At 35.8% G+C, this 72,089-nt stretch overlaps 1 protein-coding gene and 3 long non-coding RNA genes across 4 annotated transcripts; 1 reads left to right on the top strand and 3 right to left on the bottom strand.

Annotated features, from left to right (window-relative positions):
• The first annotated feature begins 27,219 nt into the window (after nucleotides 1-27,219).
• LOC131655895 (uncharacterized) lies at nucleotides 27,220-29,116 on the top strand. The gene is made up of 3 exons (XR_009299917.1): nucleotides 27,220-27,373; nucleotides 27,450-27,577; nucleotides 27,666-29,116. It is a non-coding gene; the product is annotated as an uncharacterized LOC131655895 (long non-coding RNA).
• A 16,640-nt stretch (nucleotides 29,117-45,756) lies between these two features.
• Nucleotides 45,757-48,161, bottom strand: LOC131655894 (uncharacterized). Its single transcript, XR_009299916.1, has 3 exons — nucleotides 47,010-48,161; nucleotides 46,118-46,265; nucleotides 45,757-46,024 (listed from the first exon to the last, which is right to left on the bottom strand). It is a non-coding gene; the product is annotated as an uncharacterized LOC131655894 (long non-coding RNA).
• Nucleotides 48,162-49,095: 934 nt separating this feature from the next.
• LOC131655893 (uncharacterized) lies at nucleotides 49,096-50,462 on the bottom strand. Its single transcript, XM_058925692.1, has 3 exons — nucleotides 49,908-50,462; nucleotides 49,632-49,836; nucleotides 49,096-49,407 (listed from the first exon to the last, which is right to left on the bottom strand). The coding sequence occupies exons 1-2, from the start codon at nucleotides 50,409-50,411 to the stop codon at nucleotides 49,645-49,647; spliced, it is 696 nt and encodes a 231-aa protein (XP_058781675.1). The 5' UTR covers nucleotides 50,412-50,462; the 3' UTR covers nucleotides 49,096-49,407; nucleotides 49,632-49,644.
• A 17,363-nt stretch (nucleotides 50,463-67,825) lies between these two features.
• On the bottom strand, nucleotides 67,826-69,132 carry LOC131655892 (uncharacterized). The gene is made up of 2 exons (XR_009299915.1): nucleotides 68,649-69,132; nucleotides 67,826-68,053 (listed from the first exon to the last, which is right to left on the bottom strand). It is a non-coding gene; the product is annotated as an uncharacterized LOC131655892 (long non-coding RNA).
• Between the last annotated feature and the right edge of the window lie 2,957 nt (nucleotides 69,133-72,089).

Raw genomic sequence — 72,089 nt, 5'->3', positions numbered from 1 at the left:
TTAAAAGGGATATTTTAATTTGTCAAATATATGTAGATGATATTATTTTTGGAACATCTAATGCTACACTTGGAAAGGAGTTTGCTGAGTCTATGCAGGCTGAGTTTGAAATGAGCATGATGGGAGAACTCAAGTATTTCCTTGGAATACAAATAAATCAAACATCAGAAGGAACGTATGTTCACCAAACCAAGTATGTGAAGGAACTTCTGAAGAAGTTTAATCTTCTAGACTGCAAAGAAGCCAAAACTCCTATGCATCCAACATGCATCCTAGGTAAGGATGAGGGACTATGTTCAGAAGGGTGTTATATCTTTAAACTTTGTGGATACAGACCATCAATGGGCTGATATCTTTACAAAACCCCTGGCTGAAGATAGGTTTAAGTTCATTCTGAAGAACATCAGTATGGATTTATGCCCAGAATGAGAAGATGAGAAGTTCTTACGTATGAGTATCTTCTGAAATGAAAGTGGATTTTTTTTTATCAGAAGTTCTGATTGAAATCTTTTAGAAATTATGATTCAGTTATTACTAACGTTTCATTGTCTAAGTTGATTCAGAACCTCTTTTAAAGCAAAACAGCTGTAACGTTTTATCTCGGGATGGTAAACCTGTCGTTACTGTTCATGAATAAGCGCGCGTGCAGTTGAAGGGACGCCGACCATAGGTAACTGTGCTAGTCACCTCATTTGTCTTTATTATCTCTCCTCATGTCACGTAACATTAAATGCTATCCATCATTTGTTTCATTTTATTTTCTTTTAAATATTCTTCAAACGCTTCTCCTTCCCTCTTATATTCTCTCTATTACACTCTGTCTTTGTTTTCCTTCTCTATCTTTTTGCATTCATATCAAACCTTAGCTGTTCATTATCTGCAAATCCATCATGAACTCTTCATCAAGCCCAGGAAACCATGAAAATGATCAAAACAAAAAGAGAAAAGCTGTTGAAACATTTTCTTCCAAACCCAAAAAGATAAAGATCACCTATGACCCTCTCAAGGTGAATCCATTCGAAGCAAAGTTATCTGGAAACTATTCTAGACGTGTGTTTCAACCCCCTGGTGAAAGCCCTCCATCATCTCCATCTTCTTCCTCATCTTTTTACCTTCAAGACTCAACTTCCTCCTCATCTAACCTTTCCTCTCCCTCAACCCATTCCAAAGAAATCTCTTCATTTTCACCTGCTGAGAATGTTGTCTCTGATAAAGATTGTGGAAGATCTGCATCAGAATCAAGTCTCCCTGACCCCTCGCCTGGAAGCCCAAGAAGCAGTCAATGATGCGTTTCACTCCTTCATGGCAAGGAAAACTGCAACTAATGACAGGGTTCAAGACATGCTGGCACAGATTTTGTCTTAGCTAGGGTCTTAGTCTTTGGTCTTAGTAGTTTTCTTTCCTTGTTGCATCTGCTTGACAAACATCTTCTCATGTAATATCTTTTGATTATCAATGAAAAGTTTCTTTGTTTTTACATTCCAGTGATTTTATTTGTCGTTTTATTCATCTGAATCTTTTGAAATATTCTTTTTGATGTTATGACAAAAAGGGGGAGAAGATAAATGATAAATGATTTGATTAATCTATCAGTTGTTGGGTAAAGCTCCCACACATTTACTAACAAGAACTGCAAGTTCTATATGGTTTAAGTGTTTTGCAGGTATAAAGGAGTGAAGAGAATCTTCAAAGAAAACACAAGAAGCAAAACCATAAGAAGTGTTATTCTGTAAGAAGAATAAGCTCATGGAAACTGAAGCAAGCTGAGTGCTGTCAAGCTTCAGAAATCAGAAGCAAGAAAGAAGAATGAATCAGAAGCACTGATAATAGAATTTGATCCATATTTGTCTATTTGCTCTGACAAAATTCTATTTGCTCTGATACATTATTTTAGCCTATATGGCTCTGATACATATCATGTGTTCTAATATACATTTTATGTTCTGACTCGTTCATGCTGACTTTTGTCGTTTAGTTTTTGTTCTGTAACATTTCAGGATGTAGAGATGCTCTGATGATGCTCTGGTACATTCAACAATGTTCTGATACAAATCTAGCATGAAGTGATGTTGGTAGAAATTCAAAGCTCTGAAGCTATCCGAGGGAAGCAGAAATCAGAAGCTGTGAATGTTCTAAAGATCCAGAAAACTCAAGTTCTGAAGCTGTCCTAAATGGAAGCAGAAATCAGAAGCTGTGAATGTTCTGAAGATCAAAGAAATTCAAGTTCTGAAGCTGTCCTAAATGGAAGCAGAAATCAGAAGCTGTGAATGTTCTGAAGATCAAAGAAATTCAAGTTCTGAAGCTGTCCAATGGAAGCAGAAGTCAGAAGCTATGAATTCTCTGAAGACAGAAGCTTATGTGATCGTCTCTACCGAAATAATCAGGGAAGTCTTTTATTAAAGTTCTTCGAGTATTTATTTCAGGGGGAGATTATTTATCTCAGGGGGAGATTGTTAATCTCAGGGGGAGACATATTCATATGCTTATGCTATAGCTGTGTAATTTGTCTTTTGCCGTCTGCTCTTTCTGATCGCAAATTCATATCATTTATATATGTTTTTGTCATCATCAAAAAGGGGGAGATTGTTAGAACAAGATTTGTTCTGATCAATTATCTTAGTTTTGATGATAACAATAATATGAATTTTGCTTAAGATAATATGGTACTCTAATCCAATGCAATTTCCTTTTCAGGAAATATATAAAGAGTATGCATAATTCAGCGCTCAGAAGCTTTGTCTCAAAGGGTTCAGCATGCAACATCAGAACATGGTCTGGCAAGACATCAGAAGATGGTCGAAGCAGAATCAGAACATGGGTCTATGGAAGCATCAGAAGAACATGAGATCAGAAGCACTGAAGTTCTGATGGTATCACGCACAGAAGCACTTCAAGGTCAGAAGATCAGAAGATGCTTTGCACCAAGCTGTTTGACTCTGATGATATTCAAACGTTGTATTCACAAACATCAGATCAGAAGGAAGTACAAGTGGCAAGCTACGCTGACTGACAAAAGGAACGTTAAAAGCTATTAAAGGCAACGTCAGTAGACACAGCGTGAACAAGGCTCGAGGTAGTTGACAAAAGCGTATAACATTAAATGCGATGCTGTACGGAACACGCAAAGCATTAAATGCACTCAACGGTCATCTTCTCCAACGCCTATAAATATGAAGTTCTGATGAGAAGCAAGGTTAACGATTCTGAAAAAAAAAACAACTCATATTAACTTGCTGAAACTCTGTTCTACTCAAAGCTCAGAATCTTCATCTTCATCAAAGCTCACTACATTGCTGTTGTAATATATTAGTGAGATTAAGCTTAAACGTTAAGAGAAATATCACAGTTTGTGATTATAGCTTTTAAGAAGCAATTGTAATACTCTTAGAATTGATTACATTAAGTTGTAAGGAACTAGAGTGATCGTGTGGATCAGAATACTCTAGGAAGTCTTAGAGGGTATCTAAGCAGGTTGTAACTAGAGTGATCGTGTGGATCAGAATACTCTAGAAAGTCTTAGAGGGTATCTAAGCAGTTGTTCCTGGAGTGATCAGTGTGTGATCAGAAGACTCTGGAAGACTTAGTTGCTGACTAAGTGGAGAACCATTGTAATCCGTGCGATTAGTGGATTAAATCCTCAGTTGAGGTAAATCATCTCTGCGGGGGTGGACTGGAGTAGTTTAGTTAACAACGAACCAGGATAAAAATAACTGTGCAATTTAATTTTATCTGTCAAGTTTTTAAAGCTACACTTATTCAAACCCCCCCTTTCTAAGTGTTTTTCTATCCTTCAGTATTAAAGCCTTAATATCACTATATTTAAAGGAGAGAACCTTATGCCAAATCGAGTAGTCCTTTGTTAAAATCTACCATGCCTATTTACTCAAAAGAGCTCAATTGAACGCTCTGTTGTCTTTATTCCCAAGCCATTCTTTAGCTTTAGATTTAAAAATTATGGTCCAAGCCATCCAATTAATCCTCTTATGTATTTCTTCTCCTTAAAAAAAAAAGCTCGTTGGGACTTTATAATATCCTGAGTAACTATTATAGAAGCTTTGTAGAAGGAGAAGGAAAAAGAGGAATTGAGTTTAGAATTGAAATAATTAGTGTCACACGACCTCCAAGTGAAACTACTTTCCCTTTCCAAGAAGAAAATTAGCTCAGAGAGAACTGGTTCCCATGATGAACTCCTTCTAGGGTTAGCCCCAATCAAAATACTAAGGAACGAAAAAGGAAAAGGGCTATTTAAGCTTGCAAAAATATTTGAAGTTTCCTTCATGAAGTTCGATTCTATATTAAAACCAATAACTTTGATTTTGTGGAAGTTAATAGAAAGGGCTGAAGATACCTTGAACCCACACAAAAAATTAACGCAAGATTAATATGAAGTTATAATAAAATAGAATGATAAGCATAACTAAAAAAATTACATATGTTTCGATTTTTTCCTTCGTTCCTCGGTGCTTGTTTCCCATTGTTAACAGAGATATACTTGGTATTTGCAGACTAAAAATACTTAAGATGAAAGATGAAACGAAATTTAGAGACTGGAAATTTGGAGACTGAAAATTTGTTTTGCTGATGAGAAAGATGAGGAGAGACTGCAAGTATATATAATGAGAAAGATGAAACGGTAACATGTTACATGCTGAACATGTCACAACATGTAGTGGTGTTAGGTGTTTCTTGTGTAGACTAGGGTGGCATGCATGCAATATATGTTTAGGTGACATGATAGGGTTCAGACGCATGCAAGAGTAGCAGTGCAGGTCACAAGATTCCATTCATACTCATGAAGGTTACAGGATTCCATTCAGACGCATGCATGATAGGTGGGGAACACAAGAATGCCATGTGTACATGTGAGCCAAACCAAATGGCGTATGCTCCAAAAATAACACATATGCGCCATTTCATTTGGCATGTTTCCTTCATATACGCCTTTTGAAATGGCGCCTTCCAGTAAAAGGGAATTCCAAAATTAGGGTTCCTGTTTTGTCCTATAGTGAAGCTGTCTTGATGTCCCATACCGTCAGTGTGTGTTTTAGACAGTCAGGTATGCATGCGGACGTCTAGTCCCGTCATTTTTGAATCTTCAGAGCAGGCATTGATCAGTGTACTTGCATTTATCAGAAAATTTTCAACTTAGGCGTGTTTGTAAATAGCACGCAGCAGTACTCCTTATTCACCCAAACATTCTATAAATTAGAGTTTCTTATGGATGAAATGCTACACACCAACACAACAATGTCTCGCATTAGGCCAGATGGATCGCACCGGAAATCAGAGCCCCGACCACCAATGAAGCGTCTCGATTATGTACCGGAGTATCGCAGAAGGAACAACCATGTCATCTTCTGTCCCTTCAAACCCCCTCATGTCGGTTATGTTTTGGAATATCATTTCCATGGACCAACTCAAGAGGACTATCCTGTCTTTTTCGGATGAGCAGTACAAACTCGACGAAGAGATCGGAAGTATCAAGAGGATTAGAACAAGGGGCGGTGTTGTGATTGGATAAAAGGAACGTTGGTGGGATAAGGTGGAATACGACATCGATTGCACTCGAATGATGCATGGAAAATATAACATTGTTTTAACCGTTGTAATTTCTTAGATGTTATAGTTTTCTTAATTTTTGTTTCAATGTATGTTTTAATCAATGAATGGATGTGTTAGCGTTACAATGTTGTTGTGCTAATTTTGATACTTATAATCTAAAAATTAAACCAAGATCAAAATGTATTTAGGTAAACAGACATTGATCAGTGTGCTTTCTCCTAGTCCCATCATGTTGAAATCTTTAAAACAGACATTGATTAGTGTGCTTGAGTGTAGTCCCATCATGTTGGAATCTTTACAACAGACATTGATCAATGTGCTTGAGTGTAGTCCCATCGTGTTGGTGTGTTAATAAACAGTACGCAACAGTAATATCTTAGGCTACTTAAGAATGCCAATATCTCTTTACAATCCACCACACACAGCCAAACACTTATCCAAAACAATGAGACCCCCACCCCAATACGTAGTCAATGCCCATCTAAACAGTGAGACATACATATGTGAAAGAGCTAGTTTTCTGATGAAAAATACTGAAGTTGTTACATTTTCATTAAGCAAAAAATCCAATTTTACATACTTCCATAAGAGATTAGAGGCGAATATTGCAATGGGTCATATTGCATAAATTTTCTACCAATAACCTATTTCCGTTACAACAACCCGGTTAAGTTTTACCAGGTTAAGGTTCAAAATGACGAAGACCTCCCGAATATGTTTGCTAATCACGAATATTCTGAGTACGAATCCATCAAGCTGTATGTTACCATACAGGTTGATACAAAACAATCACGTATTGTTCAGTCACAAGCTATTGACCCACCCGTCGACGAGCAAGCAGAGGTGGATGTTATCGAGGAAGAAGAAGATGACCACGAAACTGAAGTTGACGACATGGTCAATGAAGAATCTGAAGACGAGCAGGACATATCGGTGCCTCCAGGTCATGTGTACGAACCTCCTACACATATGTCTAACTTGAACTTACAAGGTGACAAACCTTCATCCGATATCTTCTTCAGCCCGTACATACAAAGTGATGAAGCGTTAAAGACCCGAGATAAGTTTCCTTCTAAGGAGGCATGTCTAAGAACTATTAATAAATGGCACATGGCACATAATGTTGATTTTTAAATGTCCCGCTCGAACCTAGAAAGGTATATAATCATTTGTAAAAACCTTGATTGTGCATTCAAATTGTGTGCTTTGTATAGGAATAGAAGTTATGCTTGGGTCATAGGGGCGATTTCACAACAACACACATGTGTCAACTCCAATATGTCCCAAGATCATACGAAGCTTACTTATGATCTTATTTGTCAAGAGATCTTTCCTCTTATCACCTGTGACCCGTTTCTGAAGGTGAAAACGATTATGGGTAGCGAAAACAAAGGTCATTGAAATTTTGTACGACAATTGGGAGGAGTCATACAAAACTATTCTATGTTACCTAACTGCGCTTCAAACATATGCTCCTAACACCATTTCTATTCTGGAGACATTGTCAGCACATGCCCCAGATGGAGCTCGTGTCCAAGGAAATCGAATATTCCATCGTCTTTTTTGGGCTTTCCAACCTTGCATACGAGGGTTTGCATATTGTAAATCGATACTGCAAATCGATGGAAATTGGTTATATTTTAAATACAAAGGAACCATGTTGATGGCTGTTGCATAAGATGGAAACAACAATATATTTCTAGTAGCATTCGCAATAGTGGAAGGTGAAACTTCCGCGAGTTAGAGTTTTTTTTAAGGAATCTCTGAGAATATGTTGCTCCTCAACCTGATCTTTGTTTAATCTCTTATATGCATGCTTCCATTGAAAATTCTTACAACAATCCAGCAAACGGATGGCACCGCCCACCATCAACACATGTATACTGTATTCGCCATATTGCCCAAAATTTCATGCGGGGGATTAAGGATAGGCACCTCCAAAAAACACTGGTCAATGCAGGATATGCATTAACTCAACCTACATTCCAACATATCAGAGTGAAATTGTATTGTCAAATCTGGATGCGGGAAGTTGGATTGATAATCTTTCCAGGGATAAATGGACCAGGGCTTACGACAACGGCGTACGATGGGGCCACATGACAACAAATCTAGTAAAATCCATGATTGGTGTTTTTAAGGGCATTTGAAACCTTCCTATCACTACACTGGTGGAGGCAACCTACTTTAGGATGGCTTCGCTATTCTCAACAAGAGGTAAGAGGTGGAGTGTTGTTAGAGAATCAGGTCAACTGATCAGCGAGAGTTGCGTGAAATTTATGAAAGAACAATCAGCGAAGGCCAACAGTCATCATGTAACTGCTTTCGATCGATTCAACCGCACCTTCAGTGTTCGAGAAACAATTGACCACAGTGAAGGATTGTCGAGACAACAATATCAGGTTCTACTAGATGATCATTGGTGCGACTGTGGAAAGTTTCATTGCATGTTTAATCAACTTTGTAACATATTTTTACGATAATGTATCGACTTTGTAACATATTTTTAATCAATGAACTCTACTTTATTAAGCGGCGGAATCGACAACACAAATATTTTTAATCAACGGACTATATTGAAAAATTCGGAGAGAAAATCGAAGACCGAAATCGAAAACTTTACGCGAAATGAAACAAAATGGGGTATTTTTTTTATAAAAAAAACCTAACACATATGAGCCATTTGAAATGGCTCCTATTTGTAAACAACCACTACAAAAAATATTGTCTCCAGCGACATGGAAAACACGTCACAAAAATCAATATCACGTCACCCCATAAAATTTGTGACGTGGAAGATTATGTCGCATGGGGATACGTGGTAAACTAGTGGTGACATGATTTTCACGTCACTATTTAGTGATATGCAAATCACGTCGTTACATACTACACAGAATCCAACTCAAATTTCTGCCACAGCAGGCGTGCAGCAGAGTTGATGGATGGCACAATCAACAGAGCATTTTTGTGGCGTGTTTATCATGTCACTAATTAGTGACGTGGGAATCATGCCACTGAAATACAAATATCTTTCTACTTTTTTGAGTATAGCGACGTGATTTGCATATCACAAATGTAGTGAAATGAAAAACATGTCACTAAGCATAAATCTTTTTAAAAATAAATTAATCTAGAGACGTGATTTTCATGTCACTACATTTGTGACATGTAAACTACTTCACTGAATAAAATTCTTTTTATTAAAAAATAAATCAAATATTATTATTAAAAAAGTTTTTTATTATTAATAAAGAAATGTAATTAATATAATAAAATATAAAATACAATTAATAAATAATTTAAATATTGATATTAATAAATAATATTTATTGAATAATATAATAAAAAATAGAAAATAAATAATAAACAAAATATAAATTAAAATGTGTCATACATCAATTAAAATTTAATATCTTACATACATTAAAATTAAAATTAAAACTAAAATATAATAAATATTACATAATAATTAAGTATCTCCTGGATCGGGAAAATCATCGAGGTTTAAATCTTCATCATCTTGTTGATTTGCCGGTGCACCACCAACTCCAACGTTTCCACCAAACATTTGATTACCGCTTCCCTAAAATTGCATAAATAGCCGCATTTGCTCCTCCATCTTCGCTTGCCTCTTGGCCATTCTCTCTATTAGTCTTTGTTGCCCCTCCATCTCCGCTTGCCTCTTCGTCATTGCCTCTATTTGCCGTTGTTGCTCCTCTAATTGGGCTTTTAACGCCATCTCACGTTGCTCTGACTCGCGTCTCGCCTCACTTACCGCCAATTGTCTTATTGTTTCCATCATTTACAGGGACAATTGTGCTGGGCGTGACGATCCTTCCCCATCTCTTACTCTTTCAAATAAATTTCTATCACCACTTCTTAAGCATCCCGCCATACTTCCACCACCAAAAAAACATCCATTAGGACCTTTTCCGTTAATGACTTCATTCCAAATATGAAAATCAACATCTGGATGAAGCGGTTGTCCTTCGCTAGGAGTATATTGCGGATTAGTAACCAAAAATTGTACAAGCCTTGCTTGATAATCCTCCTACACATACAATAAAAATATTAAATATAAAACTTAAATTAAATTAATTTAAATAAAATAAAAACCAGTTGCCACATGATTCTCATGTCACAACTTCTGTTGCCACATGTAAATCATGCGGCAACTTCTTAGTTGCCACGTGAAAATCACGTCACAAAATTGTCATTAAATATAAAAAAATATTCATAAAGTAAATTGAATAACTTACCAAAGCTTGTCGTGTACGCTCATCAACATACTCTCCCGACTTTTTCGTCCGAGTCTCCTTAACTAACTCGACCATGAGTGGTTTTCTCCCCAACCTCTTTTCCTAAATAATAAAATTAACTTTAATTAAATACATATAATAGTTAATCAAAACATAACTTCAATATATAAGTGGCAGTAATTACCATGCGTCGCATATGTTCGTAGGTACTTATACTTCCACCAGCATTAACGTGCCCACCTTTTTCAGATGCCCTCATTTTTTTAGCACTTTCAGACTTAGCTTTAAATTCAGGTGTATCCAAATAGACCAGAAGCTTATCAAGAGTGTCTTTGCCCATCCAAGGGGGAATACTACCATCACACTCCCAACGCTTTCTAACACGTCGTAAGGTGTCAGAAAGTCTTTTTGATGCTCTGATGAAAAAGACTTTTTTAACAACCTTCTCGCTCAAAATATCCCATGTGCACTTTTCCTGTTAACATTAAGATAAACAGTTAGAAAATTAGAATAATTTTTTAAATAAACAATAGTTAAAAAACAAATTAATTATACCTTAAATTTTTGAAACCAATCATCTCTATTTGGAACTTCTCCAAATCTTGTCCAAGCATCTTTATACATTTGTTGAATCACATAGCTCACACACTTTGCAGATGTCCGACTCGGAGTAAAACTAAACAACAATAATTTGAATTAGCATGCGTTACATATAAATTTATATTAAAAAAGTAAATGTAAACTTAATTAAAAAATTATAAATAAGATACTTACTTATTTCCGACGGGCGTAATATAATATCTGCCACCGACGATTTGAATCTCATCCGGATTATCGTCCCCCCGAAGATTATCGCCATCCAACACAACATCATCCTCAGCCTGCTCAATATCATCCTGATCTGCCTCCGCATGATCATCCCCGCTTGGAGGTATATGTGTGGTAGGTGAGGTGTGTGATCCCCCTGTCTGCTGGAAGGATGGGGGCACCTGTGTCGGATGTGAGGTGTGTGATCCCCCTGTCTGCTGGAAACCTGGGGGGACCTGTGGTGGAAAGCTAAGTCTAGCACTCTGCTGGTATGAATAACTAGGTCCAGCACTCTGCTGGAATGGATAGCTAGGTCCCCCACTCTGCTGGAATGGTAGCTAGGTCCCCCACTCTGCTGGAAGGGATAGCTAGGTGGGATAATAAAAGATGGAGAGGAGAGTAATGGCATAAGAGGCTGAGTACTGGCCAAAGACATGCGGTCTAGCTGAGTCTGTCGGGGGGGAGATACTGTCAACTGAGGTGAGTCGCATACCACTACCCTCGGACGTCTACCTTTAGTCTTCTCAGACCGGGGACGCATTTTACCTATTTATATAGAACACAATTAATCAAATATATAAATATTCAAACCACACATTTTCATTAATATATATCTTTATTAAAACATTCAATAGATGGTTCATTAGTATAATTACAAACACATGTTCTCATCAATATACATCATTATCATTATCATCATGCTCTTCATCTATATCATTCTCATTATCATTATCATTATCATCATTCTCTTCATCTATATCATCCTCATTATCATCTTGCTCTTCATCCATATCATTCTTATCATCTGATGTGATATTATCATCTTGCTCTTCAACCAACAATATAGACGCATCAACTTCATACCCCTCAACTGTTGTATCAGACAAACTTGTAGTTTGTTCAACTGCAACCACTTCATTAATTGGTCCAACTTCATCAACTTGGAAAGCAAGATCTTCCACTAGATCGCCACTTTCAATATGGGCCAATGGTTTTGTTTTAATTACAACACAAACCCCTCGTTTACGTGGCACAAATGAAGGATAAGGAACATAATAAACTTGCCTAACAACATGTGACATTATGAAAGGGTCATACTATTTGTACCTTCGGCCCATTTGAATCTCAATAGTACCATATGTCTTGTCTATTTTTGTGCCTCTAGTTGGATCATACCATTCACAATAAAATAAGACAACTTTATTTTCGGAGTCCAAGTAATTGTATTCCAACTCGTAGATATGTTTAACAAAGCCATAAAGGTCATCTTCACCCCCATCTGTAACTGTACATCCACCTATAATGAACAGGTCCTCCAAGATAAGCTTCATATGCAAGATGCACAGGTAGATGTTCCATGGAGTCAAAAAAACCAGGCGGAAATATTTGTTCCAACTTACAGAGAATGACTGGAATATTTTGGTCCAACTTAATAATGTCGTCCACTCTTAAAGTTGAAGCACAAATATCTCTAAAGAAATGACTAATTTCTGTTAGTGGGTTAATCACATGTTTGGGTAGAGAGCCGAACGCAATTGGTAGCAATTGTTCCTTAAAAATGTGGCAATCATGACTTTTCATACCATGCAACTTCCCAGTGTTAGCGTCGGCACACCTTGCTAAATTTGAAGAATACCCATCAGGCATCCTCAATTCCTTTAACCATTGACAAACCGCTTTAGCTTCTTATGAAGTCAGAGTGTAGCAAGCCTTGGGTTTTAAAAAATTTCCATTCGGTTGACGCTTCAACTCTAACTCTTTTCGATTACACCACTTTTCCATGTCTTGTCTTGCCTTCTCATTATCTTTTGTTTTGTCTTTAACATCCATCACTGTGTTAAATACATTATCAAAAAAATTCTTCTCAATATGCATAACATCAAGATTATGGCGCAACAAATTATCTTTCCAATATGGGAGGTCCCAAAATATACTTCTTTTTGTCCAATTATGATCGACCCCGTATCCTGGAATTCTAAATGCTTTACCAATATCTGTGAATTTTGGCATTACACAAACTTGTTCCCATACAGCACCTGGTGACAATCGAGGTGGAGGATGATCTCTTACCAGCTTTCAAACATGTATGTAGACATCAATTCCAGCTTTTGGACTCGACGGACCTGGAATGATACATGTCAGAAACATGTATGGTTTTGTCATGCACATCTCGGGAGGGAGGTTGTAAGGGGTTACAATAACTGGCCAACAAGAATATGCATTTGTAGGATCAAGCGCTTACCACTGCGCTAAAAGCAATTGCTGTTAGTGAGGGCGCAACTTTATTTCCTTATAGTATGAGCCCTCAGGGGCTGCACCTAAAGCGAGGTTTGTAAGCTCTCTCTAGACGCCATGGGTTGGGATGTTAAGCCCATTCGAATCCCTAAGGGTGACGCTGGATTTATTTATCCAACAATCTCCCCCCCAGTGTCAGCCGGGGGGATTCGAACCCATGACCATGCTCTGATACCACTTGTAGGATCAAGCGCTTACCACTGCGCTAAAAGCAATTGCTGTTAGTGAGGGCGCAACTTTATTTCCTTATAGTATGAGCCCTCAGGGGCTGCACCTAAAGCGAGGTTTGTAAGCTCTCTCTAGGCGCCATGGGTTAAGATGTTAAGCCCATTCGAATCCCTAAGGGTGACGCTGGATTTATTTATCCAACAGCATTTCCCGACCCTTGGACATATGGAGTAAATCCATCAGAGCATAATCCCAGCCTGACATTTCTCGGTTCTGCGGCAAAATCCGGATGCATCCTATCAAAGTGCTTCCATGCCTCGCCATCAGATGGATGTCGCATAGTGCCTAGAATTTTTTTGTTTGTATGATGCCACGTCATATGACTTGCACTATGCATTGAATCAAACATTCTTTTTAACCTTGGTATAATCGGAAGATAAAACATGGACCTCACTGCTACACGTGTTTGTTGACGCTTAACGGCTTTACTTTGAACTTCGTATCTTGGCCTATCACAGAACTTACATTCCTCCAACAATCCATCGTTAGTACCAAACTCATTGTCATAAAACAACATGCAACCATTAATGCAACAATCAATTTTTCTTGCACTTAAACCCAACCTCGACACTAACTTCTTTGCATCATAAAAAGTTTTAGGCAAGTTGTCTTTCGTTGCAGTTGAGTCCAACATCATTTTTATGAAGAATTCCAAACACATATCAGGGACATTCCAATTTGCCTTGGCAGCCAATAATCTCACACACATTGATAACTTTGAATCTGACGACCCCTCAAACAACGGTATATTCATCTCATTCAACAACTGATAAAATCTTTGTGCTTCCTCATTCGGTAACTCTTCTGCATCAAAATCTTCAGGATGATCATAGGTCACGTTCACACCGAAAGCATCCTCAACCATGTCACCCATCAGATTAAAATTTTCCTCGTATTCCCAAATCATCAAACCTTAATTCTTAGGGTAGATTAGCTTAGAAAACAACTTCGGAGGTTGCATTTGGATGATTGGGGGTGGATTGAGCGTCGAACGGAGCTGACAAACCGAGAGATTTTTCGTTCTTTTCTCTTCTTCTTTGTGTATTTCTCTTTAGTTGGGTTTTGTTTGTATATTTACTTGAATCTTATGTATATTTACCGATTATGATGTTATGTTTAACTTGCTTTACAAATCTGTGTTGATGTTGTTCTGGATTTTTGCTCTGTGCTGGGGATTTAGGTTGCTTTAGAGATAAACTGCTTGAATCTTTATCTAGGATGATAATGTAAGACGCTGGCCTATAGATCTAGAGGGGGGGTGAATAGATCTCACTAAGTTTTTACAGATTTTTCTACAGACTTGAGCGAAAGCGGTTCTGAATCGACTTGCGTCTATTCTGGACCGCTATTGCAAAGGTCGTATGTGTTTCAAAACCAAATAGTAAGTGGAATTGATGGTGAAGTAATATGATAGCTAACCAATACGTTTAACCACTGAAATCCAATTAACTTCTAGATTGACAACTTTGATTTGCAATGCAGTAGGATTGGATTAAGCAAACACACAAACACTTGGTGATACGTTCAAATTGATAGTGATTCAAGTTGTGGTGAATTGTGATGTTTGTGCAGAACTTTAATTCACAATTTTAACACTCGAATCGTTGATCAATTTTGCACTTATAACCAATTATGAACAGAAAGTAAAAGAGAAAGTAAAAGCGACAAGAACACGATATTTGTTTAGGCAGTTCGTCGATCGTCCTCGCTACGACTACGTCTGCCCCCAATTCCAAATTGAAATTGGGTAATCTTTCATTAATGTTGAAAGTAGTATATACAAAGAAGATAACAAAGCGATAAACGATAAACCAATTATGTCGATCCTTTGAATCTTCTTCCCCCTTAATCTTGAGTCAGATCAAGGTTATCCAAGAGCTTCACTTTGATTCCCTTCTGCAGTGTCTTGATTCCTTGAACTCCCCGTTCCACAATCGTTACACTCAGCCGAATCCTCAATGAACGCCTCTTGATAAAAACCCCCAAGAACCACCCGTCGTGGAGGACAAAACCCGCAGATTTTATTCACCAACAAACCCCACAAACCTTCACCCACTAGGAATCTTCAATTCCGTTCCATGGACGTTATCGAACTCATCACTAACCCGCAACGCAAGAATGATTATGTGTAATTGTGTTGGAGATGATGAAGAACGAAGATGAGAAGCGTTTGTGTATCTTTCAGTCGTTGGTGTTGCTTTGAATAATTAACCCTTGCACAATATATATGATGCATAGCAGTTGGAATCAAGAATAACTGAATTTTGGACTTTCTTGATCAGTTAGGTCGACCACTTGTAGTGCTTAGGTCGACCTAACAGAGCTTGCTGAATTTTGCTCCCAGTTAGGTCGACCTGTTGAAGGAGTAGGTCGACCAGAATCCTCTTCTGGTGCGTTCTGGGAACATTTTCTCAGATTAGGTCGACCTAGTTGCCATGTAGGTCGACCTAGCAGACTGATATGAAGATTTCTTCATTTTGAGTCGACCTAAATAGTCTGTGAGTCGACCTAGCAGAGGTATATGGATTTTCCTTCATTTTAGGTCGACCTAGGTTGACATTAGGTCGACCTAACTGCTGATTTTCTGCATTTTTCATGTCCAGCTTGTGTTGAGTCGACTTATATGCATAGTGGATCACCTTGTGCTTTCATGAGTGATCAAATTCCTCCTTGTTGTTTGAATGCTCATTTGAGTTTGCCATAAATCAAAAACATCTTTGAGTGTACTCTTGTATTCACAAACTCCCCCTTTTTGATGATGGCAAACCAATACTCAAGATCTTTGGTAGTAAGTGACAAGGACTTAACAGAGCTCCCCCGTACATCCAGCATCTATCTCTCAACCAAGAAGTCTCTTCACAAAGCTCCCCCGTACACTCAGCATCTATTGTGTTTATCTCCCCCTTTGACAACATCAAAAAGAGAAACAAGAAAACAGAGTAGGAGAGTAACAAGAGAAATAAAGAATACGGATAGTCATAGAGATAGATAACATGTAAATGGTGAAATCATAAAAACTAAACATGTTTTAAAGAAAACCAACAACATACATAGTAGTCCAAGAGATTAATAAAAGACAACAAAGAGTATTACATCATATAATGTTTTAAAAAAGAACTTAATGACATGAAATGCAATGAAATGATGATATGATAAACGATATGTCCTAACGCATGCCCCTTCTTCCTCTTCCTCTTTGAAATGTATGAGGTCGATCTTCCTCAACCTGTTCCAACAAATCCAGCACAGACATGTTAAGAGTATTGAAGCTTTGGCTTATGTTAGCATGGCGATGCAATGCCGTTTCTTCAAACTGATTCTGCCTCAATACAGAGTTGGATGCAAACGTCTCAAAATCGTTCTTTTGTTCCTGAACCAAGCCGTACAACGATTGATATTGACGTTGTTGTTCCTCATATCTCTCTTGTTGAAGCTGCTGCATTGTTTGAAATTGAAGCTGTTGAGTTTCAAAATTCTGCTGTTGTTGAAGTTGCATAGCTTCAAGCATAGATATTATGTTGGATTGATCAGGAGGAGGTGGAGCTGTGTATCCCCAAGGGATATCCTCTTGTTGTGGCGGAACATATCTCCAATTTGCATCCGTGTCATGAGCTGCATCTTCCATGGTATGATCCTCATCATTTGCTGTTTCTTGATCATTTCCTTCTTCTTCATTTTCTGCAGTGTGACCAAATTCTGTAGGATCATCATAGTTGTAGATGATTTTTCCGGTCCCCTTTTGAATGAGATAATAGGTTCCTCTATTTGGATCCCAATGATATCCCATGAGAGTTAAGGTTGTTTGGGAAAAGTCCTGGTTCTGTTTCATGCTAATGTATGATAATCCATCGAGCTTCATGCCGAAATGGTTCACAATTGTTTGTATGATCGAGCCATAACAAAGAGCGGTAGTCTTCTGCTTTACTTCCTCAAACTTAGCAGTTAGAAAGTGTGGCCAGTGCACACGTGTTCTGTTTTGAATCAAGTACATCAACATAATCTCATTCCTTTCAATTCTGGAGAATCCGCCTGCTCGTGGTCGAATGACTCTTGAGATGACCCAATTTAGAAGCCTAGGATCTCTCTTCAGGTGACCGGCTGTTATTGTTTCATTAGGTTTGTCAAAGACGGAAGGATCTTTGAGGATAGACTTCATGTAGGCCACATGATCATAGACTCCCGGTACGTCCCCGTCTTCTATGCGTAATTCATCGCCTACAATGTTGAGACCAAAGATACTGATCCAAGCACGTTTGTCAACGATATGAGATCTTGACCCCATCTTAAACCTAAAATTACAGCCTGCTTCTCTTGTGAACCCTGCATAGAATACCCTAACAGTATTCTCACAGTATGGTGTGGCACATTCCAAAAGGGGATGAACATTTTGATGCTCAATAAGACTCACAACTTCAGGAATATGCATATTTTTAGCAACATGTTGATTGAAAATGTACTTCTTCACTACTTTCCTTTTCATTTGCCATTTTTCAAAATTATCTCTACAATCAGGGTGAACAAGGGCTACAGCACTTACCGGTTGTGAGGATGATCCAGATGCAACTTCCTTTCCCTTTCTTGATTTTGGAGGCATAGTTGTTGATGATTTTGTGTAAGAAGGATGATTTTAAACAGTTTTTGAGTTTGAGGAGTTAGGGTTAGCCGTACCAAATGTGATGAGGATGAGAGGGAATGCAAAGATGGAATGTTTTGAATGAATAAGAATGGGTCGGGTCGACCTAACAGGCCCAAATATGGAAAAGTTTACGCAGTAGGTCGACCTAAAATGAAGCTGGGTCGACCTAACAGAAGTGACAATACACATGACCAAAATTAGGTCGACCTAATTTGTGAGTAGGTCGACGCAACTGGACCTTTTTGGTTTTTCTAAAGAAGTTTCTTATGTAGGTCGACTCAAATACAGGGTAGGTCGACCTAAGTTGCTTTCAATGATGAAAAAGCCTTAGAAATGTTTTTATATGATGTATTTTTGTTTTGTCATTTGCTTGAATGCACAACCATTGTATGTTATGAATGAAATGATGAACACATATACATAAGTATTTGAGAAGAGTAGATAAGAGCACATGAAGTCACTATAAGCATGTTAATTTATAGCATATTATAGTATCAATAAAATTTTTGGAAGTGAACAATAAACATGTTACCGCATTCTCAATATGTAGGTGTTTTGTCATCATTGTGTGGAGTCTTCTTGTCAGTTTGCCATACTCCTAGATTTGATGATGAATTGTTTTGATGGAATGTTTCACAGGTTGATTTTTGCGAAAAACTCATCTAATATCGATTACTTGATGTTCTCCCGGATGCGGGACATAGTCCCAAACAATATTCTGCTAAGAATAGGTTTAAAATCTCTTTGCAATGCAACTTGCCAATTTGCACATCAAGTACTGCGTCCTATGTGTTTCTCGGAATATCTGTATTTGTAATGTATCTCATACATTTGCTATGGCTAGGACACCTACATTTCCTTTGCCAAGTATGATTCTTCAAACTGTCTTCATAGATGACATACCAAAATTTGTATGTCTTCCTATATGTGTCTTGAGCACCATCTATCAAGGAACTGCCACCGTTCGGCGATGTCAAGACACTTTTCCTGCGAGATTAAATTAGAGTGGAAGGTCCCCAATCTTCATTGGGTCCTGGATGGTGAGTACACAATTTGTTGCACTTAGGCAACCATTGAAATACTCCTTTAGGAACTAAAGTTCTCCTAAATTTGCATTTTTCAATGGTATGTCCCTTTTTGCAACAATAATGACAGGTAATATGATGAGAATATGGAGTTTTGCTAGTTGATACTTTTGGTACAAAAGTGTATTTACTATATAAAGGAGTATACGATCTTTTGAACTTGTTTGGATCAACCGCAAAAGTCACTTTTGGTTGTAGAGCCTTGTCTAACTTGGCTTTTAGATCTCTCACTTCTTTTTGCCAAATGTGACATGTCTCACAACCAAACCATGATGTAGGATCTAATTCAACTTTGTCCTTTTGAATGTCTAGCATAGATTGTTTTAAAGCTTCCATATCCCTTTCGGTTTTCTCAACTTTTGATTCAAGATATGAAAATATTTTCTTATTTGAGGCCAAAAGTTTGAAAGCTTTAATTGCATCTCTATGTAATTCTTCAAAAGCAAGTTTTAGTTGAGAATGAGATACCTTATCTACAAGTTCAGGTTTAAGATGACTTACAGCTTTCTTTTTCTTGTTTTGATGAGCCATGAAACATAGGTTTGCTGATTCTTCTTCATCGCTTGACGAGCTTTCACTAGATGAATCACTTTCCCATGCTATGTAAGCTCTTTTAGATTTGTTATGACCTTTGCTTTGATTCTTCTCCCTTTCTTTCTTAAGGTATGGACAATCCGGTTTGTAGTGACCGGCTTTCCCACAATTGAAGCAAAGACCTTTGATCTTTCCTTTGTTGTCGTCATCTTGTTTGAACATGTTTGATTGCTTTCTATAGTTGATCAATCCTTTGTCGGAATGTTTTGCTCCATTTTTCTTTAGATATTTGTTGTATCTTCGCACAAACAGTCCCATTTCCTCATCATCGGAGTCTTCGTCATCACTTGTGTCACTATCCTTTGGCTCTCGTTTTGAGGTCTTGGAGCTCGAAGCTTTTAGAGCTATTGACTTCTTCTATACCTCTTTCTCCATGTTCTTTTCTTTCTTTGTCCTCTTCTCATGCATGTCAAGGCATTTAAGATGCTGTTCATGTTCCTCTAGTTTACCAAAAAGAGTGGTAATGTCTAAAGTGTTGAGATCATTTGCTTCCTTAATTGCTGTAACTTTGGGCTGCCATTCCCTGTTCAAACACCTTAAGATTTTGTTAGTAGCAACTGCATTGGAAACAGGTCTATCAAGAGAATTTAATCGATTTTTCAGGTGAACGAATCTTTTCTGCATGCTTTCGATGGTTTCACCATCTTCCATGTGGAAAAGTTCGAACTCTTGAGTTAACGTATTGATCCTAGCTAGTTTGACATCATCCGTTCCCTCGTGGGCAACTTGCAATGTGTCCCACATAGCTTTAGCTGATCTACAATGGGAAACGCGATAGTATTCATCAACTCCTAGAGCTGAGATTAGAATGTTTCTCGCTTTCCAATCGTATGCATATTTCCTTTCATCTTCAGCATTCCAAGTATCTTCTGGTTTTGGAACAACTGCACCAGCTGCATTTGTCATAGTGATCTGAAATGGACCATTGACAATAGCTGTCCAGATGTTCCTATCAATTGCATTGATATGGACACACATACAATCCTTCCAATAGCCGTAGTTTTCTCCGTTGAAAACTGGAGCTCTATTATGAGCCCCTTTAGGTCCAGAAGCCATCTTTCCAATAAGTGTTTCACGTAGCACGGAATAAACCAGAGCTCTTGATGCCACTTGTAAGACGCTGGCCTATAGATCTAGAGGGGGGGTGAATAGATCTCACTAAGTTTTTACAGATTTTTCTACAGACTTGAGCGAAAGCGGTTCTGAATCGACTTGCGTCTATTCTGGACCGCTATTGCAAAGGTCGTATGTGTTTCAAAACCAAATAGTAAGTGGAATTGATGGTGAAGTAATATGATAGCTAACCAATACGTTTAACCACTGAAATCCAATTAACTTCTAGATTGACAACTTTGATTTGCAATGCAGTAGGATTGGATTAAGCAAACACACAAACACTTGGTGATACGTTCAAATTGATAGTGATTCAAGTTGTGGTGAATTGTGATGTTTGTGCAGAACTTTAATTCACAATTTTAACACTCGAATCGTTGATCAATTTTGCACTTATAACCAATTATGAACAGAAAGTAAAAGAGAAAGTAAAAGCGACAAGAACACGATATTTGTTTAGGCAGTTCGTCGATCGTCCTCGCTACGACTACGTCTGCCCCCAATTCCAAATTGAAATTGGGTAATCTTTCATTAATGTTGAAAGTAGTATATACAAAGAAGATAACAAAGCGATAAACGATAAACCAATTATGTCGATCCTTTGAATCTTCTTCCCCCTTAATCTTGAGTCAGATCAAGGTTATCCAAGAGCTTCACTTTGATTCCCTTCTGCAGTGTCTTGATTCCTTGAACTCCCCGTTCCACAATCGTTACACTCAGCCGAATCCTCAATGAACGCCTCTTGATAAAAACCCCCAAGAACCACCCGTCGTGGAGGACAAAACCCGCAGATTTTATTCACCAACAAACCCCACAAACCTTCACCCACTAGGAATCTTCAATTCCGTTCCATGGACGTTATCGAACTCATCACTAACCCGCAACTCAAGAATGATTATGTGTAATTGTGTTGGAGATGATGAAGAACGAAGATGAGAAGCGTTTGTGTATCTTTCAGTCGTTGGTGTTGCTTTGAATAATTAACCCTTGCACAATATATATGATGCATAGCAGTTGGAATCAAGAATAACTGAATTTTGGACTTTCTTGATCAGTTAGGTCGACCACTTGTAGTGCTTAGGTCGACCTAACAGAGCTTGCTGAATTTTGCTCCCAGTTAGGTCGACCTGTTGAAGGAGTAGGTCGACCAGAATCCTCTTCTGGTGCGTTCTGGGAACATTTTCTCAGATTAGGTCGACCTAGTTGCCATGTAGGTCGACCTAGCAGACTGATATGAAGATTTCTTCATTTTGAGTCGACCTAAATAGTCTGTGAGTCGACCTAGCAGAGGTATATGGATTTTCCTTCATTTTAGGTCGACCTAGGTTGACATTAGGTCGACCTAACTGCTGATTTTCTGCATTTTTCATGTCCAGCTTGTGTTGAGTCGACTTATATGCATAGTGGATCACCTTGTGCTTTCATGAGTGATCAAATTCCTCCTTGTTGTTTGAATGCTCATTTGAGTTTGCCATAAATCAAAAACATCTTTGAGTGTACTCTTGTATTCACAGATAATCTGTTGGTTCTGAATTCTAGAGATAGATTTAGAGCTAGCATTCACTGTTTGTATCTGTTCTTAATGCTTTCGTGTTTAAGCGGCGCGCGAGAGATCGCCAACGCGAGAATACGGATGTTCTCGCGACTTCGCGTTAGAGATAACCTTAGTTGTGAGATGATCTCGTTTGTGCTCCAGAGATGGACGCTTATGTGAGAGATACGTGATGACATAGATGAGTATCGTAGGTTAGTGTAACAGGTTGGTAAGTGTATGTTTGTGAAGAGTGGATATATTTATATTCCTGATAAGTTATTTCTCTTCTAAGAATGTGTTTATTCTTTTCCTGTCTATATTTTTGTTTACTTTTTGCTCATTCAATCCAAAGTTCGAAACCGTAGAAACTGTTGAATGGCATCTCTCCATCTCTGTGGACGATAATTCCCGGATCAATATTTCCAAATCTTTTTTGTTGAATGCAGTATATGGCAAGCAACAAACAATATTTGGAAATATTGATCCGGGATTTATCGTCCTCAGAGATGGAGAGATGCCATTCAACAGTTTCTACGGTTTCGAGCTTGGGTTTGAATGAGCAAAAAGTAAACAAAGATATAGACAGGAAAATAATAAACACATTCTTAGAAGAGAAATAACTTATCAGGAATGTAAATATACCCACTCTTCACAAACATACACTTACCAACCCATTATACTCAACCTACGATACTCATCTATGTTATCACGTATCTCTCACATAAGCGTCCATCTCTGGAGCACAAACGAGATCATCTCACAACTAAGGTTATCTCTAACGCAAAGTCACGAGAACATCTGTATTCTCACGTCGGCGATCTCTCGCGCGCCGCTCAAACACGAAAGCATTAAGTACAGATACCCATAATGAATGCTAGCTCTAAATCTATCTCTAGAGTTCAGAAACTAACAGATAATCATCCTAGATAAGGATTCAAGAAGTTTATCTCTAAAGCACCCCAAATCCCCAGCATAGAGCAAAAATCCAGGATAACATCAACACAGATTCGTAAAGCAAGTTAAATATAACATTATAATCGGTAAATATACATAAGATTCAAGTAAATATACAAACAAACCCAACCAAAGAGAAATACACAAAGAAGAAGAGAAATGAATCGAAAATATCCCGGTTTGTCAGCTCCGTTCGACGCTCAATCCACCCCCGATCATCCTTATGCAACCTCGGAAGTTGTTTTCTAAGCCAATTCTACTCTAAGAATGAAGTTGATGGTGTTGGGACTCAAAAATACCCAACCCATAACCTAAAAATGTGATTTTTGCCCCTTTTAACGAGCTGCTATCTTAGCAGGTCCGCTTAGCGGACCCCCTCTGCTCAGCGGACTCAAAATTGCATCCAGACTCTGATTTGCTCTGCTGGAGCTCTGCTCAGCGGACCCCCTCCGCTCAGCAGACTTACAGCAAAAGTGAAATCTTGTTTTCGCCATAAGTTGAGAACCGTAACTCCGAATTGCGCCCGGTTCGAAGCGTTGGAAATCTTATTCAATGCTCTATCCAATAATGAATGAATGGAAACCAAAATGATGATTTTGGTCATCCTTATTTTCAGCCTATGGAAGTCCGCTTGACGGTGGCTAAGCGGACTTTCACCAAAGTTGCGAAATCGAAGCCGTGCCTTTGACACTTTATTCCTCAAGGCTCCAATAAGCATGAATACCTATAAAAACAAAGGAAAAACTATCAAATGGTATAAAAGTATACGAAAATACAACTATTCAAAAAGTATACGTATTTATACGCAAAACGGGGAATTATTCAAACGGTGTTAACAAAAGTATCGATAAGTGCCACTATTTACATACACAAAATATCGACATTTTGGCACTTATCATATTCCATAGTCGGACGACTGCTTGAAGCAAGCGTATTGCTAGTCTCTGGCACATTCATCGGCAGTTTTTTTACTCATGTTAAATAATTTATCTATTTATATAAATATATTTTTCAAAATATTTTAATTTCTAACTTTTTTAAATTTTTTAATAGATATTAATTATCATTTAAAATAGAATTAATTATTAAAACTTATATTAATTAATAAATTTTGATTACATCTCTAGTTTACATAGATATTAATTATTATAAAAAAACATTTCATTTTTAATAATTATTAAAATTTTAATAGATATTAATTATTTTAAAAAATATTTCATTTTTTAAATATAAATACTTTTTAGTAAAAAAAAAAGTAACAAATAAATAACCTTTTAAAAAGAAGGTTCCTTATTTATTTTTAAATATAATAACAGTTTAAAAACCTTTTACCTTATTCATTGATTATTATATATGATTCATTATATATATATATATATATATATATATATATATATATATATATATATATATATATATATATATATATATATATATATATATATATATATATATATATATATATATTAATCGATTTTTTTAATTTTACAATAATATTTATTTTATAATCTGTTTTTAATAATCTATTTTTAATAATATATAATCTGTTTTTATTAAAACCAATATTTTTTTTCAATAAAATATATATATTATTTTAAAAATTATATATACAAATTATTTCTATCTTCCTAAAAACAGATTAAATAACAAATAAAAGTAAAACAGATTAAATTAAAACTAATATTCTTTTATATCAATAAAATGTATATTTTATTTTAAAAGTTATATATAAATAAAATATATAACAGATTTAATAAAAAATAACAAAACAACAATTAATACCTACAAATACAAAACAAATAAAATGTATAACAAATTTAATGTATATTTCATTAAAGTGTATAATAAAACAAATAATACCTACAAATACAAAAACTATAGCTAATACCAATAAAATAAAAAGTAAATGCTAAAAATACCTCTATCTTCCTCTATTATTCCTTCAAAAGTTCCTCTAGAAGCTCCTCGAAACACAGAAAAAATACCTACAACAAACATATTTTTATTAACAACAAAATTATAGGAAAACAAATTTTATTAAATGAGGTAAGAAATTAAAAGGGTTTGGAGAAATACCTTATGAAATTATAGAAATGAAATGGGGAAGAAATGAAATGGGGAAGAAGAGTGTTAGAGAAATGAAATGGGGAAGGAGTTTGGGAGAAGTGATAAAAACCAGAGATGAAGACGAAGCTAAATGTGAAGGGATTTTGGGAAACATATAAGAGAACCAGCGACATGAAAGCCACGTCGCTACTTTCCCAAATGAAAATCACGTCGCTAATCTCCAACGGTCACCTGTCCCTGCAAAAGCTGCAAATGTCTGCCAATCAGCGGCGTTTATTTCACGTCGCTAGTTTAACACGTGGAGGACACGTCGCTAGTCAGCCAACGGTCAACAAAAAGCTGCACAATGTCTGTTTGAGTCAGGATACTTTATTAGCGACGTGAACATCATGTCTCTAGTTTGAATTTCAAAATTTTTAAATTCCCCCATTTGAAATCCACCGCCCATTTTTATTTTATTTTATTTTTTCAAGTAGCGACGTGATGATAATGACACTATTTTTTTAAAAAAATTAAATATGCTGACACACATAATTGTATTGTAATTTGTAATACTTTATTAATATAATATGTAGTGACGTGATTATCACGTCGGAACACCCATTATTTTAACACGTGATAATCACGTCACTATATTAAGCAGATAGGGAGCTTGTTTCTTGTAGTGAACAACACATAGGCGCCAAAGCAAATGGCATGCCTATTCTTCATAAACATTTCCGCCAAATGGTATTGTGCATTCACCATAATTTTATACCAATGTGCTATTTGGTATGACGCATACTCCAGGGTGTACTGTCAAACCTAGACACTTTGGTAAATTTTCTAAAAAAATGATTTTTTTTTTTTTGTATTTTTTTTTAACGTGATTATTTAAATTTTTTATTTGTTGATTGCAGTAGATTGAATTAATTTAAATTTAAATTTTAAATATTAAAAAGGTACTACTAACAAAAAATTGATGTGAAATCTGTTATAAGTGTTGACTTTAATTAAAAAGAATGAAAAAAGAAACAAATAACGAATCATTAAAGTTGGTGACAAATAATAAAAAATCTTTTTATTTTAAGCAAATTTGTGTGTTTCTTCGTAGTTTTTCAGATTCCATTCATATATTAATTCAAAAAAGAATCATTAACATATGACATTGTAAAGAAAAAATAATGTAAATGATAAAAAATAAAAAATAATTTAAATAATTTCTTTGTAAAGCTGCCATATAAGCTGTATGGGACGGCATAACTTGTTCTATTTCTAAATAACCTTCTTTAGTAGTATATTTATTAGAATAATGCTATACTTACACCCCAAACTTACACCAATACTTACACCAAACACTGTTCACCGTATTTATACGGTGAACAGTGTTTTTTAAAATAAAATAATAATATTTATAAAAAATATTTTTTATTTTTAAAATTATGGACGACACTATTCATGTAAGGACGTGCATTAACCAACTTCATTACTGCATTAATCAAGTTTTTACACTGCATTAACCAAGTTTGGTGACTGCTAAAAATCAATTTTAATACCTGGATGTTGCATTAACCAACTTCATTACTGCATTAACCAAGTCTTTACACTGGATTAACCAAATTTGAGTAATGCTATTCTTACACCCATGAACAGTACTTTCCAGTAGTCATTAAATTTGGTTAATGCAGTGTAAAAACTTGGTTAATGCAGTAATGAAGTTGGTTAATGCAACATCCAAGTATTAAAAATAATTTTTAGCAGTCACCAAACTTGGTTAATGCAGTATAAAAACTTGGTTAAAGCAGTAATGAAATTGGTTAATGCACGTCCTTATATGAACAGTGTCGTCCGTAATTTTAAAAATAAAAAAATATTTTTTATAAATATTATTATTTTATTTTAAAAAACACTGTTCACCGTATAAATACGGTGAACATTGTTTGGTGTAAGTATTGGTGTAAGATTGAGGTGTAAGTATAGCATTGCTCTATTTATTGATAAATGATACGTAACATATACGCTTGACACCATATAACAACCGGAAAATAAAGTCAAAATTAACATATACCAGTGACAGCACATAACTAACGGAAAATAAAGTCAAAATTATATTGCCGTTAAAAGGAAAGATTGGTATTTGCTTAATAAACAAATCACATTTTAGCCTTTAGTTGTATCTGAATTTTGATTTCTTCTGTCTTGTCCAGTATCGATGGAAAGCGGCGACGAGAACGCCATGGCTGAGTATCGTAACCAAGTAGTAAGTTTCTTTCTCTCTATTGTTCCTCACACTAAATTTGCTTCTAATATAATTTCCTAACTTTGATTCTGGACAGCCTTTCGATGTTATCAACCCTCCACCAGGTATATGCGGCGGGATCAGCCCCTTCCCATAACTAACGAAGTTCGCGGTTATCTCATTCCTCTATGCGACCTTGCCTTAGACAAGTACAACACTGAACAGGTTCCAAACTTACAAGTTACACCACTATACTATATGTTTATTTATTGGAAACTTACAACACTGATTGTTATTTCTTCTTATTATCTAGGGTACCAATTTTGTGTTTGTTGATATTATCAAGTCAACCCATCAAGGTGTTGCTGGTACTAATTATTTCATCACCTTTCAAGCAAAATATCCAAACGGCCCTCTTGTAACTTTCCAGGCCTATGTTTATGTCAATTTGCCCTGTTATGGAGGACAGCCTGTGGTCGAGTCATGTGCTATCAAGCCTACATAAGTAGCGCATACACCTTGGTAATAATGTTGCAACAGGGCTATGTATGCTTACATATTCAACTTTGGTTATACTTTTTTATTTTTATTTTGTATTTGATTATGGTATTTGGAATGTGCTTCAGCCTTTTTTCTCATTCATAGCAAATATTAGAAACCAGCATTGGGCCTGGCAATACTAAGTTTCAAAAGAGATTGGAGTTTGTTGATAAATCATCATCTCATTCATTTTTGTAGTCGTGTGTGTACTAACGCGATATTGGATATGATACCGACACTGATATGTCAACTTAACATATTAACATCAGTTTCATGTCCGGCGCTGAAACGACATACCTTTGTTCAGAGGTGTTGGTGTTATTGAGGTTTATATCCTTTTCTTTAACATCACTTATTACCTCCTTCATTTAGGATGTGCGATGTGTGTTTTGATGCTAACTACACAATAGTACCAAAACACTCTTATGATATTTGAGGGCTTCTCAGTCGAAATTCAGTTACTCCTTTCCTTGCTCACTGTAATGGTGTTACATCTATGGTTTTAAATTGCGGCCGGAGATATAGTTGCAGGTGTTGTGATTAATGCGGTTGTTGCGATGCACTTTACAGCCGTTGCAAGTTGCGGGTGTTGTAATTATTGCGGTTGCTGCGATGCACGTTACAGCCGTTGAAGCATGAATTTTGATTGAAAAGACTTTGAAATATACCATTAAAAATCTCTTAAAGATAAATTTTTCAGAAGTTGATTGAGCTTTGGGTTTTAAATTTAGTTTTGACAAAAATATTTGAGGAAACATGATCGGGAATTGTCTGATGTGATTACAATAAGAAAAGAAGTCTGATTTTAAATCATATCGTAATTATGGTTCGATGCGGTTGCAAAAACTACGACATCAGCAATACTACAGTTGCAGAGTATGGTGTTTTAAAACAATCAAAGTTGATGTATGGTATTGGTATGGGATATGGTGTTTTAAAAAATTTGAGGTACCGGTATGTCTATAAAAAATAAGAGTGTTTTTTTATATTTCATTGGTGTTTTTTGAATTCCTTCCTATATATTTTTACCTTCTAAGACATCTGAAACGAACTATTTACTTGGAGGAATATATTATTTGCTAAGATGTACATCTGAAATATCAATTGTAAGTAACTTAGGTATTTGTATCTGTTTGATGCTATTTTTAAAATTTACCATTTCAACGAAGAACCGTATGCAAATTTGCTTGTTATCTCCCGCTAAAGAGGAGCTGGAAGAATTTTTACATGATTTGATTTAATACCATCTCAATTTTTCAGTGCTTGAAACTAATTTAACTAATTCATTTTGCTTTTGCAGTGTCTGTCTTTGATACAAGAGATAAAGTGTTGATCACTCATAGAAGCAAATGGAGACATGCCGATAGGAGTAATAATAATACACATTTTTATTGAAGAAAATTGACTTTGGAGTTCTTGTTTGCAAGATATGTTTGTAATGTTTAATAAGACTATATTTGATGCAACAATACAATTGAGATATTTCTAGAGATATTTCTACACAAATTTATATGATATCCACGGAAAGATAGTAAAGATATTTTACATTCTAGGATAATCTAAAAATGTTAAAATAGACAAGTCTATATATGGGTCGTGTCAAACTCGGATAAATTATAGGGCTTGTGTTAAAATTAGAGTCTATATTTTTTAGAGTATTTTTAGCTCGGTCTTAGAAACTCGAGAATTTATCCCGTTATCTCCCACACTTTGACCTGACACCCCACATAATTCCATAATACTCATATTATTCTTGTCAAAACTTTATTTAAAAGTCTAGATGAAAAATTCAATAGAACAAGTAAAAAATCTCGTAGAGTATATAAAAAAAATTAGCATAGCGGATATTTTAAAAATTCGGCATGTAGAGTTACACGCGTCTTTTTACAAAGTACCTATCTTTATCGGAATTTTTTAATAAAGGTGAAAAAATCGATAGTTTAAAGGTATTAGTTTTTTCAAAATCAGCCTTCAGATACCGGATTTTAAGTGGGTCTAAAAAATCTGGTAGTGTAAATTGAAGGGTTGAGATTCTGTCGGCAGTTTTGTACGGCTGTGATTGCACTGTTGTTTTCTGTGGTCCAGAATGAATCCAAAGTTGTATAAATAGGTGTTATGTGTTGTTAAGAAAAACATCGCACAATGTCTCAGTTTTTGTTTAAGGGAGAAGTGTACATCAACGCGATGAAACCTTATGTAGAGTTTCAGCTCGTGGAGGACACCACATGTCCCGCCCTTTTGAAATCCAAGTTGAATAATATGTTGCCTGACACTGAGAACATAAAGGTAAGTAAGATCGACTTTCTTGCACCATGGATTTATATTGAGGGAAGAGTGAAATACAATCATATTGAGTTAAAGAGTGATGAAGATTTGAAGGTTATATGGAGAACATATGACAGTAGGCTAACTAAGGGACTGATCGAGTTTGATGCGACAATTACTAGATCCGTCAACGACTTAATAAAGATGTTGAAACGTCCATAATCATCTGGTAGTGTTTAAGTTTTCTTATTTATTATTGTTTTGTTAAATTATGTAATCGTTTCTCTAAGTTATGTAACTGTTTTGTCAAATGTTAAGTTATGTAATCGTTTCTCTAAGTTATGTAACTGTTTTATCAAATGTTAAGTTATATTCATCATGCACTAATAAAAGTGCCAAAATATTATGTAATAAAATATGTTGTGCTAATGTCTAAGTAATACTACACATAATATACAATTAATACAAAATAATAATAAGGTCAAAATAGATTCCCTACGGGTTAAGTGTGATGCATGCGATGCCAAAGTATATATACCTCACCATCTGGATTCGCCAAACCCACAAGGATTTCCATAATGATTGTTATCATCTGCAGGCACTAAGCATCATCCACACCATGTGAAGGTGGAGGCACGTCATCAGAATATCCCATAGAATTAGAAGGTCCAACACCATCTCCATGCTGCCTTTGTAGGATGATGTGAGGGTGTGATACAGTAAGGTACCACTCCAAGTAACCATCTTCACACTGCACAAGGAACTTAACCTCCACTATATAATTTCTAAAGACACAGGCTAAGCTGATAACGTGACTAACAAACCATCTATCAATGTCCTCAAATAGAATAGTCGGGATTGGTCGTGGGATGTCCTGGACATATCCAAATAGGCACATACACCTCTCAGGTAAGTTTCTGACCACTAAAGTATCTTATCACAGATAACCAGAAAAAAAGAGAATTTCATCAAAATCCTGATGCACTACATGGTCTGTGTAGGGTGTCCAAATGAAATTGTCTGAGGTCATCACATCAATCCTCTTCATGTACTCCACAACACCTCCTAGGTCTGCATGTTTTCCCCTCAATCTCTTGGCCGTGTGGAGCCAGTTGTGGTAGAAATCACATGCCTCTCACAAATAAAGGCGAAATGCTCGTATATCCAAACTGCATAATAGCATAGGCAAATAAAGAAATGTCATAAAAAGAACTAAAGTAATAGGAAATAATAATTTTTTATACCTGAAATTGACTCATATAACCGGCTACGTCATCTCAAAGATAGTCGTCTCTCTAAGTGAAACATATAGAACAATCAATGCAGCACACCCCCATGCTCAGCTGACATGCTCAAGGCAAGTAAACAACCACATGTACTTTGCATCAATATATAAAAGAGACTTATCTGCTAAGATACTATATTCTACAAGATGTAACATGTATATTTTTGTAGCCTAATCATACATACCAGGATGCACTAGATCTTTATACCTATCATGGAGCCAAGATAGGAGAAAGTGAGCACCCCTATTAAACCTAAACTCCTCTATCACTTGCTCCTTAGTAACCCATAAATATTATACAACAATCATACATGCAAGCTCATGGCTAATGAGAGGAGCGATCAAGAAACAACCTGTCAGGAGAAGATGGAACAAAGATAAGACATCATCCAAGGTAATCATCGTCTTACCAAATGGAAGATAGAAGGAAGATGTCTCCTTATGCCACCGCTCTAGAAAAGCTGTCAAAAGAAAACCGCCAAGCATGGTCAATGAACAATCCACTAGTGAAAGGAGACAAATGTTATACTTGAGACTTCCCACACAAGAAGGGGGTTGAATTGTGTGGTTTGGAAAAACTTGGTTTTGAAAAATTTCGGCAAGTTAAATAAGAGTTTAGAAACATTTTAAAAGTTTAAGCAACGGAAAGTGAATAGCAAAAAATAAATAGTTAAGGGAAGAAGAACACAAAGAATTATAGTGGTTCGGTCAAATCAAAAGGACTTACTCCTCTTCCCAAGAATTGGTCTTGAGAGTTTCCGATAAAACTTGAGAGTTTTTAGTAGGAGAGACTCATGAACGCCCTTATACAAGGAAATGGTGGTTGACCTTCAACCAAATAGTACAATACGATAGATGCAAGAGTTTGCGTCTTTTCTTCAATATAATGTTGAGAGTGAAGTGGCCGATCTTCCTTCCCAACGATGGACTGAAGCGGTTAGTCTCCTTTCCAAGAAAACAGACCTTGGAGCAGTTAGTCTTCAAGTTCCAAAATATTTGAGCTCATTTCTTCTAGTTTAACAGGATAACCAAACAACCTTTGATATTTTATCCGGATTGATCTCTGAACCTAGGAAGATTTTAATAATAAGATAATCTTCAACCTATCTTGGTTTTAACCAGGCTAACCAAGAACCAAGGAAGATTACAATAATGGCTAATCTTCAACCTAGGACTGATTACTCAATCCCCAACCAAAGCTTTTATCGGGTTAATCTTCTAACCATGAATAATCCCTAATTGGACAACATTTAACCAAGGTATGTATAAAGGATATCCTTGGTGAACTCTTACAATTCTAACATTTCCATAATTACACAAATAACCTCACTCACAAAGAGACTTTCCTCGGAAAAACATTTTACTATAACATCTAGTGGGAGAAAGTTAAAATAAAAACTTAGAGAGAGTGTGAGTGAGAGAAGGTAGTGTCAAAACACAATTCTAGATGGTTTGAAATGAGGAATGAGGCCTTCATTTATAGGCAAGAGTTGTGCCAAAAACCGAATTTTCATTCAATAATTTTTACCGTTAGCTAATCATATCGATTTGACAAAAGTGTTAATTGATTAGATTTCAAAAAACAATCGATTATAAGTTCCCAAAATGAAAGTTTAAGATATATGACCGTTGCACATCATTGAGGCGCTGTCTAAATGACTTGGGAGTGTAAGTTTGAATTGGTCTAATCAATTAGAGCAAAGTCCTAATCGATTAGATGAACCAAAATTTTCCCTATAACCATTTCCACAACTCCTAAGTCATTTGGCACAACTCCAAGACATTTTTGAAAGTGTTTTAACATATTTAAAAAGGTTTTAGTGTGTATGTTCTTATAGCCATATACTTTTACGAAAAAGAAAATTTGCTTTTATATAAGTTTACTCACTTACTATTTCAGGAGATTAACTCCTTTTCTATAATCCATTTGTTAGATATTATCTTCTATGTTGACACTGCTTGAGATCTCTTGAGGCTTTAGATAAATACATTTTATTTCCTTCCTTGGATAGTCAAGTTCATCAAACCATATATTACTTGGGTTTGTAACTTTGACCGCTTAAGCATTGTGTTTGAATTGTCATCACTATTAACAATTATTCTTATAATTGACCTTATATTTCCCCTTCTAGTTGTCATCATCAAAAGAAGATGTCTTGGTGAAAAGTCTATTATCTGCAAAACAAGGTTCCACAACCTCAATCATCAAAAATCGCCTTGACCTCCTCTGGCATTGGGACATCTAAGAACTTCTTCAGCTCCCCCCCCCCCCCTCCCCCGTGGTTGGGCACCTTCAACGGTGGTTGATCATGTATGCCTAGACAATAGCAAAATCCTCTTCAAGAATGCGTGGAAACTGGGTAGAGAAAATATCTAATATCTTTATGATACGAGTCCCATTCCCATAAGCATCTTCCTCAATGAAACGAGTCTATTTTGGAGAATCCTCATTATGGGGAGATTGTTATCCTTCATCTCGAGCCCTTTTGATTAAATCTGTAGGAGATGTTGGTTCCTTCACTGTCAAAGTGGTTATAGCATCCACGATATCCAACTCGTGTACCAGAGTCGTAGCTTCTATAATTAGAATATGAGACGGGACCAGAGCAGTAGAAATAGGAGTGGGGGAAGAAGTATAAGTACCAATATTCATGATATATAATAGTCAATATATGCTAATGTAACTCTTATTTTATTCAAATAGAGTTGCAAAAATTCATTTTTTAAGCTGGTGGGTATGAGATGAAGTTATATGGGTGTGCATGGTTGGTTATTTTCAAAAACGAAACCATAACCATTTTAAAACCATTTAAATGATTTGGATTTATAACCATAACCACATTTTAATCAAAACTGGTAGGCTATTGAGGCTGCATTATTTTTTAATGAAAAATGTGGAAATTATGGCGGTTATAATTTCCTTAATATTCTCTTATTTTAAAAAAAAATAGTAATGTTTATGAAGGTTTAAGCGGCCATAATTTACCAAAAAAACCCGCCATTTTACAAGTAATCTTATTACGTCGGTTTGTATGGCCGTTAATCTAAAACCACCACTATTTTCCTAACGGCAGCCAAATTTACGACGTTATTAAAAAACACCAGTTTCAAAAATTTTGGCAGTTGAAAATCCATAATAGCACTTTATTAACAGCCACAATTTACCCGTTTTTTTTTTGTAGTGTCATTTCATGCTATTTTACATAGAGACTGTGGTTTATTGGTATAACTCCTTCGATACATGGTTATCTTTTATTATAGTTAAATTTTAATAACAACAAGGCATTGGATAATTTGATTCATCATCATCACTTATCATCATAATTTTTATGATGATAGAACATCATAAAAATTACAATTATAAGTGTTGATGACGAGGCAGATTATCCAATTAATTGTTATTGAAATTTAACTATAATCGAAGAAAGCGATGCATCTAAGGAGCCGGGTCACTATATCATTTTCTATATGTAAAAGAGCACGGAATGAAAGATAAGACGCACGCATTTCGAAAAAAATTGATTGATATAAGTTGGTTTTCAAACACAACTTATTTTGTAGATTATAAGTATCTATGTCAATTTAAATGAATGTATTTTAAGTGAGGGTTAGTGAAACAAACAATAAACATAGAATATAATAAACAACAACATACAACAGACAACATACAATTTCAAAAGTGAGAGTTAATCCGATTATATATGGGTATACTATTTCACAACGGTTAAAACTATCAACCTTAGTAATATCCCATTTATTATTTATTTAAAAATAAATAAAAAACGAAAGAGGCGCGTCTTAACGTTAAAGGAATACAATATTTGAGGGCGTTGAGGCTCGAACCCATGAAATTTTCATTTTATCATCACAGTTAAATGATCCACCGTTATTATATGTTAACATTTTTTAATTAAAAAAAATGTTAGCTTCTCAGTTTAGGTATGTCACCATAGTGTATTGATGAACCATGGTGACTTTGGCGTTGTCGTATGTGTGTTTTGTAGTAGTGCTATTGTTCTTATTCGCCCTAGATTTTTCATTCTTCAGGCGTTCTATACATCGAACCCTATCGGCCAACTGGGCAATGTCTCTCAAGTGTAGGGTATCCAACTTCTTCCTAATGGAATAGTCAAGACCCCTAGTAGCCATTTCGACCAAATCTTGCTCAAGCACTTGCGTAAAGCATATGGCCTTGAGTAGACAAAATTTGTTCAAGTAATCATCTATTGGCTCAATGAATTTTCATTTGACACTGACCAATTGCTTCAGACTAATCTTTGTCAGTCCCATGTGGAATTGTTCATGGAACAATCTTTCGAATTGAGCCCAATTATGTATTGAACTCGCTAGCAATGTGGTGAACCATGTAAAGGCACCTTTCGTAAGTGAACTTGGAAAGTATGTTATCCTAAGGTTTTCGTTATTGGCAATTTCACCTGCCTCTATTACGTATCTAGCCACGTGTTTAACAGTGGACTCGAAAGTGTCCCCAGAAAATTTAGTAAACTTGGGGACTTTCTATCTAGGGGGTACATCTGATTGTAAGATATATTCAGACAATTGTGAAGAATAACTTGGTCTGTGAAGGAAACCATTCACCCCATCTCGTGCCATGATTACTTCGACCATGGCTGCCAGATTATTATCTGTTGCCATGTCATCACGTCGAATCTGATGTATGACTTCATCACCATTATGGTTCCTATTTACCATTAGTATTCTTGGTTCTCTTTCCCTTGGAATATGTGGTTCATGCCTAAGAGGTTCGACTCTAGGTAGTTCGACTGCTACTCCCTGATTTGCCACTTTTGCCTGGGATGGATTTCTTTGGTTGTGCTTGACTTGGTTAATAGAGGGGTCTTCTTCGAGGATTAACCCTAGATTTTCTGTCACCTATTCCCTCTTAGGATGTCGAGGGGGTTGTGGTACACCCAAAAAAATCAGTAATGCACTGCCATTTATTGGTTTGCTTGAGTAGTGTTTTGGATCTAAGGGTTGAATATCGTACCCATTATTTGGGCAAGCATCTGGACCATTTCGTGGTTTCTTTTGTCCATTTGCTGCTTTATTACTGTTGCACAATTATTGGTCAAATTGGTATTTGGGTAGAAAATCCCATCCATAAGGGTTGGCTAATTCGACCCATGTTATTAACAGCAGGCCTAGATTCTTATAATGGCGAAGTTATATTCACTACCGGCTCTGAAAATATTGACGTGGTGTTGTACAAACTTGGCATCAACGAAGTTGACATGCCATAAGGCTGTTTGCGACCACCTAAAGACATGGAGAACCTAGGAGGCATATAAGGCCTAGATGAAGTGTTCCCCACCGATGGGGGGTTCACTTGTGGACCCTACGTCCCTACATATGACAAAATGGGTCCAATTTGGGCAATCGACTGCAATGGCATCGAACTTGCCGTGTATGGTACAGATTCAAATATAGGCGCTGAAATTATAGTTCCCCCCATCCAAGATAATGGGGGTGGTTCTCCATTATTTTTTGGAGGATTTTGATTATTTGTCTGACTTTGACTCGCCATCCTCCTAACATATCCTCTCTTTGGCCTTTCTCCGTTGTTTGTGGCTATTCTACCACTTCTTAGTATCATGCAACGAAGTTTAACAGAGAGATGGTAAAAAGAAGAAATTTATACAAAATTTTCACAAGAAAAATATTCTAATTAATAGAACTGTCTCACTTAGCGTGCCAATTTTTTATCGTGAAATTCGGTAAACAACCTCTGGTATCCAAAAATGGTTAACTTTACAGGATCGACCAGTTAATCCTAGGATATGTGCTATTGTTAAGCTTATGTTTTCTAGAATGTTAAATGCTTCGACACCTATCATGATTTGGAGAATGTATGTTTTAAAAAGATATAACTTGCAGAATAAATAAAGGAAATGACAATAAAGAGTGCTTTTTAAAATAACTTGCAATGGAAGATAAATTATGGAAATGTAAATGAACTTTAAATTGAAATGTAAATATGATGTTTCTCCGTCGTTTTCTCCATTGTTTGTGGCTATTCTACCACTTCTTAGTATCATGCAACGAAGTTTAACAGAGAGATGGAAAATTGAAGAACTTTATACAAAATTTTCACATGAAAAATATTCTAATTAATAGCACTGTCCCACTTAGCGTGCCAATTTTTTACCGTGAAAATTGGTAAACAACCTTTAGTCTCCAAAAATGGTTAACTTTATAAGATCGACCAGTGAATCCTAGGACATGTGCTATTGTTAAGATTATATTTTCTAGAAGGGAATGTTAAGTGCTTCGACAACATTCATGATTTGGAGAATGTATGTTTTAAAAAGATATAACTTGCAGAATATATAAAGGAAATAGCAATAAATAGTGCTTTTTAAAATAACTTGCAATGGAAGATAAATTCTAGAAGTGTAAATGAATTTTAAATTGAAATGTAAATCTGGTTTTTCTCAAACGTACATTCTCAATGACTCTTTTCTCAATTTGCTAGGTACTTAGACTATTTAGGAGTATTTGTACAACAATTGAACACACAAAAATCTTAACACCAAGATCCCATATATAATAAGTCGAAACAACCGCTATCAACGGTCTTTCTTCCAGAAAGTGACACGTTTCGCTCAGCATGTCTTCCATTTATCTTGAAGTTTCACGCGTCTCTCTTTGAAATTGGATAAGGACAAAATACAGAGTTACCCCTTATTCAAATTCAAAACTTCTCCTCGAATGCAACTTCAATATTGCTTTCATCGAATCGTAACTCAAACTTAGAAAATATTTCTAAGTCCTATCCAACATCTTCCTCTCATGCAAGGATGGCTTCGATTAGGACTGGCCGACAAACTCCATGTCGAATCCCAAAACATCTTCAAAATATTTCCTTTTTTACTTATCATATTAAATAAAGTTTGACATTGAAACTTCCAACTAACACGAAGGAAATAATAATTTATTTTTTTAATTTATAGTCATATGAATCAAACCAACTACCCACAATTCATACAAACTAGCCTTGTAGCAATTTTTTTGGGAGGGCTATTAAACCCTAATAAAAATTAGACTATAATTTTCAAAATCAAACTTTATGTTCGATCGGACTTGACATACCAACCAATATGCATTTTGATGGCTTTGCATATAGATTTCCGTTGAGATATGTATAAAAAATATATATTCAATGAGATGCTAATCATTAATTATAATTATCAATTTCGATAAAATGCTACATTCAAGATAATTTTATCCAATTTTTTAAATTGAATATATAAGAATTCAAAAAAAAAAATCTAATCCAGTAGTATGCCAAGTCATAATTATAATTAAAAAAATGTTACCAACATTTTCTTTTTAACACTCTCTCCAACACTCACCTTTTTATTGAATGAAATATAGGTGGGTCTTTTATTTTGAAAATAGATCTCACATAAAATAATATAGCTAACATGTAGGGCTGAAAATAAGTCGAGTCGAACTCGCCTCAGCTCAGTTCGACTCGTTTAGAATTGGCCGAATTCGAGTTCATGACGATCTTCTTTTTCAGCTCAAACTCGACTCGTTAAGAATTAGCCGAGTTTGAGTTCAAGTTCGAGTTTATCACGAACCTTTTTTCAGCTCAAACTTGACTTGTTAGAAGTTCACGAATATCTCAGTTCAACTCGTTAGGTTTATCTTATTAGGTTCAACTCGCTTATTTTACGGACTTAAAAGTAATTTTTTTAAGTGTGTATGTATATATATATATATATATATATATATATATATATATATATATATATCATTAGTACAAAAAGGTTAATTTACACCCGTTTTTTTGTTAAATTTACACCCATTAAATTTAATAAAAATCGGGTGTATATTCATCGGGTGAGAAATGTCTAACGCATTTACACCCATTTAAAATCGGGTGTAAATACATTCTTATTTACACCTAATTTTAATAAAAATCGGGTGTAAGTACGTTCTTATTTACACCCAATTTTAATAAAAATCGGGTGTAAATACATTCATAGTGTAAGAAAGAATAGAAGAGATAGAAGATATTTTCATATTGTTGTAACTGAATTCTGTTTTTCATTTTCTGTTAGTTACAAACAGGTGTAACTCAACTATATATAGCCCTAATATGTGACCTGCAATAGCAGGTTCACAATTACACAAATACTGACACCTGTCAGTTTCCCTCTAATGACACTACTAGGAGAATTCCTTCAATACCCCCCCCCCCCCCCCACAAACTCATGGGGAGCTAGCAACCCTGAGTTTGTGTTTGAGCTCCAGAAACTTTGTAGAAGGCAGGGGCTTTGTGAAGGTATCTGCCAGTTGAGCAGTGCCAGGAATGTGTTGAACTCTCAGTTGCTTAGCAAGAACTTTCTCCCTTACAAAGAACAGATCTATCTCCATGTGTTTGGTTCTTGCATGCAAGACTGGATTGTGAGCAAGTGACACTGCAGACTGGTTGTCACAGTATATAACAGGGGGAGTAGTGACAATGTGAAGCTCATGAAGGAGAGTCTGAACCCAAAGAAGATCAGCTGTAGACTGAGCCAAGCTCTTGTACTCTGCCTCAGTGCTGGATCTTGCTACAACCTGTTGCTTCTTGGACCACCAACTAATCAGATTAAAACCATAGAAAAGAGCAGCACCAGAAGTGTTTCTTCTATCATCAGGATCAGATGCCCAATCAGCATCACAGAAAACTTGCAGAGAAGGAGTGACTGAGGGAGACAAGGGTGTGAGCAAGAGACCCTGATTTATAGTACCTTTGAGATATCGTAAAATCCTCTTGACTGCAACCCAGTGAACCTCAAGAAGATGAGCCATATATTGACAAACTTTGTTCACAGCAAAGGTAATGTCAGGTCTTGTGATTGTAGCATATTGCAAAGCTCCAACTACAGACCTATACATAAAAGGATCATATAAGGCAGGAGAGCCTATTTTAGTGAGCTTACAGGTGGACTGCATAGGGGTGTTAACATGGGCAGCTTCAAGCATATTTGTCTTCTGCAGGAGGTCTCTAAGATACTTGGCTTGAGTCATTAAAAGGCAACTTGAAGAGGCCTGTTTAACCTCAATACCCAAGAAATAATCAAGGGAGCCAAGCAGGTTCAAAGAGAAAGCAGAGTTTAGTTTAGAGATGGTGGCTTGAATAATAGAAGGAGAGTTGCATGTGATAATAATATCATCAACATACACCAAGAGGTATGTTGTATGACCTTGAGAAACCATGGTGAACAAGGATGGGTCACACTTGCTGGCTTGAAAGTGCAGACTGAGCAGAGTAGATTTGAGTCTCTCAAACCATTGCCTTGGAGCCTGTTTTAGGCCATATAAGGCTTTAGAAATCTTACAAACAAGAGAGGGATCAGAGTGAACAAACCCTTGAGGCTGCTCCATGAAGACTTCTTCTTCAAGGCAGCCATTCAAAAAGGCATTATTCACATCAAGTTGCTGAATAGTCCACTTGTGTGTGATGGCAATGGTGAGGATGATTCTTATAGTAATGGGCTTCACAACAAGAGAGAAAGTCTCATTGAAATCAAGACCTTGCTTTTGATGGAAACCTTTAGCAACCAGCCTAGCCTTCAGCTTGTTGACAATCCCATCTGGATTCTCTTTCACCCTAAAAACCCACTTACAACATATGGCCTTCTTATTAGAAGGAAGAGGAACCAAGGACCAGGTTTCATTCTTCATGAGAGCATCATACTCAACCTGCATTGTTGTTTTCCAATGAGAATCTGCTAGAGCTTGCTTGGCATTTCTAGGCTCAACATGAGTAAGGAGAAGTCTTGGTTGCAGCCTGGGTTGTGCAAAACCAGACTTAGCTCTGGTTTGCATAGTGTGAGAATTAGAAGGAATGGTATCAACAGGAACAGCATTAGGAGGAAGAGAAGCAGAGGACTTACTGGAAGAAGAGGAACTAGACTCATCAGAGGAGGAAGATTTACTTGTGGGGGAAGGAACTTGCTCAGAAGAGGAAGAAATAGGAGTGGAAGCACTGGAAGAATTAGCTGCACTTGAAGGAGAAAGAGCAACAGGACCCGAAGAAGGACTAGGTGTAGATATGGAGGGACTACAACTCAGAGGAGAAATTGTGACACTCTTTACTGGAGGAGAGGGTGAAGAGGAAGCAGGAAATAGGTCATGGTAAGGAAACCTAGACTCATGGAACAAGACATCCTTAGAAATGTAAAGCCTACCATTAGGGGTCAGGCACCTATACCCTTTATGAGAAGGAGAGTAGCCCAAAAACAGACATTCTTGAGACCTAAATTCAAGTTTATGAGCACTGTAGGGTCTGAGTAAAGGAAAACAGGCACACCCAAACACCTTGAGAAATTTGTAATCAGGATTTTGATGAAAAAGAAGAGTGAAAGGAACCTGAAACTGAACAGAAGAAGAAGGCAGCATGTTGATGAGGAAAACAGCAGTGGAAAAAGCATAGTCCCAGTATGTGATAGGCAGAGAAGCTTTACTGAGCAAGGTGAGGCCAATTTCCACAATGTGTCTGTGTTTTCTTTCAATAACACCATTCTGATGATGAGTGTGAGGACAGATGAGTCTGTGGATAATGCCTAGCTCTTTGAGATAGTTAGTGAAGGGTCTGAACTCACCACCTCAGTCAGACTGAACCATCTTGATAGGCAAGTTGAGTTGCAGTTCCACCATGGCTTTGAACTGCTCGAAGGTATGAATAGGTTCATATTTGGACTTAAGCAGATAAGTCCAAGTGTACCTGGAATAAGCATCATCAAAGGACATGTAATAGGAATATCCAGATGTAGAGGGACTAGGTGAGGGTCCCCACAAGTCAGTAAAAATGAGTTCCAAAGGCTTAGTGTAAATAGTGTGTGAGGTGGAAGATGGAAGTCTATGAGCTTTCCCAAGACAACAAGTTGAACAGAAAGTATCATTATATTTATTTGGTAAAGGGATATTACAACTTTGCAATACAAGTCTAAGAGTATGAGTATTAGGATGGCCAGGCCTAAGATGCCAAACATTGGGCAGACTAGAAAGAACATCAACAGAATTAACACTAGGTACAGATTTATTTAGACTAGGTGAACTAAAAACAGAAGTAGACTTGGACAGATTCAGAGGAGGGAAGGAATACAGTCCATCAGCTCCTACATGGCCTTCAAGAAGAGTAGCATCAAAAACCTGGGATTTAACAAGACATTGATTAGTAGTAAACAAGAAGTACACCTGATTATCCCTACAGAACTGACTCACACTAAGCAAATTTTTAGTAATATTAGGAACAAGTAATAAGTTCTGAAGTGTGAGGTGTGTGTTAGGTTGAAAAGGAGAAGGAAAGGAGCTGACACCAGCAGAAGAGATGTTCAAACCTTGACCATTTCCTACAAAGAATTGGTCATGACCTTCAAATTGAGTAGGTTGCTGAATGTTTTTAGGATCACTAGTAACATGGAAGGAGGCTCCAGAATCAGGGAACCACGCAGCAGCACTAGCAGGGGCAGGAGCAGCATTGACAATATAGGCTGCAGGGGGATTAGCCACCACAGTTGCAGGCCTATGAGACTTGTACCAAACATTTGGAGGAGCCTGAACATAAGCAGCAGGAGCACCATACCAAGGAGTCTGAGGTGCATAGGGAGCAGAACCATATTGAGCACCACCTGAGGAAGGTTGGAACTGAGAATTGTACTTATGCCAACAGTTTAGGGCAGAGTTACTAGGTTTCAAGCCTACTTGGCACTGAATGCCACCATAACCAGAGGAACGACCACTTCTTCCTCTGCCAAACCGGCCACCACGATTGGATCTACCACCACGAAAAGAGTTATACTCCGGTTAAACTTGAGTTTGTGTAGCATTAGGAGTAACTGAAGTGTCATTGGTAGGTGTAGGTGAATCTTCAACAGGAGCAGAGTTAGGAGAATTGGATGGAGCATGTGTGAGATTAAGAGAAGCTACGTCTGGAACAGTGGATTTCTTGAGCTTAGCAAGACGTAATTCATGAGCAAGGATTAAGATCTCCACCTCATCAAGATCTATAACACCGAACTTGCTCTCAATAACAGACACCACCGGAGCATAATCAACAGTTAATCCTTCAAGAATCACATCAATATGGTGAGAAAGAGGAATAGCATCTCCAATCGAGGCCAACGCATCCACAGTAGTACGAATCTTGAGAAGATAATCTTGAACTGAAAGAGAATCAAGTGTAATGGCGCGTAACTCAACTCGAAGCTGCCGTGCACGCGCGCGAGTTTGTTTTTGAAAATAGGAGAACAACTGATCCCAAAGCTCGTGAGCATGAGAGCAACTGAGAACACGAGAGAGAATCTCGTTAGAAAGCGTGGACTGAAGCCACGAGAGCAACAATCCTTTTGGATCCACGACGAATACGCCGGACTCACGGTGCCACTACGACGATCTTCATCGTTCGCGAATTTGAGCGGAACGCGTGTGCAAACCACCAGATCCGTTAGATCGTGAGCATTGATGTATGGCTCAACTTGTTGACGCCATAGATGGAAGTTTTTCTCGTCTAATTTCTGCGCTATCTTGAACGAAAATTGAAGACGGTGAGAATCATGTCGTTCCGCAATCGGCGGCGCCACCGGTGTTGATTCTATTTTCGGCGAAGACGTATCGGAAGAGTTAGAGCTTGCCATGGATCGACTTAGCAATCTGATACCATGTAAGAAAGAATAGAAGAGATAGAAGATATTTTCATATTGTTGTAACTGAATTCAGTTTTTCATTTTCTGTTAGTTACAAACAGGTGTAACTCAACTATATATAGCCCTAATATGTGACCTGCTATAGCAGGTTCACAATTACACAAATACTGACACCTGTCAGTTTCCCTCTAATGACACTACTAGGAGAATTCCTTCAATACATAGTTACACCTATTTTAATAAAAATCGGGTGTAAATATGTTCATAGTTACACCCTATTTTGATAAAAATTTGGTGTAAATATGTTCATAATTACATCATATTTTAATAAAAATCTGGTGTAAATATGTTCATAATTACATCCTATTTTAATAAAAATCGGGTGTAAATATGTTCATAATTACATCCTATTATAATAAAAGTCGGGTGTAAATATGTTCTAATTTACACCCTTTTTAAATAAAATTCGGGTGTAAATACATGATAATTTACACCATTTTTTAATATAATTTACACCCTTTATTAATGAACAAATTATATTATATTTAATTCTATTTACACCCTATTTCATATGCTACATTTCTTTTGACAAATATTTCATATGCTACATTACACCTTATTTTATTTATCACATTTCTTCATATTTCATGTACTAAAAAGTCATAATATTTCAAGGGTCATGCTAACATGTGCCCTAAGGGCACATGTTAAGGATACTATAATTAGAAAAAGTTAAAAGTAATTAAATGTAATAAAGTCATATTTAAAGTTTCGATACATTGAATGCACGCGTTCCAAGAAAATATTTCTATAAATATCTCATTAACTTGTGCCCTTAGGGCACATGTTAACTTTTCCCATATTTCAAATAGTATTAAAATCATGCACATAAAAATCATATTTCATGTACTAAGTCATAATATTTTTCATATTTATCAAAAAGTATACAAAATCATATTTTTGTACTTAAAAGTCATAATATTAACAACAAAATATTCAAACAACTCATAATATTTCTCAAGAACAGCTTTATCATGCAAACTTTTGAAGTCGATATAGACGATTTGATCCTAGAACAGCTTTATCATGCAAACTTTTGAAGTCGGTATAGACGATGTGATCCTCTTCACTCGCTTCCATGTAACAAGTGTATGCCTTCGAGGTTGGCAGCTTTGTCGATGATGTTAATTTGTTCTGTCGACGACGCTGTATAGAAACTCAGCACCATTGAACACGCATAATCTCTTCAAATTCTGATATCTCCTTTGCAACTTTTGATATCTCCTTTGCAACAGAAAGTGAAATAGAACGTTTCGAGTTTGGCCAGATAATCATTCCAATAAAATTTGCACTAGCTTCTGTCGCCATTGCAGCATCTTTAGCTAATGTAATGCCGCACATCTTAACCAAGGGCTTAATCTTTTCAAGTTCCTTTGATGAGCTCAAATCATTTCTTAACTCGGTAAGTTTGCAGGAAACTTTGTTCTTCAGACAGAACCTTGCACCAGAACTTTGACTACCTGGAACTGGTCTTTTGGGGAAGTTCGTGGCTCTAAGTTCCAAGAAACTCCCGGTGGTTAATTGTGATTCAACCAAAAGTACTATTTTATTTTTAAAAATAAATAGTGAGTTTTACAAAATTATGTCAGCTAGGCAATTCATCAAACAGATAGGAACAGAATTGAATGTGGCTTTCACTGAAATAATACTCCACCTCACATTTGGCTCTAAAGATAAAACACAATTGAATGTGGCTTTCACCAAGTTTACCCAACTCTTTTATTGAATAAGAAGCAAATCTCCATGTGGTACAATTCTCTCAAGTAACCTCGAATTTTTTCCTAGCAACACAACGCCTCTCTTTCTATATGTAATTTGAAATGCAAACAACAATAGAAATGCTTCCCTATACTTCCCCTCCTGCAAGAAACATGGGAAAATCATCATTTATAATAAGAAAAAGAACACTTTTAAAATTTTAACAACTACTTCTTAGGAAGCAAGATCACTTACATGTTTTGTGATGAAGGTCCAATATCCATAGGTGTAGTCTTGCCAAACTGCTTCTGACAGGTGTGAGATAAAAGGCTGACAGTGAACTGGAGCAATGGACACTAATTTCCTCATTACCTCAACAAGACCTTATGCATTATCCGACAAACTGAAAGAAATACACGAAACATCAGTTGAAGTCCATCATTAGCAAATTCCATTCACTCTCCAAGAGTAAGGAGTTAATGTGATCATAACTAAATGCACCAAAACAACAAACTAACAAAACCCAAATAGAAGAATTAACACAATCTATATCCATAGGTATAATCAACATACCTTTTCAGTGTAAGCAATGAGCACAGGAGCTAGAGTTCTGTTTGTGGCAGATTACCCTATGCTTGATGAGTCTCACATTGCTTACATCTAGAGGATGTGGGTTTCGACGAATTATCAACTTTATGACATGAATCAAGATTAGATGAACTAACCGAATTTGTATTTACATCTCTCTCCATTGCATAAATTTATGGGCCCAATACTGGCTCTGTAAATACATGAGATTTATCATATGAATTATACTTGCCTACAACACTCTTGTTTAGAGTAGGATCAATCCACATCATGAATACAAATTCATAACTGAACTCTAATATGTACATTTAAGAGCACAGTCTAGCTAGCTATAAATATTTGATAATAATTTTGTTTCAATAACTGACCTATATAGTGGAGTAATTTGAAGTTTCATACATTTCTAAAATGTCAGGCCAATACATCTAACCTAATCCAGTAATTAATTGAAATTATTAGTATATATTTACACTAATCTTTCAATTGAAAGTAAAGAGTGATCACCCCCAGCCCACTCCGAAATCGCCTGAAAACATTTAAATAACAGAATAGATATTACCTCAGCCAATGCAAGAGCAACTTCCCATTTACCCAGTGCTTCCCTATACTTCCCCTCCTGCAAGAAACATGGGAAAATCATTATATTATGCCGATACATACCTCATTACCATAAGTACTTCAATTAACTATATATGTCAAAAGAAGACTAATAATTGTAAACCGATTATATCAATTGACAGGGATTTCAGGCGATTTCGGAGCCGAAAGAAGACTAATAATTGTAAACCGATTGGGATCCAAGCCAGAATCTCTCATCAAAAGGTACAAATCCAAAGCCTTTCCAGGAAAACCATTTTGCGCATGACCGCCAATCATCAAACTCCAAGAACTCACCGTTTTCGACTCCATACCACCAAACACACTCTCGGCATAATCCAGTGGACCACACTTAGCATATCCAGCAACCAAAGCATTGGCAAGCAATCCATCACTCGGAAGGAATCCATGCCTTAAAGAATAACCATGAATCTCCTTCAATTTCAAAAAACAGAATCTCTTCACACAAACCAGTAAAACATTCATCAGAGTCACCTCATCCACCTGTACCTTCTCTTCAATCTGCATATTCCTTAGCAACTCAAACGTTCTGCGGAAATCTCCTTTCTTAGAGTATCCCACAATCAAAGAACTCCGCGAAACAACATCCTTCTCCTCATTCATATCAAACAGAACTCGAGCTTCACATAAGTAACCGCATTTCGAATACATATCTATGAGAGAATTACTCACCTTGACGTCAAGTCGTGTGCCATTAAAACCTAATACACTTTCAGTTTAGCAATTGTTGAAATACATATTTTGTGTATCATGTCACTTTCAGTATTTGTTTTCTGCCAGTTTTAATCTTTTTGAAAGAACACAAGGAACAAATGTTTAAAATTTTAGTTCTGTTTGATATGCCACATTATGAAAAGTGTATCTTTTCGGTTGAATGATATTCTTGTTATCTGTTGACACCAAACCATTTTCCAAGTCTTTTATTTGGACTATAAAGATAAGGCTCAGCCAAATTCAAAACTGAATCATAATTAATGAGAATACATGAAGAAAAATCACATTACTGCAATTAGATTAACATATGATATATTAGTGAAAGGGCCTTAAAATAAATTATCATTAAAGATTTAATGTCATTTTCATATCGTCACTATTCACAAGATATTTAGAGCTTTTTGATTCTCAATCATAACACCCTGAAGGACTCTCTTTATGGTCCAACTGGGAGTTACATGATAATCTGTCTTGGAATAGTTTCTAGCCAAACAATTTAATGTTATGAGGAACATATGACTGCCACAACTTTTGCAGCGCTAACAATACTCCTTATCTCTCCATGCCTATCAACAGAAATCTGCTAAAAAATTCTGTAGCAGGTCCCAACTGAAAAATTAGAGTCCTGTTCCAACTTCAAAATAAAAGGATCAGGCTCATCTTCAACATAAAACGATCTTGCCACTCTCCCATGTCTTCTAAGCTTCCCAAGGGCCTTGAAGAGACTTGAAACAGATATGGAAATGCTTTATTTAAGGCTTGATTTCCCAACCACAGATATTCCAAAAAAATGATGTTCCTGCCGCTTCCCACTACACCATCAAAATATTTTTTTTGAATACGATACCTTTTTACTTTTCTTCATCTTCGTCTAGTATGTATCCTTGTAATCTTGACTTGGTTTTTGAAATAAAAAGCGTTCTTAAAAAGTTTTTCTAATAATTTGTTGGCGCACTTTTAATCCATCTATTTTTACCTTAAAATTTGATTAGTTAGCAAAATATTATCACTTTAATGCCACGTAAGATATTGTTGATTTGATTCATTCAATTTTCCCCCAATTTCAAGAGTTTCATAATGTTTCAATTGTGACTTTCAAATTTTGTTCAAGATTTATAACTAATTTGTTTCAAGTTGTTTTTTCTAATATTGCATTCAGTTCAGTTTTCCACTAATTTGAATCAGTTTTCCACAAAACAAAGAAAAATGTTTACACGAGTGTTTCAATACACCATAGTTTACATCAAGTAGAATAAACCAGAAAAATATATATATATATATATATATATATATATATATATTTTTATCAGCAATTCTCTAATCAAATCTCATTTTCCACACACAACTCATTAAAGAAGTTATATGGTCAACTACCCGTACAATAATTTATTTTATAACCACCACTTTTATTCTTGAAAGTGTAACTCCGCATGCTAAATCTGAATATTTAAATCTTAAAAACTTTTGGTTAACTATCTATAATATCTTCTTGTAACTCTAAATACTTCCTATGCATTCTCTAATCTATTAAAAATCCTACCAAGCTGAAGTAATAGACTGTTTACACGTGTTTCATTTCATGCATTCTTAAGGTGAATAGACTCCAACACCAACTCCATGACAGCCTGAATAAACAAGTGATAAAACTGATCAGATATAACTGATTAATAGAATCATTTATGGTTTTATTTGATTAATAATTCCATGTTTTCAACATAGATAGGTTACAAAGGCTATCAAACTACATTTACAGCAATTTATAGCGATAACAGTAATAATTGATCACAACATTTGAACCAAAAACCTAAACAGAATTATGAAAGGATAAAACATGTAAGTGTAATAATACCGTAATGTGAACATTAGGTTTTAATGGAGCATGACTTGACAATAGGTGGTCCGAGTGAAGTAAGTCTATCCCAGACTTCAGATTGAAAAGTTGTAGCAGGCTGGATAGAAGCTTTAGGTTTTGCTATAAAGGTAATGTAACAAGTACCAAGAGGAATATGCCGTCCGGTTACCTTCACAATGTCTTCAAACACATAATTCAAACCCTAATAATTAAGAACAAAAGTTAGAATGAGGTTGACGAAAGAAATAAGCTCGTAGAGTTTAGATTTAGAACCTGGTTGTGATGATTATAGTAATCCAAAGCAAGTTTGGAGAGTTGAATGAAATGCGGTCGATAATTTTCCGTAAGGGGAATGGGTCCTGGAAAGTTATTGCCACATACATTTGCCATCGGAGGAATAGGGATAGCATCGAAGGGACTTAGGTGGCGAGATTTATCCAAATACTCAGCCACTGCCTTTTTACTATCTTCTTCTTTTTTTAACATAGCTTTATTCCTATAAGAAAAGTTCTTACACGCAAAATAACGGGGACAAGGATCATCATCGTACCTTTCCTGCAGATATTCAATTGGCTTTGATTCCCAAGTCAAGTAGACTTCTAATTCCTCTTGTGCTTTCTTTGATTCTAATTCATCATCTGATTCAGTGTCTGTTTCCTCGTTTGATTCCGATTCATCTTCAGATTCCAGACCTGATTTTGAGTCCAGTTCCGATTTCAGCCGCTTGGTGGAACTTTCCGGGGGTGGCCGGATCACGCCAAGTGAGAGATTATCCATCGATATTAGTTAGGTTTAAGTTAGTATTGTTTTTAAAAGTCACAGCCTATTAAGTTGGCTCTGATCAAATTGATTGGAATTTTTTACAATATATCCTCTGTGTATACTCTAATGAAATTATTTATAAATTTAATTGAGATACATTAGAATAACCGATAAATTAGTGTAGATATTTAATTTTTTTTTGTTTAATCATATAGAATATAAAATATTTTACATTTACAGCTTAATTTCATTATATATTATATTCTCTCAAATTAATTAATTAATTTCTGCTTTGTTATTCCCATCATCCGGTAACAACAGGCTGATCCATAAGAAAGGTGGCAGGATTCGAACCTATGTCCCGCCCCTGACTTTCTAGGTTGGGTGGTTGGGTTACTACGAACAAAATTGAAAAATAGAAATTTTAAATTTGTATGTTTCACATATTACAACTTAACTTGTCAATTTTTTGTTTTCAATACACTAATGATGTAAAATTTCTTGCCTGATTTTCTATTTTTTATGTTCACATATTCATTTTCTGATTTCAAAAACATTTATTGTGTTCACAGTTTAATTTTTACAATTTCTATATGGATGGATCTGTATTTGTTATCTCTTTATTTGAATGTTATATTTTTGCTTTTGATTATGATTAGAATTCCAATCGATTATTTTTGTGGGAAGAATTTACTATTATTTATGTTTGCTTAATCTTTAGCAAGTAAATTGTCTATCAAAAGACTTTCATTCAATCCAGTTACTGTAGAGACGAGAGACCTATCAGGAATGGAGAAACTACACGTAGGAGTAATTTTTTTCCAATGTGAATAAAGTAATAACTTAGAAGAGGAAGAAAATCACCCAAATAGCAGTATTTTAAACCACTCATTTTTATATAAGTTTACTAATTATATGTATTATAAACAACTATTAATTCAAAATTGATTATATGTTAATTGAGTAAATGATTAATAATAAATATTTTTTATTTTGTTTTTATCAAAATTATTTAAATGTTATCTTTCCCATCTCTATTTATTTTGAAATTAATTACCATACTATAATTTTAAAGTGTGGTGTACCTTCTTTAAATTTGAACTTAATTTTATTTTTATTAACTTTATATTATTTTTTAAAATTTTTTAGTTATATTTTTTTTAGAATTTAGATTTTTTAAATTTTTATTATACTTTTTTATTCTTAGTCTAATTTTTTCTTATTTTTCATTTGAATTGTGTTACTATGAATTGTTTTGTATTGATAGGCAAATCAATGATTTCGTTTCTGTAATTTTCAATTATAGTAGTGTTTTTGGTTTTTAATTTCGATTTGCAAGTTATTAGGTAAATTTATTGTGTTAAGATATTATGAATATTTTTATATCAATTTGAAAATCAATGATTTCCTTTTTATAACTTTTTAATTATGTGTTTTTTTCATTATGAAGGTAGCATCATGGTTTGTAAGGACATTGCCTATGTTATCAAGGACATATATTATCAAGGGCACTTCTAAAAATTTGGACTTAGTCCTAGGTTTTTGTAAAAATACTTAATTATCTTAACTAAAATTATTTTAAAAGAGTAGTTTGTGTCCCTATGATCATTTTCATTTGATAATTATTGTATTAATATCTGCACCTAATCATTAGGTTAAGTGTGTATTCTAAAACAAAAACTTCATATTTCTCTTTTTCTTTGTTCTAAAATAAACCCTAATTAATTATTACAGTTAATATTGCGTATCTCTATTATTTAGGCTGACTAAAATCTATTTTCAAAATTTTACGTGTTCCCCATAAAAGCTTTGGTTAGCAAATTTTCAATCTATAAAATTATAAGATTTAAAAATATTAAAATTATAACATAATTAATTTATAAATAAGGGTTAATACCTATTTTCACCCCTGCCATATGGGGCTGATTTGAAAAATCCCCCTGCAAAAAAAAAAAGTTGCAAAAATTCCCCTAACATTTGAAGATTCTCTCGTTTTAAACCCTGTAAAATTTTTACTTTGAAAACAAACCTTGCCACTTGAAAGACTCTATCATTTTGAACCCTGTAAATTATTATTTTTAGTAAAACCAACATTTCCTGTCATATACTAGAAGGTTTAAAATGACATAATCTACAAGATTATAAGGTTTAAAATGAGTGAATCTTCAAATGACAAGGTTGGTTTTAAAAACAAAAATTTTACAGGGTTTAAAACGAGAGAATCTTCAAATGTTAGGGGAATTCTTACAACTTTTTCTTTTGCAGGGGTTTTTCAAATCAGCCCCATATGACAGGGGTGAAAATAGGTATTAACCCTATAAATAAACTTAAATTATTTATTTCAATCTGCTAAAACATTATTAGGTACACGATTACATGACTGGATCGTTTAAAATGGTTGAGTTACATTATATGACTAATATGTGTTATTTATATGTAATTTAATATTTTATTTGATAATATATTTTATAAATAAAACACATATTTAGCAAATATTATAATATCGGATTGATAAAATAAAATAAAATAAATAATTACATGTGTATTGTATAAGTAGGATATTTTTAATAATATTAAAAATAATTAGACGTGTTAGTAAAAATAAATGTTTTATAACTAGAATTACACGATTTATTTCAACATAATGTAATAATTGTGCTTTTAAAATTTTAATAGCAACATATTTTTCATAATTATGACTGTACTAAATTTATTTATAATTTATCTTCCAATGTTTGACGCGTATGAACATACACTTAGATTAAATTAATATTTAATATGAATATTATAATTTCAAATGTTTTTTTTTTATAATTTTTTTTATATTTTATATACATTTATTAAACATTATCATTTTGATTTTCTTTTAATTGCAATTTTATTTCCTATTTAGTATCTATTTTATTGTAAATCGGTCACAATAAATATTTTCAACCTTTAAAAATGGAAAGTTTTGGTCCAAAAATAGTAATTTATCTTCTACATTTTTATTTTGAAAATAAAATATTACTTTGAAAAATAATTTAAAAAATTAGTAAAAAGTGTTACTATTTTAATTAATTATAATTTATTTTTTATTTTCAAAGATAACATAAAATTTACTTCTATATTTATTTCAATTAACTTTTTTAGATTGCACGTACGAAAGGAGTTAAAAAATTGACATTTATTTTTATTTTTAAAAGGATTTAGTTGTTTGGTGGGATAACTGGCTCTTTTATTAAAAATAAATATGTTTAAATTTTTTTCTGCCAAGATTATGAAGAAAATTATAAGTTTTTTTTTGTTTAATAAATATCCTATTTTTGTTATTGAATTTTAAATTTGAATTAAATAATTTTGTTGTTTTTATTCCATTAAATTATTATTTTTGATCTGGTATGAACAGCTAACACAAATATGAGAAATTAACCGCATGTATATTTAAATTAAATCATAACATCTGTATATATTTTGTACATATTTTTCTTTGGTAAATTAAATTAAATATATATATATATATATATATATATATATATATATATATATATTTAAAGTTAAATAATGAGATTTAAATGTGTTGCATTGTATTATAATATGTCATTTCATTATTTTTTGTTTCTTGACTTATATAGATGTTATGATTTTTTTGCAATTTTTTATTTTGATAATTTAAATTTGCAATTTAAATCATGCTCTTCGTGTTAATGCACGTCTGCGGAAAAAAAACGAGTAGAGATAACAGGGTCGGGAGCCCATAAAAATTGTTGATCTACGTTACCTCAATTTTTATTAATTTTTTATTTTTAATTAAGAACTATATTTTTTAATTATAATCAACAATAATAATTAATTACCTCTAATATTATTTCAATTTTTAGGAAATTTTATTATTATTTTTTAGGTCATTGTAAAATTTATTTAAAATCATCTCTATACCTTTCATTATTTTGTAGAAATAATTTATTGTTGATATAATAATTTTTATAAACGGTAATAAATTATAAGTATTTTTATAAACGGAAAAAAGTTAACTGTTGATACAATTTTTTTATAAAACGGGAATAAGTTACAAATATTTTTGTAAATGAGAAAAAGTCAATTGTTGATACAATTATTTTTATAAACGGGAAAAGTCTACTGTAGATACTGTTATTTTTATAAACGGGAGTAAGTAACAAATTTTGTTATAAATCGGAAAAAAATCAATTGTTGAAACCATTGCTTTTATAAACGAAAATAAGTTACAAGTATTTTTATAAATAGACACACGTGTAGGGTAGAAAAATGGGCCGTCTACCCCACCCCGCCATAAGTCTTCCAAAAAACGAGCGGGGCGGACAAGCCCGCCAAGTGAAATGGGCATAAAAATCATGCTCGCTCCGTCAACATGACGGCGGTGGGTTTTCCCGCCTATTTTTCATTTTCTTAAATAAATTAATAGGCTTTTTTACCTTTTCAATTAAATTTTTCACTTATTTTTTAAAATAATTTTTTATAAAAGCATCTTTTTAACAAATTTTACTTAAAAAGTATTACATATATTTACAAATAAATGTATAAAATAAAACCATCAAGAATTGGAGTTACTAGAATTAACTAAAAAATGGTGGACTTAAGGCGAGACGGACTGAACGAATAGGCGAGACAGGTTTTGCTTGGCGAGCTTTGGGCGGACGGAGGATTTTTGCGTGGTGGACTTTGGTGGACAATGGACCCAAAATTTCAACCTAACCCGCCAATTTTTTGCAGGTGCGCCCCGGGCCACGACCTATTTTGCCACCTCTACACACGGGTTGTAAAATCTTGCCTCCGCGCTGCAAAATCATGGGTGCGGGGCGTGGCGGACACACATGCATTGCACCTTTTATGAATGAGAAAAAGTTAATTGTTAATACAATTATGTCTCTACGTGAAATGTATTACACCAAATACTCATATATATTCTTCAACATAATTTATATGAATATACTAACAACAACTACAAGATGATAAATTAAATTAATACTTATATGACAATCATCATTTAAGATATTTTTTTCTTAATTCATATGTATTTTTATATTTTTTTAACCATAATTATATGATATTTATTTAATATTTATATCGACATTGCGCGACCCGTGCGAACGCACGGGTCCTTTGCTAGTGATTTATAATTTTTTTTAAAATTGAAGTCTAACATTAAAAAGCTCCAAAACTTATGATACCAACTTATTTATAATACATGAGCCCGAAATAAGTAAGATCTCTTAAATAAAAATCTCAAAATTAAAGTTAGAACTCAAGCTTTAATTTTTCACCTAAAGCGTTTCTATTATAAAAAAGTTTTTCAAATTTTAAAAATTATTTAGGTGTATTTTATTTTTTTTCCGTTTTTAATTTTTGGAAAAAAAATCAATTTTTTATTTTAAAAACTATTTTTGCAATTATTTTAAAAGTTATTTTTTAATATTAAAAAATATAAATTTTGAAAAAATAAAATAATTTTTTTCTTCCCAGACAAATTTATTGAAAACCCTTAAATAAACATTCAATATAAGCCTTAAAAATAAGAGGCTTGGCAGTGGCTTGTTAAATGAATCAATATATACTTAATAATTCCAAATCAATGTATTCCAAAATCAATAGAAAAAGAAATAAAATAATTGCTTTGATTTGAACTAATTGTTCAAAAGTTGTGAATTTTCAGGACATTTTATATCATGATGTATACTTAATAGTTTGATCATATTTAGATCTTCGTATGATCATAGTTAGATCTTCATAACTCTCATTGAGTGAGACCGATAGCAAATGAAAGTTAGGAAAAACAAGTAAAAATATGTAGAATTCTTTAGGGGTTGGAGGTTTTTTTAGAGCAATTTGACGGCTGCAAGGAATAAAAGTTTTTCATCATTATTATAATTATTATTGATATTATAGGTATGATTATAGTAAGACCTTTCAAAATCGATTTACATTGAATAGTGCAAATACCACATTGAATATTGTGAACATCTAACATTGAATAATGCAAACATTGAATACTGTGAATATCAAACGTTATAAAAAATATTTATAAATAAAGTTTTTTAATTTTTGTATAATTTTATTATATGAAAAAATATTTATAATATAAATATTTTTTATTTTATTATTTATTTTTTAATTATTTGTAATTATAAAAAGTATCTTTATAGAACAACTAATATTTTTCCATTTCAAATTAGCTACATTTTTTAATAGATGTGAAATTAACAAATAAATTTATAATTTAAATTAATTAAATATTCATCTTTATTTTTTAAACTATTAAGTAGTCAATTTAATTACTTATAAAAAATAAATTTCAATTCTTAAAATGTTATCTATATAATTATTAACAAATATCACTAAATATATAATCCATTTAAAAATGTTACATATATAAATTAATATTTATATTTATATTATAAAAATTAAATATATTAATTTATAGAAGTATATAATTTCAAATTTATGATATCTTATTCATATAAATAAAATTATTATATCAATATAGAAACACATTTAAAAATATTAATTAGTTTGAGCCAAGCTGCTTTTGTCCCAGGGCAGTATCTTCAAGATCATGTCTTATTGGCCTATGAACTATTTAGAGGGTACAGTACTAGAGGGGGTGCTCCTAAATGCATGATTCAAATGGACATTCAGAAAGCTTATGATAATGTTGAGTGGAGGGCAGTGGAAGATATTATGGCTGAGCTGAGTTTTCCTAATCAGTTCATTAGTTGGGTGATGACTATGGTGAAGACTGTATCCTATAGATACAAGGTAAATGATGGGCTAACTGATATACTTCAAGCAAAGAGGGGTTTAAGACAAGGGGACCCCTTGTCTCCTCTCCTTTTTGTTGTAGTAATGGAGTATTTGTTTAGAATGTTGCAGAGACTCAAGAGAGAACCAGAATTTAATTTTCATTCTAAGTGTGCAAAAGTGAGTATCATTAACATAAGCTTTGCTGATGATTTGCTAGTGTTTACCAGGGGTGATGTTCCATCTATGCAGCTGGAAATGAAGAAATTTCAGGAATTCTCTGAGGCTACTGGCTTGTATGTGAACCCTGGAAAGTGTAAAGTGTTCTTTGGAAATGTGGATGGGGACACAAAGAACCGGATTCTGGACACTACATGTTTCAAAGAAGGATCTCTCCCCTTCAAATACTTGAGTATTTTTATGACTAGCAAGATATTTTCAATACAAAATTGTATGGGGATGGTTGATAAAATTGTTGCTAGGATAACACACTGGACTGCTAGATTACTTAGTTTTGCAGGTCGTACACAGTTGATTAAAAGTGTGTTGTTTGCCATTAATAATTTCTGGATGCAGTGTGTTGCACCCCAAAATTTGCCATCTTTATTTGAGCTATAAGTAAATAATTACGTTTATTTCGTCATTCAAATTGAAGAAAAAATAATAAAGAGTCTTCATGAGTTTAAGAAGATATAGCGTGAAATATGGTTTAAACAGTGGAAATACGAGAAAATTCACAAGCCTGATTTGGAAAGTGATATGAGCTTGGTTCCCGCAACCCCGACTGTTTTGACGATATCTACAACTTTCGTGTTTGGCTCGGAAGCCAATTCTTTGAGGAAGGTCGTCAAATTTCCATATTACTTGAGGTTTCGCAGTGAAAAACAGTGCTGAATGTAGGGTTTCGGATCTTAGAAAATTCATATCTCACAATTCGCTTGTTGGATTCGCTTGAAAATTTAACTGGAGCTTCATACCATCATTATCAAGATTTCATATGTTCGGACCGAAGGCCAATTATGCACTGAAAACTCCCAGAATTTGAAGGATCGTCGCGTTGTTTTGGTAAAAAGTGTGTTTTCGAGTATGTCGCGCCGAGTTTGAAAATTCATAACTCCTTCGATTTTTATCGTATGAAGTTCATTCCAGCGGCATTTTCTCGGAAATTTCGTTATCTTAGATTCTTCGTCACACATTCTTGTTCATATTTTGAGCCGAAGATAGGGTTTTATCGAGTTCTTTAAGCGGTACTCACAAAATTCTGCACAGTCGCGCCAGATGAATTGACGTTTCTCGTCATTCAAACGCGCGTAATTTCTTCATCGCTTATCGGATTGAGACGATTCTCGTGGAGAAGGGTCACGAATTTGGTCATCTTCACAGTGGCACTGATTTCGTTCCGGAATCCATAGTCGAACCAAGCTTTCTTAAAAACGAGCCAAAACGAGATGCACCGAGGGCAATTTGGACATTTCGCGTTGATAATATATAAACATTTTGCTCTTCACAAATCAAAGGAGGACTATCACAACTTCAATTTCACCCAAAAGATCAAAAACACTTTCTCCCAATTCTCTCTCAATTTTCTTGGATCAAAACCACAAAAACTCACAAAACTTCATCAATTCAAGATCAAATCTCAAGAACAAATGAAGATCAAAGCAAGAGTGAAGAATATCCTCTCTCATTGATCATCAAATTCAAATCTCTCTCTCCCAAGGCTAGGGCATGTCATTCTCCCTCTCTCATAACTTGGATTCCGTTCGTGTTCGCGTTCGTGTTCATCCGATCTCATTCTCGTCGCTTGATCCGGTAAATTCACTACAAACCTTGCTAGATCATTGATTTTGTTGCTTAATTCGACATTGATCATGATGATTTTTGATTGCGGATGACGGATCTATGATAATTGTTGATGATAATTGTTTGTTGATTGAATGATTCGTGTTGATCTTGATTATTTGATTGAATTCGAGATTTACCGGTGAATAGTTGTTGATGATATATTGATAATGCTCTATGAATTAAATATATGCACACAAATTGTTTGATGATTTGATTATGAGAGTTGTGATGATTTGATGAATGTTGAGGTTGTTGTGAATTAAGGTGCATGTGGATGAATTATAGAAGTAGGACTTGTTTGGTTCAATTTTAGAATGTGAATTTCAACTTAAGCATGATAATTGGTGTTGACATGAGAGGTTATAACCATGAGCATGATGCTGAATTTTTTAGGTTGATTCTTGTTGTTGTTGTGCTTGATGATAATGATTGAAGTTGAATATACTTGGTGCACAAATGTGAGTTTAATGTGGAGAATTGTAGTGATTACACTCTTGAAAATCATGATTCTATGTTATCTTTGCTCTTGCCAATAATATAATTTGATGTTTCAATTTCCATGAGTCATTTCTTGGTGTTTATATGTGATTTCTATGAGTTGTTGGAGCTGTTTTAAAGGTAACATAATGCAGAATTTTCTTGGCTTTGAATTTGTGTTGCATTTCATTATTTTCAACTCATGAAAACATAGTTTTTTGAAGGATTTTTGTCTAAACTTTGTTGTGTTGTTTGTTTGTTAATTCTAAGTGATAGTAGAGCTTTCTTGTGTGTTAATAAGTGCCTCTAAGTGTTGGAACTTGCTGTTATACCATGCTATTTGCTTTTTTTCCGAATTTTTCAATAACGCGCGCGGTGTGTCGGCTTTACTTCAAAATGTCATAACTCTTGAACCGTGTTGAATTTTCGCGAATCTGAATAATATTTCTTGAGTAGAATAATGCTTCCGGAGCTGATGGTGAGGTTTATTTTCGGTTTCGGCCGACTTTTTTTATCGTTTTCGCTACTGCCTGATTTCGGAAATCGTGCTTCCGAGCCGATTTTGTAAATTCCAACCGCATATTTGAGTTCTTTGGCACGTTTCTAGCTTACTATAAAATTTTGGTTTAATTCCGACAAGTTTAGTTTTTTTATCATTTTTATCCGGTTTCGCCGTTTTGGTGTAACGTTGTGCATGTAAATACTTGTTTTGACTTTCGTAGTTTCGGTATGCATATTTGATTTGCTTTTGAATATTAACCAATGTTTCTTCTTGTTTGCTTTCGCTATGTTCCTCTATTCCGTTATCAATTTTCGGTTTAGCTTATCATTCAAATAACGCAATTCCGATTGCGATATGTTGTTATCTCTAACTTGTGTGCTAGTGTGCGAAGCTTTTGGACGATCATCGGTCAATGCTTATTATGTGAGTGTTCCACTTTATTTGCGGGACACGATTTCATTCACTCATGTCGTGTTCTCATCCTGGAGACACGTCTCTATTACTTTATATCTGCTTGTTTGGTTTGCTTGTTCCTCTTGCAGGTGTATTGTGATTGTGCTCGACGCGCATGTCGATCTTTGTGTGCTTTCATGGCTAATCGGTGTGCTGACCATTTGCTTTTGTTTTGCTAGCTCGCTCGCGGGATCCTAGTTTCCTTGCTCTCTTCGCGTTAGTTTACGGATCATCATCCGTTTGGTATTGATTCTGTTACGTTTTATTTTTCTTGCACTTTATCGCTTTCTCGCATCATCCTTTAACAAGAGAACTTAGACATGCATCTGGCCAAGTCCTCGAAAGAGGCTCTGTTTTTGTTGGTGTGTTTATATTTGTGGTTTGCGGCAGGGAGTCACGGTGTAATAAGTCCTATATGGCACTCCGTTAAGTCCTCATAGAAGGCACGCGGAAAGGGTTAGCAATCAACCCCCGCCTAGTCTCATTGAGTCCGTTCAGTAAGCGCACGCTACGCGTGGCTCGCTTATGAACCTGCACAAGATCTTGTTATCGAGTATGTCAGGAAAAAGGGTTCATGTAGCCGGACCCCCGCACTTCCTATAGCTCGCGTTGTTCGACGTTGATGCTCGGTGTACGCACGCACTGTTTTCCTTTTCGATCCGTGACGGCTTGGTTGCTGAGAGGGATCTGCTCCTCTTGTCTATGGCCCTATCATTTTCACGAGGTCTAATGCTTGGTTGACTCGGGTGATTCGCTCCCCTTGGCTATGGCGGTACCGTTGGTTTGTTTGCTTTACGAGCGGAGCTCGTTTGTGTGATATACTTGTTTGCATCCCCTTTTCCTCGTAGGTTGCTAGTTTAGTTTAGACTTGTACCCTTTGTATGATAACATTAGGTAGCAAGCTTTCCCCCTTAGCTTTTGTTTTCCTCATGCATTCTTTAAAACACAAACCACACTCTTTGATTTTCTTTTCTTAAGAGCTTGTTATTTCTACTCCATTCCCAGCATAAGTCTCCAGAGGTCGAGCAGCGGAGTGCGAATGTAAATCGTTCACCTAAAAAACACAAAACAAACAGAAACATGTGAGCCGAGCTACGGTAGCTCTGATTCTGCAAAACAGATACTTAGACAGCGGGGTAGGGCCCGTGCGAGCACAATCCTTTCTTTTCCCTATATTCTGCATTCATTTTAGTCCAGATTAGCGTAGATTTATTACACACCCATAGTTTTAGACACAAGCGTGGATACTATCGAGTACGATGGGCGCGAAGGGTGCTAATACCTTCCCCTCGCGTAACCGACTCCCTTACCCTTTTTCTCTGGTCGTGAGACCGTTGTTTTGTTTTGTTTTGTGGTTTGCTGGCATTCCCTTCCTTTTCAGGATAAATATGTTAGTGGCAACTCTGTTAATTTTCGCGGTAGCGACAACTGGCGACTTCACTAGGGACCATTTGAGTGTCGTTCCTAGTTCTTGTTTGCTTTCTTTTCTGTGGGTGTTTATGTGTTTACTGCTAGCATCATTTTATATACTGCTTGCATGCATTTGCATCTATGTGTTTACCGCTTTCCATATTCTGGATATACTGTTGTGCTGGTTGGTTGTTTTTTGGCGGGCGGGATGTTATTGTGAGATAAAAGGTCCATTACCCAGACCAAGTACACATTTAGATTAGCGTGGATATTTATGTTTGCTCTCGTGGCGCCTGGCACGTAGAGTTGGCATAACATACCACAACCAGGAGAGAACTCGGTGAGGCGATCTTTGTCCGGCATGCTTATTGCTAGAGGCAAGCGCTCTCATTGTTTGTTCGAAATTCCTGGCGACCATTAGGGACATCCTGTGTGTGTTTAGGATTCCTACCTGTGAGTTTTGGGATGGGACAGGAAACCTTGGCTCCTACATACCATTTTCTTCTCCATATTTGAGGTCGGACCTTTATTTGGTCTGTTATAATTGTGCTTGATATTGTGGTATTCTGAAACGACGACGGAGCTTTGATCCCGTTACTTTTGGCTCTATTCATAAGTGGTACAACAGAAGTGCTACTATCAGTGGTTAATTGGTTCTTGTTATTCTGAAACTGTGCCGAATCTTTAAACCTGTGTCGTGTGATTTTGCGGTAGTGCAACTATGCCCAGTATTGTGGTTCCCACCATGTTGCATCATTGCATATTTACTTGTGAAAAATGGTGTACAAAAAAAACTAGCATACACGTTCCTTTCATTTCTAAGGAATCATATCTTTAAGCCTCGTGTCAAGCTTTTCCATCTCTTACTGGCTAAAAATCAAAATACGAGGATTCCTTGGAAATTGAATGAACAGGGCATTGCATTCATATCACGCATCTCATACATTTCATGCATAACAGGTGTTCAGGGTCGAGGATCTCTTATTCAGATTTGTTACTTTCTCCAGACTCACAGACTTGGTTTGTCATTGTTGTATGCTCCAAGATCATTCATGAAACAACTTTGTGGGGTAACCAAGAGGAAAGTTCAGTTGAGGTGGTTTATGAAGACATGCAAGTTGTGACCCGTGCTTAATGACTCTTAGTAGGAAAAACTCAGGGAGCACTTCGTGGATATCTTCCATAGTTTTGTGGTTTCTGAAGTTCCTCGTCAGTGGCTAATCTCCTTTCTCTCATGAATTCAAGGGGTATGTTTTTAGCAATGACAAAGAGGACCAAAAGACAAATCTATCTGATTTTCATGTCTTATGCTCATTGGCTTCCATGCTTGCTTTATTTGCAACTGGTTAAGCTCTGTACTGTGTGGATGTCCACAGATTCTCTGCTTGATGACGATGATACTAGGTGTGAATTCTATTCTGGGGCACCTGGTCATGATGTTAATATTTACAAGTCTTTGAAGTTGCTTGGGGCTCCCGCACGAGGGATAAGCAAGACATTGTCTATCTTGAGCATTGCACCATTTGCATTGCTCGAATCCCTAAAGCATTACAAATTCCGCGTGACTTTGCTGAAATCTTCTGCCAGACAATAATCAAGAGTGATCCGCAAGGGCACACCTCTCATTCTCAAGGATCTACTTCACATCCCGAGTCACTTCTCCTGGACTTTCCTTTTTAGTAGCCTTTGCTTGTCAACAGAGACAGAAAGAATATCAGAAACAAGTTGATGTAATCCCAATGCCTTGAATTCGAGTTACTTCCTTTCTTGTTGTAATTTCAGTTGGTTAAGATTCATTCTTTGGGTGTTGCTCACCACAGATAGATCTCCTGATTTTGATGACAATACTCGGTATTTTCCATTCTAGGGCACCTGATCATAATATTAAGCCTTACAAGATGTTGAGGTACAAAAATTCCAGAACTTGCTCGATGCAGAGATGTTTGAGTTGATTCATAATGGTTTCTACTTGTCAATCCCATTTCATCTGCTGCAACTAGAATGTTTGTTCTTCCTCGAGGAAGTAACTCATGATAATCACTTGCAATTTGTACTTCCAAAGGCTTACTTCCTAACATCTATTGTATGTTCCAAGTAATGAATTTGATAGCCAAGCGTTAGAGGTTATTGTTGTTCTCCGATAGTAATACAAGTTTCCTCCATTCATGATGGTGTTTACTGTTTCAGCAGCTATATTTAGGGCTCCCGACCGAGGGATAAGCAAGACTTCGTGTTCTTGAGTTCGCGTAGTTGGCAGCTCGAATCCCTAAAGCATTCACAAACTTCAGTCGTTATATTTGGGGATCCCGACCGAGGGATAAGCAAGACACCTTGTATCTTGAGTTTGTGTACCACTTGCACGACTCAAATCCCTAAAGCTGAGCACTTACAACTTTTATATGTCCTCGCCGGAATCTTCTTCCAGGAAGTAATATAAAGTGTTCTGACAACACTTGGTGTGTTTTCCACTACGAGGCACTTGATTATCTGATTGAAGGTTGTCAGCCATTCAAAGACAAGGTTCAAGACCTGATTGACACCGAGGCTATCACATTCGCACCTGAAAGCCATAATTGAAGTTCTTCTTTAATGCAACAGATCTTCTGAAGCAATAAGTCCATACGGAGAGAATCTCCTCAACATTGGCAATTCCTAATTCATCATGCATGTTCATGTTTAAGCTTTCTTGTTTTGTGCAATATTGTTTGTATGTAAAGCTTGTTTATTTTTGAACTATAATCACAATGCATTGGATATGTTTGTCTTGAAAAAATCCATTCGCTTTTGCTCTTATATGTTTCTCTATGCTTTTTGTGATACTCAACTCTTGTTAATAAAGCATGATAACTCCGAAGGGAGAATGATGAACATAATACCAATATCCTCAAATGGTATGCTTTTGGGTAAGACCCTGTTGATGATGTACATGCATTATTTCAAATTCCCAAACACTGGAGATATAAGGGAGTGAAACCCTCGTTAACCCCTCTGAGCCTTCGAAGTAGGAGTTTCTTTTCTCAAAATAAAAAACCATAACATTTAACCCTGGGACAAGGTAGTATTCAGTTAACCTGATCGAGCGTTCGGAACTCATCGGGAGTACACATCCAAAGATACAACAATGGCTATCTTTCAACAGATTGAGGAAAGCCAAATCCACAACAGCTATCCCTCACCTCAGGAAATCGGGACATCAAAATTATCCCTCACATCAGAGGTCAAGACCAACATCCAAACCGCTGTGGTTTATCCCTCACATCAGGAGGTCAAGATATGACGATACCTCAATGGTAATTCTTCACCAATCAAGGACTCAGGCAGTCATAATCACTTCCAACAAATCAGAGATTCAGGATCACACGACTTGTTCAAAAGAAAAGAATGAATAAAAAAATAGAGCCTGCTAAGTCAACAACTTGAAAACATGTGACTTAGGCAAAAGTTAGGGCATCCCGCTGGACAGCCAACTCGAAATTCAAAAGAATTTGTCCAGGCAAAAGTTAGGGAAACAAAAAAAAAAGCAAAGCGAAAGCAAAGCAAGGATTACAAAATAAGAATCCTCATTAAAAGAACAAAGTCGTGTGATCAGACACCAAAAATGAAAGGTAAAGTGACTGCCATGTCCAAACGCCTCATTGATTGCTCAACTATCCCAAATTCCTCTTGAAAGATGAATGCTCGCGTCGAGTTAACTGAACTTAGGACTGGAGAACATCACGAAAGGGGTGGGCACTAAATATTTTGAGCCTAAAATTCTTTTTTCTCAAACCGTGAACCTGGCCACGTTACAACCCTCAAAAGTCCTAATTGAAGCAGGGTTAATTCGAAAGCAGACTATACACGAGAATACGGTAAATTGACTCCTAGGAGATCCTCTAAGCGCTTGAGTTGGTATCACACAATATTTTCTTTCTTTTTCAAAAAAATCGATGTCACGACATCCTTTCAAAAAGTTTCTTTAAACTTCAAGACAAACATACTCTTTGCATTAGAATTATATTTCTCATAATAAACATTTTTTGCATATGAACAAGTGCTTAACATCAGGAAAGTTTCCATCATGAACTTCAGATGAAAAGTTTATTCCTCCCGAAGGGCAAGTTGTCTTCATAACTCCGTTGAGTTGAAGCAAGAATATTTCAAAGTTTGATCACCCTCAGGGGCACAAAAGCAGTTGAACACTCTATCAAGTAAGTTTTCAGTCAATCTGAGGCAACCAGGTCAAGATTAGAAGAATCTCTCAAAGTGCTAAGCAATCAGGGGCATTCACCCAAGCGTAGTCGAAACTACTTCCAACACTGATCGATGAGGGGCACGGTTTCAAAGTTCATGATATTGGGGCGAGTTGGCTACGATAGCATAAATCTCGAGAAGTCCTTACGAGATGAATTTCTTTAAAGTCCCTACAGGCTGGGGAAAAGCACTATGCATTGGCATTCTATCCTCATCAGGAGATGTTCAGTTTAAAGTTCAAGTGTGAGCTAAACAACTTATGAACTTGAGAACCATCAGGGCGTCATCCTCAACAGTTAGAATTTGTAAGCCCATTACTTGTTGGCATCCTCACAATCAATACGAATCTACAGAACCCTATGAAAGTCAATGCCTGTTTGGTCCTTTTGAAGTCAACACTGGCTTGACCTGTTAAGTCCATTTCCTGGTGGATTTCTCTCGGAGAACCAATGCCTCTTTGATGCTCCAGATGATACTTGTTTGGTATTCTAATCACTGCTTGCTCGTCAACTCGTGAATCCATTGCTTGTTTGGAAAGTTTCAAGCTCAGATGTTTGACAATCTGTTTGCTTTTGCATTTGCCCATTGTGGGTGAGCATTACTGTTCTCTGCCATGTGAGGAGATTCCGTGAAGATGTCATGCTATATACTGGGGCATTTTCATCTGTATATCTCGCAGGTACATCCTTTCGAGTGCATCACATCAGCACAGTGGCGGATCTAGCCTAATGCGATATCCTCACTCCCCAGCTGAGTGCATCCAAATGAGATATCCTCACTCCCCAGCTGAGTGCATTCTAATGGGAGACTCTCATTCCCCAGTTGAGTATATCTAGATGAGATTTTCTTCATTCCAAGATTCTCATGTCCTCCGCAAAGCACATCTCGATGCATTCTCCGTGCTCCAGAAGCCTTCTTCCATGACAGAATGCCTTCTCCCCAGTTGAGTCATAATTGGATGATATATGATTCCCCAGCAAGCTCTTAATGAGATTCTTGGCCCAAATGCCTCTCTTTCCCCAGTAGAGCGTTTCTCTACCTAACAGATTGACATGTTGTCCCCAGGAGAGTCATCTTAGTCTCCAGTGGAGTGATCTTAACGAGAGGTTCTTATTCCAAGTTCCTTATCCCCAGCGGATTTCATATCTTCTCAGTGGATCATTATGTAGAAGTATTCATCTTCCCCACTGAGTCTTTCCTCAGTAGAGATTCACACGCATCCTCAGTAGAATCTGTTTCCGTCAAGTATTTCCCCAGCGGAATGCGTTCTACACAAGCAAGTTGGTTACTCCCTATCATACCCCAATTCCCCCCCCCCCCCCCCCCCCCCCCCCCAATCTCATACATTAGGTTTAGTTTGCATTATCTAGTCATAAGCATGCATACGTTATCATTTATACCATCCATTTGCATTCAAGGGTTGCATTTTGCATATTGGTCATATTTAGTCATCATTTTTGCATCACTCACTTTAGAAAATCAAAACATTGACTTTCTAGAATTTATTTGACCTCATTTGCAAATTTCGCATGAGCCTTTGCGTCATTGGTTTGCATTTTTTAGTTGTGTAATTTTTCTTAATTAAAGTTTTGATTAAATAATTAGTCTTGTTATTAGTGAAGTCCATATTAGTTACTTAATCAAAATTTGCACCATTAATGTTTCATTTTATTTTGCATTGAATCTTAGAGATGGTAATAATAATAGCTTTCATAATAGTCACTACACCATTTTTTTTCTTTTGTTACAACAGTAAATAATTAGCATTTTTTTATATATAAATAATAAGTGAGTCCATTTAAATTGTGAAATAACGGTTACAGTACATAAAACAAAAATGTGATTTTTTTCTTTGGTGTTCTTCACGATTCACTATGCTCCAAATTTGATGCTCTGCACATCACCATTATCTCTGCAGCAACAATACAAACTTCTGCTACACCACACCAAGCCAAATATTCACCAAAACAAGCCAACAAACCTGCATCATAAAAAGCAAAAAAAACATTTAACCAAATTTGTTCAAAAGCTATCACATTTCCCCCCAAAAACATGCTTCAATTCATCTATAAAAGCAGCATCGACCTAACAAAAAAGGGGAGGAAGAACAAGAATGAGCACCACCACAGAAAGCTCAGAAAATCCTTCACCACTTTCTCAACAACCGAAGCGCAACTCAGGATTGCTCATTCAACCTCACGATAACCTCACACATACTCACCGCTCATCACCCTTAACCTTCACTAACCTCACAAACCGCAATAAAACAATACTCACTCAGTCTCTCTCACTCACACGAAAGATCGCAGACACACAACAACATCACTGTGAAACTGAACCTCTCACTACAACACTTCACCACAAGAACCGCAACAATAAACCACGCACTCAATCTCACCGCACAGAATCACAAAACACCAAGCACAACAACACAGAGAAACCGTGACACTCTCATCCTCACGAACTCAACACAGAAGCAAAAAGATATAACTCAGAAGAACATGAAGAAAACTGAGTAGGAAGAAAAAGGAAATTGCAGAGGACGAAAAAGGTGAAGAATAGATCCAAGAACATACCTCTTGTCACTGCTTCAGGTTAATTTCTTGTACAATTTCATCATCTCTTGGTATTTGTAATCATGCTGAAACTTTGAAATCATTTAGGGTTTCATTTGGGGATAAGGGTTTCATCGATTGTTGGTTGCTTTTGTTTGTTTGATTGAAACCGTGAGAGAACCGCCGAGAGAGAAGATCACCGTGAGAATCGAGAGAGACACGAGAGTTTCATGATGTTGTTCACGAATCACGAGAGTCTGCGAGAGAGAAGAGTGATCGAAAGCGATATGGTGTTGTTGTTGTTGTGTTCATAACGCGAGAGAGAGTTCGAGTTTGATTTTCGTGAGTGTTTGATTGAAAGGAGATCCGAGAGAGTTTAAACGGAGAGCTCTATTGAGAGATGAAGTAGCCATAGAGGGGAGTTTGTCCATTTCCACATATTTGCCCGTTTAGTTTTTTTTTTCTTCCTCTTTTCTTCAGTTTGAGTGTTAGACTATTTGGGCCGTCTTCAGTTGACCCGGTTTGCTTGGCCCAGGCACCAACCCTTCTTTCTTTTGTTCAACCTTTTTTTTTTATATATAAAAAACGAAAGCATGCCCTTCACACATTTCACATCCCTTGGCCCAATAAAATCTTTTTATTAAAAAAAATATATCTAGCCTCACTTTAATTAATTTGATTAATTAATCATTTTAACTAAGTTTTGACTATATTGTTAATTAATTAATGATGTTACTTTTGACTAAGTGTATTTTAATTGTTTAGTTAGACCTTTACCATATTAAAATCAATCCATTTTACAATCAATTTTCATTCAATAACACTCGATTCAATGTCGAGTCCATTTCAAATGATTTTCAATAAATTTTGGTCAACACCAAGTATCTTTTTTCAAACTTTCTTTTGTCACAATCAAAAAAGCTTCAAAAATCAATTCAAACTCACTATTTCATTTTTTTCGCACAAGTGAGAGTTTTATTTCAAATTTTTCCTTTCCGCCCAAGTGCGATAGACTCTTTTCCATAAATAAATCAAAACCCTAAAACGCTTGATCCAACATCAAGTTGTTAATCTTCTTTTTCTTAATTAAATCAAAGTGATTAAGTGACAAGGGGTGCACACCTCTTGAATACCTTTGATCCTTTGAATCAAACATTAAAGGTTCTTTCTTAATTAAATCGAAGCGATCGAGTGACAAGGGGTGCACACCTCTTGAATACCTTTGATCCTTTGAATCAAAACTTAAAAATCTTTCTTAATTAGATCGAAGTGATCGAGTGACAAGGGGTGCATACCTCTTGAATACCTTTGATCCTTTGAATCAAACTTAATAAATTTTTTCTTAATTAAATCAAAGTGATTAAGTGACAAGAAGTGCACACCTCTTGAATACCTTTGATCCTTTGAATCAAATATTAAAATATTTTCTTAATCGAAGTGATAGAGTGACAAGGGGTGCACACCTCTTGAATACCTTTGATCCTTCGAATCAAATTCTAAACATCCATCCTAAAATTAATCAACAAACTCGTAATTCTTTAGAACTACAATCGCTCTGATTCTTCCATTGAAGATATGTAAGCACAAGATTCAAACGTCTTGGCGAGCACAATAATAAAAAATAAAAATACTTTTCCCTTTTATCGATTAATAAACTAAAGAACGCAAACACTCATTCATAAAACTAACTAAATGGGTACCATCGAGTACGATGGATGTGAGGGGTGCTAATACCTTCCCCTCACATAACCGACTCCCGAACCTTAATTTGGTTGCGATGACCATCTTATCCATTTCTTTTTATTTGTGGGTTTTATTCGACATTTTCCCTTTCCATTTTGGAATAAATAAAGATCGGTGGCGACTCTGTTCTTTTTCGAGTGTGTAGATACCTCGAGTATTTTTTAGCGCTACACTCCCCATCAGAGTTGTTTCCATGACTTGCCCTTATCTCTGTATTCCTAGTGGGTCGAGAGTTTTCTTCTCTAATGAATTTCCTAGGGTATTCCCCAAGCAGTTAAGTGGGATGTTCTTATCTTCAAGCAAGATTTACTCCCCAACCAGAGCTCGCGTCCAGATTTGATCGTCTCCAGCAGATTTCTGATCCATCTTTTCCAGCTTGCAGTTTGTGACTCATGGTCACTCGTCTTGTCCTCTCCGCAGAGTTCCATACTCTCTCCAAGACTACTTTAGCAATTCAGTGTTCCTCCGCTGTCTCCCTAAGAAGCGTCTGAATCATGCATCATTCGCATTGCATTCTCAAAGCGTATAGCATCTTCCTTCTCAGGAACGTTATTCCCTAAACATTCATACATGCATCATGCATAAATCATATCATATATGTTTCTTTCTGCAGGAAAGTCATCGAGATATTCAAATGCCTTCCAGAGAGAAACTCGCCTAATCAATTCAGTCGTTTATCCTGATGTTCAAATCAGAAGAAGTTTGTCTCCCTATCCTGACACCGTCAGAACAGTTGAAGACACTCCTAATCCCGATGCCCTCAAGTCGGTTGAAGATATTTGTTCCTATCCTGATTCCAGTTCAGTTGAAGGAACCGCCTCCGGATCTCCCAAGATCTTCCTAAGGAGCAAGCCTTCTGATGCCTCAGATCAGTTGGAAATATCTACGTCCTGACGATTTATTTTCGTTCAGAAGAAGAACTCGTCTGCCCAGTCCTGATGCTTACTATCAGTTGAAGACATTTTCTTTTCGCGGCGTTCACATTTCGGAAGAGATATTCGTTCCTATTCCTGATAAATCAGACTTTCAGTTGAGGGAACCGCCTCCGGATCTCGTCGATCTTACGAAGGAGCAAGCCACTGATACCCAGATCAGATGGAGATATCTGCCTGATTGACTTTTTCATTCAGAAGAGGATTGTTCTACTTATTTTCTAGCATCGAGCCTAGATCAGTTTAAAGACTTCCTTTCCCGGCGTACACAGTTCGGAAGAGATATCCGTTCCTATTCCTGATAAATCAGACTTTCAGTTGAGGGAACCGCCTTCGGATCTCGTCGATCTTACGAAGGAGCAAGTCACTGATACCTAGATCAGATGGAGATATCTGCCTGATTGACTTTGTCATTCAAAAGAGGATTGTTCTACTTATTTTCTAGCATCGAGCCTAGATCAGTTTAAAGACTTCCTTTCCCAGCGTACACAGTTCGGAAGAGATATTGTTCATGTCCTGATAAACCAGACTTTTAGTTGAGGGAACCGCCTCCGAATCTCGACGATCTTACGAAGGAGCAAGCCACTGATACCCAAATCAGTTGGAATATCTGCCTGATGATTTAATTGCATCAGATGGAGATGTCGCCTTGGTGCCCAGACTAGAGATATTTACTACCCGTTGATGCCCAGATCAGCTGGAATATCTCATTTCAATTCCCAGATCGACTTAGACATCTATCCCCGATTCCTGTTCGGAAGACATCTGCTACGTCTGATACCCATAT

Source organism: Vicia villosa, linkage group LG3 (genome assembly GCF_029867415.1).
Source record: "Vicia villosa cultivar HV-30 ecotype Madison, WI linkage group LG3, Vvil1.0, whole genome shotgun sequence".
NCBI classification, from domain to species: domain Eukaryota; kingdom Viridiplantae; phylum Streptophyta; class Magnoliopsida; order Fabales; family Fabaceae; genus Vicia; species Vicia villosa.
This window is presented reverse-complemented; position numbering and strand designations above follow the sequence as displayed.

Bases quoted from the DNA above. Each gene is read 5' to 3' on its own strand.
- LOC131655893 (XM_058925692.1), bottom strand. From the start codon at position 50,411: ATGGATAATCTCTCACTTGGCGTGATCCGGCCACCCCCGGAAAGTTCC. The intron at 49,837-49,907 runs GTTCTAAATCTA...CTTAATTATTAG, and splicing joins ACTATAATCATCACAACCAG to GGTTTGAATTATGTGTTTGA.